General features: G+C 39.3%; 1 protein-coding gene across 1 annotated transcript; it reads left to right on the top strand.

Annotated features, from left to right (window-relative positions):
- Positions 1-26890: 26890 nt before the first annotated feature.
- RND3 (Rho family GTPase 3) lies at positions 26891-46819 on the top strand. Its single transcript, XM_046658481.1, has 5 exons — positions 26891-27292; positions 27790-27877; positions 39874-39983; positions 42671-42805; positions 44798-46819. Exons 1-5 carry the CDS (start codon positions 27143-27145, stop codon positions 45047-45049), a joined length of 735 nt encoding a protein of 244 aa, XP_046514437.1. The 5' UTR covers positions 26891-27142; the 3' UTR covers positions 45050-46819.
- The last annotated feature ends 25270 nt before the right edge of the window (positions 46820-72089 follow it).

The following is a 72089-nucleotide window of genomic DNA, read 5'->3' as shown; positions in this document are numbered from 1 at the left end:
AGGGAGTCTTCTTTGTTTCTATTAGAGTTTCTATGTAATTGTTTTGTCCACCCACAAACAGTTGGAGTCTTGCCCAGTATCTCAGACTTGGGAAGGGGGTGGGAAAGTGAATAGAACCAGAGGGGGAGAAAGGAGGTGGCTTGCAAGGAAAGCATAAAATGTGAAGGATGGTGGAGGAGAGCAGAAGAGAGGGTGAGTGAGAGAGAGAGAGTGCAGAAAATGAAGCTAAGCCGTGGGTTATCAAGGCCATTTTAGTTAAGGAGATGGAAAATACGAAGAAAACTGTGCTGAGGACTAATTGGCTAGATATGTAATTTTCTCTAATTATATCGTATGAGAAAATTATGCATATTTGTATATGCCAGAGACTGTATATCCCATAAAACATGCAAACACACGTATACTCATCTTATTATACATGTATGGGATATTTGGGTAGGTAATTTTCTAATTTGATAATTATTTAATGAAGCTCTTCTTTCAAGGTACCTTGCTTTGAACGTCTTTGTGTTCCTATATGTTCAGCAGAAAGTGAGAGGATGCATACTTCCAAAAATGGAAATGCATCAAGGTAGGCAATGAAAACTCGATGAAGCTGTCACCCTTTAGATCTTTAAGGAATTTCTTGTGAAGGGTGAATAATACTCAATATAATTACTTGCTGAAGGATTAGGATATATTTTTTAATTATAAGTTTATACAGGTAAATGTTTATGGGCTTGCTCTGGCAAGCCTCAAGAGAGGTGAAGTTTTAAGTCTTGCGGGAGGAGAAACAAGTCCACAAAAGGAAGCAATATCGTTATCCCACGTCACTTAATGTGAAATCAGCTTTGGAATCTATGTTCGTGCCTTTTATGGTTAAAAAAATGGAGACAATTTGCATTCGTAATATGTGCTCAGGTTCATATCCAGTTAAATCCAACTAAGCTCGCACACCCATGTCATTCTGACAAGACTGAGGAGCAGATGAAACTCAGGATTCTCTATGCCATTCAGACCAACATTACATCTACGCCTACACGATCTAGTGGAAGGGCAGAGATTTTCACCACGTGAAATTCAAGAAAGAAAATGCCTCAATTTTCCACTTTTCTGATGTGTTTTAAACATAAATTGTCCATGCCATGTTCACCACCTTCGTAAAACAGAATTCAGCCCAATCTAAGTTTCAAGAGGGAAACTATTTAATTACACGAGGGTGCTAATATGGCATGGAGAAAAAGAATTCTTTGTCATAAATCAAGGATGCATCATTGAAACCACATGCTTAAAAAAGAATAGCTTCCATCTTCATAAGAAAAAAAATTACAGTACTTGAATGTTGCAAGCTATTGTGCCCAACTCCCTCCATTTTTCCCACTTAGAGGGGGAGAGCCCACCTGTCATCAGGGCATTTCTCTCCACAAATCTCTATCCGTTTTTTAAAAGGCGCTGCCAGAAGCCAAGCTCATTCCTAAAAGCACAGGGGCTCCAGCTTTGGGAGGCTGATTCTGCCCTGCAAGCTTACACATACCCAGGGATGAAATTTCTTTGCATGAGCTGTGCCTTACTGTTTAGGTTTCTAAATATGCTTTTGTTTCTTTGTTGGCTGGTTGTCACGAGTTCACCACTATTCTGTATAGAACACATGTGAAAGAATCCCGTAGTGTCATTACTAAATTCAGATTCTAAGTGAGTATTTAGGCATAACAGAAGTGCAAAATGTGAGACAAGTCTGCTTTGTCCAGGCTCAATAAATCTACTCTGTTGTTTCCTTTCAAACACTCCTAAAGAATTTTTTTGCAATTAAGACCTTTTGTTCACAACAATTCCTCCAACATGTTTTATTTTACGAAGGAGCAAGGGTTAAAAGAGGTAAGCAAATGCCACAATTTGGTTTTCTGCTGTGTTTTCTTTTTTGTTGGTTCAAGAATTGGGGCTTGTTTTGTTGCTGTTTTCTTTTTTCAAAATCCAGTTAACACAAACCCTTTTCTAATTGAAGAATTTGGCTTTGATGTCATGTAATGAGCCATTCCTAAGGAAGCACAAGTAGAAATAAAATGAAGTTATGCTGCAATTATTAAATCATCTTTCCATTATGATAAAACCCAAAATATGGTGAAATGAAAGTCATCTGTTCTCTATTCAGTCAGAGAAATTAATATATTAAAAAAACCCATATGCAAAATTGTGATATTTGTGGCTTTAAATAAGTGATCACTCATTTCTCAAAAGAAATATTTTGATGAAAAAACAATTTTCCAGATAGAAATACATAGATAAGAAAAGATTTCTTTTCTAGAAAATTTCGTGTTTAAACATATAACAACAATAATTATGAGCTTTCTTTTAATTAGACATATATTTGCCCCTTCCTGAGGAAAAACAAACTGTATGGACAGTTGGTTTTCACAGTATTCCTCCTTAATTGGAATAGAAGCTAAACAGACAAAGATAAAAGCCATATTTGAACTGAAGTAGTGGATCCTTTCCTAAGACCTGGGTCACTATGGCTACCACAAAAACAAAGTCAGAAGATCATGAATCATACACGAATGAATGCCAAATGTTTTTTCCCCACCTGAGTAGATATTTGAAAAGGCAATATTAGCTTGTAAAATATGCCATATGCCATGTGTAATCCTAGCAATGTGTTGAAATATTTAATAGTGAAAAAAAAATCACCAAAAGATAAAAAAGATCCTGTTTCTTCCATACCAAAAATTAAAGGAAAAGACAAGAAAAGAATTTGGTGAAAGAAAAACAGGCATCTCATTTGCTCTAAATAAATGGTCTGAACTGATAAACATGGAAGAATTTCAATTTCTGCAAACTGCAAGGAGGATTGCAATGTTACTAAGAAAGAATTGTTGGCATGCAAAACATAAGCGGGCCTGTTTGCACCATCTTGAAGAATTGTGCATCACCATTCAAGAGCTATTCAGAATTGTTCTAACTTCACTAAAAATCCAAGAGGGGTTCAGAGTGATCTATAGAGTAGGAACCCATTCAACCAAAACTTATTGAAATCCAATTTTTATGATGCTGCTGGAACTTGAAGGTTTTTATTCAGGCAGCCATGGCAAAATATACTCTAGAGAGATTATCCTGCCATATTAGCCCCCATTAATAATAACAACCCTTTAGTCAGCTGATCTGGTGATCCTTAACATGTTCTCTCTAATATAACCTTTTAAATGGACAACTCCAAATATTGATACAACCATTAATAATAATGCTTATTGGGTAAAAGAAAACCCTTACAACACTGAATTCAGATAATCTGGGTTATTTTTCAAGTTTCCTCACTTCTCTGTATCTTTTACGTACATGATGCCTAAAAACATCCTTCTTAAATTCCATGTCAGTCTTTAAAGTCAGTGCATCAAATTGCGCCAACTCACACAGCCACTTTATGGTCAATAACAACCTCTAGAAACCTATTTCTTCATCTGTAAAATTAGAAGACTGAATTGATTGATCTCAAAAACCCTTTCCAGATTTACAGTTCTTGTTCTAACAGCAGAAGAAATAGAGAAAAGCTTCAGACAAAGTTGGACGGGAAGCTAATATTTGTAATGTCACAAGGAGCGATTAGCTCAGCAATTTCCATTAATAGGAGTCATATGGTGAAATCCCCAGAGCTATTTAGAAACAAATTTCTGATTGCTTAGAACTACAGGTAAAGCCAATTTACTTCAACTTTTTTTTTGTTTTTAGAAAATTCAAGGTATTTGGAGGTTAAGCCCTGTCTTTCCTTGGGATGGAAGAATAGAGAGAAATTTGGAGAAGAAAGCTGTGTTTTTCAGATGAATATTGAAAAAGAACTGAACTGAGCAGGGGATGGGTGGAGAACAGGGCTGTGGATCAGCATGTGACAAGTATTTCAAGACCTCATTGATTTTTATTGATGGTAGGCTAGCCTTCCAACTGTGTTTAACATCCTAAATGGTGAAAGAAGTATTGAGATATTATTAGCAGTTGTATTCATCATTTTATTTTGAGTTCATCATGGGATAGCTGATGTAAGACGCGACAAATGCCAAAATCAAGGAGAGGGGACACTAATCAAAGGAAGTTGTCAAAGATTTAAAAGGAGCATTCCAACATGTTCTCCTCCATTAAAAGTGGGTATGTTTGGATGGAGAGGCTGTGTAGGGTGTTGCGAAGAAGTGTTGTTTTTTATAATAACACGCATTTATAAATTGTTCCTAGAAAATATTGCTAGATGGTTCATATTTCTGTAAATATGAAGAGTTTCAAATTACTAAGAATAGGAATTGAAACAGAATGAATGCTTTCAAAAAAAGGAAAGAGCTTTTGTATTTCACATTCATATGACTCACTCTTGAATTGTTCTTTAAAAATACTTACATGATATCATAGGAATAAGATAGATAAAGTTTGAAGAATTTATTAAAATTTTTGAGAATAAAAAATTTTTAAAGTAAAGTCTACTGAGGAGTTACAAATTACATTTGATTCATACAATATTAGTATATAATAAGAATTCAACAGTCAAGGCAAACGAATGTGTTTAAAAGTTAAGAATTAATAGAAATAACAAAGTAACTCTTCCCCCTCCATGAAATCTTCTCTGATAATCCATAGGTAGTTTTAGATATTCTTTCTCCCCTGTCACTAATGTATATTATGGTATAAACTTATTGTAGTGGAAATGTTTATTTACAGGTCCATCTGCTCCTTGTACTAGATGATCTTTATAATCAAGGATTGTCTTTACCTTAGCATCTTCGTGATTACTGGACACAGAGGAATTCACTAAGAATTTGATCAATGGTTTGGTATTGCTTTGATTTATTTTTAATGCAAAGAGAAAGGTCAAACAAATAAATGATCTTACTCAAGTCTTTAAAGCTCTGGATGGTAATATTGGGATACTTATAAATTAAAAAGCTAAAAGACAAATGACAGCCTGAGAGAAAATATTTGCATTAAATAGTAAAGGGAATATCCCTAAGAGACAAAGAACTACAAGATAACAAGAAAAATACAAACAGCCAGATACAAATTAAGCATAATTGAAGGATATGAATTAAAAATACAAATGGCTAATAAACATATGAAAAGAAGATAAACTCCACTAATTTTCAGAGAAAGTCAAACTAAAACAATAGCAAGCTATCATGTTTGTCTGTTTTATGGAACAAAATTTTAAAAAGTTAATAATATCAATGTTTGGTAAAAATGTGGGAAAACGACTACTCATACATTTTTAGTGGGAGTGTAAAATAGTACAGCCCATTTTGAGGCAAGGGGTTTTCAATTTCTAATCTATTGAAATTTAAAACACATGTGTCCTTTGAACCAGCAATGTCACATCTTGGAATTTATCTTAGAAAAATACTTGCACAAAGAAGCATGTGTCTGAATGTTCCTGGCAGCATTTGTTACATTAGTGAAAAATTGGAGGCAATCTAAATATCTATTAATAAGGTGCAGTTAAATAAATTGTGGTCTGTCCATCTATAGAAATCTGTACAGTCATAAAAAAGAAGTGTAATATGTGTCCATTGACAAGGAAGTATATCTGTGACATAGTGTTCTGTGAAAAAGAAAATTGTGAAAGAGTATATATAGTATGGGTTTTTTGGTAACATATATAACCACAATAAAAATAATGCATACTAGAGTTTGAGAAGATGCATAACGTTAATGATTATCGACGTCTGGACACGTAGGAGGCGGCCAGAGACTTTCATTTCACTTTTACATAGTTTTACATTGACTAGTGTTGCCACTCGACAATTTTTAAAAACCCCATGTTTTAAAAATATGAAATGAAGAGGGAAGACTTTGTGTGCTTGGAGTTAAATATGTTGTTTTTTTATCTTAAGTATTTCTAATGAACACAATACATGTGTACACTTTAAAAAATCAAATAATACAGGAGGGTTTTATGAATTAGTTTGGATACTTTGGATTGCAAGCAACAAAAGGCTTGAAGCAACTGACTGAAAAAATAAGCAATAATTATCTGACATTACGGTATGTCAAAGGGAGGGCAGGCTTCGAGGCTGGTTGATTCAGCAGCTCAAAGTTGTCGTGAAGAACTCACATTCTTTCCAATTCTCTGCTATTCTTAGTGTGACTCTCACCCTCAGATGGCTTCAGTGGCCCTAAGTGTCCCATCCAGATAAGGCAACATCAACAGGAAGAGGATACAGTACATGTCCTCATAGTTCTCTCTAAGGAGTGTGGGGCACTTCTCCCAAAAACACTCCTTCCTCCACCCCAGGAGCCTTCTTTCCCATTCCACTGGCCAGAATACAAAGGAAACGTGATTACCCTGGGAGTTTTAGGTAGGAGTGAATACAAACAAAATCAGGACTGTCTTAGGAAGGAAGAAAGGGTGAATGGTTGTGGGATAGTCAACTAACAATGTCAATTACAGTATGTTAGGAAAAAGAATAAGCCTTCCTTGCTCCATCACTCTTCCTTCTCTAGTCCCTCTCATAGGAACAACTTTTAACAATTCCTTGGATAGTTACCCCTGTATCTCTAGACAATATACTTGTAATGCTATACCTTGATTTATGAATTTTAGGTTTATCTATAGAAGTTAATAACAATTTATTTACATTCTCCACCACTAATACCACTCTTCTTCCAAACATCCTGTCATTATTCTTGCTTCCCCTAAACATTACCTTGTAAATCTAAGAAAAAACATATTTACATTTTTTATTTCCTGTTCAATCAACCAAAGGCAATATCTTATGACTCCACACTTTCTCAGCTGAAGTATATACCCACTCCCACCATTTCCCACAGCTTTTTCCCCCAATTACAAACATTCCAGTTTCTATCATCTATACTTTTATTTTCACACTGACAAGTGCATAATATTCTATAAGCAGAGGTAAGTTTTCTGTGCTTTGGCTAAAGATTACTTCTAAAAGTTGAAAATCAATAATAGTGTTTATATTAGCATGATTATATAAATATTGTTCACTGGAGTTTCCTTTGTGTAAGCTTTTTTTTTTTTTGACACTTTTGCTTTATTTGTTCTTGAATCATTCGCCTTTATTATATTCTTAATTTTTGTCAGATTCATCCCTTATCATTTATTCTCTGTAGTTTTGTGGCTGCCCCTCAGAGTGATCCCTCCATGAGCTTTTTCCTCCTTCCATCTGCCCCGGTTGCCTCTGTGGGCCTACTGGGCAGCTGCCCTTCTGGAACATCCTTCAATTGTTCTCCTATGTGGAGGCACTATTTACTTGAGTTCATGCCTTTTATTTTGCTGCAGAATATCCTCAAAAACTGCTGAGAAAGTTGGCTTGGGAGGTTGAATCTCTGAAAAGAGTTTTATTCTGACTCCATGCTTGTCTGATAGTTGGGCTGGTTTGTATATCACATTCTCAGCTTTGAAGGCTGAGTTTTGTTGTTGTGTAGCATCCAGAGTGGCTGTTGAAAAGATGGATGTGACTCGTATTCTGCTAATTTTGAATATGAAATATATATATGCATACACATGTATTGTCTCTGGAAGTTTTAGAGACTTCTCTTTGTCTTCAATGTTCTGAAATTTCACACTGATGTTCCTAATTGTGGATTTTTCATTCATTTTCTGTAGATGTTGTTGACATCTTTCAATCTGAATGTCCACGTCCTGCTACAAGAACTTTTCTTCTATTACTTTTTTGATAATATGTCTTCTCACCTGATTTTACTTTCTTTATTTGAAACTCGTTATTTGGACAATACACTTGCTGGATTGATTATCTTGTTTCTTTTAAAATCTTTTCACATATTTTCTTTCTTGCAGTCTTTTGACCATTTTCTGAAAGATTTTATTATTTACTTTCTTTTACAAACACTGTATTGTTTTTTCTAATTTCAGCAATAATTCTTAAATTCCAGGAGGTCTTTTCCTTTGTCCATTTTTCATATCATTCTACTTTTTCATGGATATAATATCCTCTTGGATATCCATCTAAGGATGCATTTAGAGGTTTCTTCGTTCTCTTCTGCTTTCTGAATTCTTATTTTCTTGGAGGTTAATTTTTCTCTTTACTTCTTTCTCTTTCATGCTGCAGGGTTTCTACAAATGCTTTTGTTTCTTAGCTGCCTTATTATGTTAATGAATAAGGCAACATAAAACTTCACTATGAGCTCTAGTATAGAGACAGGGATTCTCAACCAGCAATGTTCCCCCTAGGGAGAACCAGCAGGGAATGGGTTCTCATGCTTTGGTGCCCCTAAATGGTAGAATACGGAGGGTTTTGATGTGGATCGTCAACTCCCATTCCATCTGCCCTAATTTCTTCCAAATACTTACTTCAGTTTCCTTAGAGAACAGCCCTTTCCTTTCTGTGGTTGTGATGGCAGGGCTAGTGTTGATGGACGACACCTTGATGCCAGGCATTTTGATCCTGGAGTTCAACTGGGTTGTGCTCAGAATTTAATTTCTCTGTTGTTAGTCCCACAAATTTTCTTTACCTTCAATAATACCTGCCATTTCTAATCCCAATCCTCTTCAGGGTTCTTTAGGGAAGATAGTCTCCAGTCAGAGCCATAAGTCTCTCCACATAAACTCATGGCTATGCTGTCCACTGGCCAGCTTCATCATCAACCAGTCCTTCATCCCATGTTTGTCTCCCAGAAATCTGTTAAAATATGTTGTCTGTTGATGTCCCCATCACCACAACTTTCTTATTTTGTAGGATTTTATCTTCTTTATTCTCTACTACTATTTTAGTGGGATTCCACAGTGGGTGGTCGGGTAGAGATAAACACATGTACTCAATCCAACATCTGAAACCAAAAGTCACAGATAAGCTTCTGGAGACAAATTTTCACCTCCATTTTAACATTATATTTACAGAAAGCACCTTCTAATGCAATATTTATTAAATCTTCACCACAATTTCATGAGATACACAAAATCATCTCTAATTCACAATTTACAAAGATCAGATGCAGTAAGATTGACTTCTTCAAGGTTAAAATACTAGTTAAGTACCATAATTCTACCACCAACAACAAAACTACCCTGAGAGATTACAGCTTTAGAGATGTGATTTCAGTCACTGACATATTTTAGGATGTACATGGGTATCACGTAAAGAGCCCTTGGCAGGAAGAGTCAAGAGGCCTAAAATCTAGTCTAATTTCTCCTGACTAATCAACCACATCTCCATGGACTTTTATTTCCTCATCTGTAAAGTGATAGGATTGGACATGATGACATTCCCACTGTCCTTTCTAACTTTAATGGTTGATGTTTCTATAAACCTAGAGAATATGTCTCCACTGATACTGTTTTGGACTTAATAAACGTTACTATAGAAGCGTTTTATGAGTATGTGGCTGTGGATTCAAGCATACAATGCCCTGCCCTTAGTGGGATGGCTTCATCAAGAATTTTCTCAGGGCAGCAAATTAGGTCTAATAACATTTAATAGTGAGGACTCTCGCCTAATTGGGATAGTCATGCTCACTTAATTGAGATGCCTCTAGGTGATTGTGCATTATATCTACAGAACTTGAGGTGACCAGAGACTGGTGATGCTTTGGGCTTCTTCAAATAATTCTGTTAGTGCCAAGTCAGCAGAGCAGCACAGAGAGAGCAAACTCTTCTCCAGAAAAATCATCTCTCCTAGGTGAGAAACATCAATTCTCCCAGGAAGACGATTACTCTTCAGTTCTCTAGGAAAGATCGATTAGTAAATGGCACTCACTGGCACAGAGAAGGCTTCCCAATGAGAGGCTGGTCTAGCATGCTGAGTGCTCCACATAGGTGTGTACCACAGCAGACACAGTTGCATGGTGTCTGCCAGAGAGAATCTTATTATCTACGTTACAAGACAAACCCATATAGAGAAAAGAGGCAAGAGCTGAATCTTAGGCTTAAGTAAAGGGAAGACTTCAAACATATACATACACATACTCATGCTTATTAGCCAAATTTGAAAGAAAAGAACAAGGTCATAGATTCTTCTTTACAACCTCTATAGCTTCAAAAGAAGGTGCTGAATTTAACATCTGGCTGTTTTTAGACATCAGTCTTCTCTCCCTTTAGATTGAATGAGTTCTCTGTTTCTTTGGTTTCTTAACCTGTTGCTATATTGAGGTTTGTTCCCATTGTTATGAAAATCTTGACTTTTTTCAATATGGTTCATTCTATCTCCTCCACACAGCCTATATGATAATATTTTTCTTATAAGTAGCATTTAGGTAAATTTTGTAACAGAGAAATTTATTTTAAGATATAAAAGAAAGCACACAAATTTTTCTCATTTTTTTTTGGACACATTGACCCATGACTTGTGAATTGATTCCCTTCTGGTGGTGTTTTGGCTTCATATGTGATATATGTTTACATCTTATAATAATTAACATATCCTATAATAATCATAATATTTCCTGAGTGGTTGAACACTCCACACATACAATTTGTTCTTAATCCAAATAATCCCAAACCACATGTCCCATATAATAACTGTAGTTGCCGACAGCAGACTCCTACGGCTTAATTTACTTTTTTCAGAGGGGTGGAGCTTTTAGATAATTCATTTAACAAAGTTAAAAGTGTAAGCTTAATTTTTGCTTTTCAGCAGTTTACAGCACAGTTGGGCTTACAACACCATTGAAATTCCTTCCACCCCAAACAGGAATGCTCCATGCCCTTGATTTAACACCCTCTGCACCAGGAGCGCACCTTCACTATCATTAGCAAAAGTATTTTACAGCTCACGCTGATGCGAGACTGACTTCTCTCTACTTATCTCACCCAGGCAGTCACGCTGGGGCAGGTGACAAGTGGAAGTTAAGCGAACTAATATGCTGAAGTCAGGTGGATTTCAACACCTGGGAAAGACCTGAGTGACTCGTTAGCAAGAACAAGCATTTATTTAGGACTCTTCTTCCTTTCCCTTCAGTACCTCCTTGCCTCCATGTCTGACTTGTGCTGAGTAGTGAATTGATAGTTTCGCTAGAATGGAACTCAATAATTTTGGATACAATGAAACATTCATTAACATCAAAAAAATCTATGATTTCGATTTTAAAATTTTAATTATTTGGTCCTTGCTTATAAAATCCTCAGTTTATTGAGACAGGGAATGTTTGTTTCATATTAGTTTAAAATACTTTTAGTGACATTGGAGGATTGTGTCAATTTGGAAAGCGGAGCAATTATGCCATTTTCCAATTCAATACTGGGTTCCCAGTAGGTATTCAATAAATGACGATTGTTGTCGATTAGACAGCTGCTGCAAATGTATTTTCTAAAATAACCCATATCATACCTTATCAGTATTCTGGTCCATCTGCTGATTGTTAAGTATGCCAACAACTTCACGTATTAAATAAACTGCCTCAGTCCAGAGTTGATGTCTTTCTCTTCATGGCTGTATATTTTACATTTATTTATTCTTCTAAATAAGGTCATCTTATGACCTATTGAATTCCTAAGAATCTCTACTTACTTTGAAATTCAGATTTATTGGATCAATTTATAAGGTCAAAGTTGTGCCACCACTGCACAGGAAGAAGAATTTCCTCAGCTAGAGGCTCGGGTTGCACCTTGTATGCATTCCACAGAAGAGTTTTAAATTTAATTCTGGACTTTAAAAGAAGCTGGACAGGAGCAAAAGGATTGTGGATGGAATAATAAGGAAAGCAAAGTTCAGGGAGAGCAGGCTGGTCCAGTATGCAGAAGTGCCACCGTTACTAATGCCTCTGCGATTTTCCTTAGACCTCAGTTTCATGATCTTTACAGCAGAGGCACTGAACTCAGTCTCTCCGGCTTTATCATATGATGTGAACGTTTTTGGCTCCTCACGTAGTTCTTCTAAAGACATCTTATAAAGCTATGGTGAGCTTCTGAACCCAACAGCTGGTGATGTAACAAAGGTCGTTTGCAGACTTACGAAATACCTAAATGTATTTTATAAATATGAAAGTCTAGAAAAGTTGAGCAAAGATACAAAAGCATTTTATCATTATAAAATCTAGCAAAGATATAAAAATCAAATCACATTTAATTATATGTTTAAATAATTGTCTTTTTCAGAAATATGCTTTAAGAAATTGAGACAATGTCAGTAAATCTCGATATTTATTATCTGCAATGGACTAAATTGTGTCCCCAAAATTCATATGCTGAAGCCCTAACTCCCAATGTGACTACATTTGGAGATAGGGTCTCTAGGGAGTAAAGTTAAATGAGGGTATAAGCGTGGGGCCCCAATCCAAAAGGCCTGATGGCCTAATAAGGAGAGGAAGTGATCTCTTTCTCTTTCTCTGCATACACTCAGAGGAAAGGCCATGTGAGGACACAACAAGAAGATGGCCATTTACAAGCTAGGAAGAGAGGCCTCACCAGAAACAGAACCCAGTCAGAACCTGATCTTGGACTTTCCAGCCTCCGAAATTGTGAGAAAACAAGTTTTTGTTAAGTCATGCAGTCTGTGGTATTTTTGTGATGGCAGCCCAAGCTGACCAAGACATTCTGCATATTTATTAAAAGTACAAAAAAATGGATAAAATATTATGCTGTGAAGGTCCATGGGAGTCCTCAGAATAACTATCTATCTACAATGTTTGGCTGCCTGGAAATCACAGCATCTAACTAAAAAAAATCACTCTCTTGGTTTGCAGGAGGGAAAGTCCGACTCTGGTAGGGCTCTAATTACCATAAGACTTTGTGGAATTAATATTCAGGTAATGTATGCCACATGTATAATTTTAAACTAAACAACGGCAGAGTCTATCTATTTACAAACACTAAAGATAATCTCCTAAGATTCATTTTGTCCAAGATAGAGAGGGGTACAGGGGTTCCCTCCATGGTGGAGAACACAGTGGGGTATCCAATAGGGCTGAAATGTCATCACTACCAGCTTTCACGGATTTGCAGAGGATGTTCTGCCTTCTCTCAGAGCAAGTGAGCACAGGGACAAACAAAATACATTGCAGAAGTTAGAGATGAATGTCACCTTCCTAGTTATGAGAATCAAAAGAATGAAATTGAGGCATCGTCCACAAGCACAGAGAAGCTAAAGGTTAAGTGACCTGCCCACAGTGCTCAATGACAGGAAGTAAACGGAGTCAAAATTTGAAACCAAGTTTCTCAAATTCTATCGTTTAAGCTCTTATCCAGTCTACTACACATAACTCCTCTCTCTATGTGGAGAATACGACTGGATCTATAAAATGTATGCCACAGATTCCACGGCATAGCACAATATTTTATAATATCCAATAATGGGTACATAGTGCTCGATGGACAACAAACTGAAATATGAGATTTTTAAAATTCTAAAGCCATTTCAAACAATTGCATGTTAGAGAGTAACCGGTTTCCTTCCTTTATAAATTAGCTGGTGTGTAGACGAGTCAAATGGTCCCCACATATGTTCTAGACAAGTAAACAAACTTATTTACTTTCCTTGGTTAGTTCTCATTTTGTTATCTCTTATAGAGGTGCATTCTTGAAAGAAAAATAATCATTTGGCTGTGTGACCCTTGTCAAAATCATTTGTAAACACTCTTCCATAATGGAAAAGAATCAACCTTGAAGTAAACTAAAACACAGTTATTTTTCTTGACTGAAGGTGCCTGCCTAAAAAAGAATCTCAATTCCCTTTCAACTATCAAAGACGTTATATTTTATTTGTAGCACACAATCATTTGGGGAGAAGTAACAACAAAAAGCAATCTCTGAATTTCTAAGAAGATCACGAAGGTTATATTGAGTTTATATGTCTGAAATTATGTAATACAGATTTTAACGTTACTTGAACTTGCTCTCCATTTAGAAACCCTTTGTCTTATGAGCAAAATCCACCAGGGTTAATCATTCTTAATTGTAGTGTTTCACGTAGTTTGTAGTGTTGAGGCTATTTCCCCAATAAACGGGAATAAATTATTATTTTGAACAATTCACAACTTGAGAATTTAAAACTTTGCCATAGTATTTTTCCAGAATTCCATTTGCCTCTGACAAGTTGCATCATACTCTCCAATAGATCTTATGAGTACATTTTGCTCAGCCAAAGGAGTGCTTAGGTAAACTGTTCCACCGAGCCCCACAACCCTGGAGTTTTAGAGTAAGAGTTGAAAGCAGCAATCCTGCACTACAGGCTCAGCACCGAGTCCACTTACTCTGGGAATGGTGCTGGATGGTACCAAGAACAAGAATATTTAATTGGCTTCAGGTTTTGTTTCTTTTTCTTGGAGTGAAATCTTGCAAGAAAATAATAAACAGGCAAAAGTTGAGGGCAAATAAAAATATCTAGTGTGGAATTTTAAAGATCTTGAACAAATACTTTTTTTACTCCTCCCAACTGTAGAGATTACCATTTTAGATAGGTGAAACTAGATCCTAATTAAAAAAATAAATCAGACTTCTGGGGAACAGATATTAAAACTTACCATACTAAGAAGTGATGATTCTTGCTATATGAAATAGTTTCTTCATGTGTTTCCTAAATTCCTCCTGTTGCACTTTATTGTGCATTTCCTCTCATTGAGTTCTCAGTAGAAATGAAGTCCCTTGTTAGAGAATATGAGAGGATCTAGTAACCATTTTTTAAACAAGAAATTTTCGAAGAATGGATGATAGCTATTGTTTCTAAACATTGTCTTCTCTATAATGAATAATCTCACTTCCCTGAATTTTTCCTCATCTTTCATTTTAAGATCCCTGGTTACTTCACTCTGAGAACTGGAAGGAGTGAGAAACAATGCTCTAGAGACAATTCTGCCACAAATTAACTGCATGCCTTTGGATGAAATACTTCAACTTTCCTGAGTTTCATCAACAATAAAATGTGGTGTGGGAACAGAATTATCTCTAACTATTGTCTATCTCTAAAACCAAAGCTCTGATGCTTCCCTGAAATCTATCTAGTTGTCCCACATTATTTAGGGAATCTAAAACTGGACATCACATGCTAGTGCTAAGTATAGACGTTAGGTCACCACTGTGATATGTTTTATTACTATTTCTGAATCCCAGTCTCAATAATATTTTTAAACAATTGGACTTCAGTGGTAATAGAATCATTTTCATATCCGTGTTACCTCAAGACTTTTTTCCTGCTAATCTTGCTCATCCTTATCAGCTTAGAATTTTTCAAACTTTGTTTTTAAGTGTCTCAGGTGAAGATATACCTAATTAACATTCATTTTGCTTGCTACTGATTATTCCTCCAACATATTATTTTATTATTATAATCTGGACAACCATGGACTGGACAACCTTTCCACCTGGCAACACATCATTTACTCCCTTAATTACTATTCTCACAAATCACCAAGGGAAATATTTAGCAGTATCAGGGCTGGTCCTGGCCCCAGAGGAGTGCCACCGGTGTTGACACTGATCCTCTGATAAGTCCTCTCTGCAAAATGACCACAAGTTGCGTGATCCACCCTTGAACCTATTTCCCAATGGACTTATTTTTCATATTTTTGTTACTTGATTATATTTACTGCATATGTGTTTTGTTGATCTACTTTCAGAGATAAGAAAGTAGACCAAGCTGAGAGGATAACAAAAAAAGGGTAAACAAAAAAGCTGACAGGGTGACACCTAGGAACTTATTTAGATAATACATGACAAAAGGAAACTTAGTATGGAAGGAAAAGGAAGAAAAGCAGTAAAAAAAATCAGAGCCAATTGAACTATATCAATTACCATATTAAATGTAAAGAGATTAAAATCTCTAATTAAAAACAGAGATCATCAGAACAGATAATAACACAAGATCCAACCATATGCTGCTAACATGAAAGACATGTTAAATATAGAGTCACAAAAAGTTTAAAAGTAAAAAGATACAAAAAATATACACCAACCAAACACTAATCATAAGAAAACTAGAGTTGTATTTTTTCAGGCAAAGTAGGCCTCAAACAAGAAGCATTATCCAAGATGAAGAGAGATAATTTTATAATGATAAAAAGATTGAATTTATCAAAAAAATGACAATTCTGAATGTAATACACCCAATAACACAGCCTCAAAGTAAATGAAACGAAAATTGACAGAACTAGGGGCCGGCCCGGTGGTTTAGTGGTCAAATTCATGCACTCCACTTTGGTGGCCCAGGGTTTGCAGGTTCAGATGCTGGGCATAGACCTATGCACCACTTATCATGCCATGCTGTGGCAGGCATCCCACATACAAAATAGAGGAAGATGGGCACAGATGTTAGCTCAGGGCCAATCTTCCTCAGCAAAAAGAGGAGGATCAGCAGTGGTTGTTAGCTCAGGGCTAATCTTCCTCACAAAAAAAACTGACAAAACTAAATGTGGAAATAGATAAATTCACAATCATCACTGGAGACTTTAAAAGCAACCTCTCAGCAATTGATAGAACATGTAGCTTAAAAAAAATCTATAGCAATATACAAGATTTGAACAGCACTGTCTAAATGACCTAATAGACTTTTATAGAACACTACATCTGACAGATGCAGGACACACATTCTCTTCAAGTAAACATGAAGCATTAAAAAAAGGACAACATGCTAGTCAATTAAAAACTCTAAATAAATTTTAAAGGATTGAAGTCACAGAATATTTTATCTGACCTCAACAGAATTACATTAGAAATCAATAACAAAAAGATACCAATAAATTCCTCCAAATATTTGGATGCTAAGCAACATACTTCTAAATGACCCATTGGTCAAAGAACAAATCACAAGAAAAGTTAGAAAATATTTTGAATGGAAAAATATAAAATGTAGCATATTGACATTTGTAAGATGCAGCTAACAGAGTTTTTAAGAGGAAATTCATAGCTTCAAATGCTTATATCAGAAAAACAAGAAACGTCTAAAATTAATTATCTACTCTTTCACCTTAAAATTCTAGGAAAAGAAAAGCAAATTAAGACCCAAGTAAGTGGAAGAAAGAAAATAATGAAGGTAAGAGCAGAAATCAACAAAATAAATATTTTTTTTTTTAAAGATTGGCATCTGAGCTAACAAATGTTGCCAGTCTTTTTTCCTTTTTCAGCTTTATCTCCCCAAATCCCCCTGGTACATACATAGTTGTATATCCTAGTTGCAGATCCTTCTAGGTGGCGTCCCACATACAGAATAGAGGAAGACTGGCACCGATGTTAATTCAGTGACAATCTTTCTCAAGCAAAAAGAGAAAGATTGGCAACAGATGATAGCTCAGGGCCAATCCTCCTCACACACACACAAAAAAACCCAAAAATATCAAACTCCTATGACTCAATAATAAAAAGATAAATACCCAATAAAAATGGGCAAAAGTTTTGGACAGACACTTCATAAAAGAGGTTATACAAATTGTCAATAGACATATGAAAATATGGGAAATACATAAGGGAAATGCAAATTAAAACCACACAGAGATATTATTATACATCCATTTGAATGACTAAAAGTAAAAATACCAAATGTCAGAAAAAACATAGGGCAATGGAATCACTCACACATTGCTGATGAGATATCGAAACAGTAAAACTGCACTGGAAAGCTATTTGGCATTTTCTCATTAAGTTAAATATACACATAACCTTTGACCCAGTAATCCCCTCCTGGGTATTTACACCCCTGCCCCACCCCCACCAATGAAAACATAAGTCCACAAAAAGCCCTGTACAGGAATAGTCATTGTAACTTTGTTTCATTATAAAATTGGAATTGACCCAAATGTCTATTAACAGAAGCATAGATAGATCATGGTATATTCTCACAATGAAATATTACTCAATAACAAAAAGGAACAAACTACAAATATATACAATCACATAGATGAACCTAAACAACATTATATTGAGCAATACACAAAATTCAGGAATAAGCAAAACTAATTATAGGGACAAAATTAGAATAATAGTTGTTCCTCTCAGAAGAGAAATTGATGGGGAAAAGATATAAGGAAGCTAAGACAGTGTTTTATATCTTGATTGGGATATTGCTAAAATGAGCATATACATTTGTCAAGATTCACTCATTCACTCATACATGTCATATCATGAGCATGTGTATGACATAATCTACATAGATATATTTGTATGTGTGCATGTAAAGAAACCAGTTCATTTGACCATGTGGCAATCTGCTCTTCTGAACTGGATTTGAATGGATTTTCTCAATACCTTATAAATGATGCTATTTAGACAAGACAGAAATTAACTGCCTTATTGGCCAATGACTTCAACATATCGTATAGTTGGATTCATGAGCCAAAATATAGAAGTGCCTGTGGGGGATCCAAGTCCTAGAAAAGTGGGATAAGTGCTCAGCATCCTACACTTGGGAGCCTGGGTGCTGTAGGCTGATGGGAGGCAGGCAGTGGAGGATGCAGTTTTTCCCGTTGATCTAAAAAACAATCTGAGTCATAGGCCCCGGCATATTAGAGCAGTACAAGAGCTCAGAGGTCATCCAGGTCAGCCCTCTAATTTTACAGGTAGATAACTTGACACCCAGAGAGGTTAAATATTTGCCCATGATCACACAGCTAGTTAGTGGTAATAAAATATCCATATTCCTAATACCACGTGAAGTCATTATATCTGGATGCCTCTCACATCTAAAATTATCCACCATTTTGAAAGTAAAAGTGAGTGGACCATCAGGGCAAACAGACTCTTCGGTCTAAACGTTGCCTTTTGACTCTCCCTCAATGCTTTTACGGCTTCCTTTGATATATATTTGAGTCAGATTTAGACCAGAGAAGAGTGAGTGAGTAACTCTGCTTGCCTGATCCCATAAGCCTCTAGGACGGGCTCACCACTGAGAAATAGTTTCATTGCAAGGTAATTGTGTTTCAGTTTCTTACAGCAACTTCTCCATAGAGATTTTAAGATCAGAGAGGGGAATGAAATGCATCATTGAATTAAACCTGCTTCTGTTCCATAAGGTGAACGCAACCATTTATTTGCATTTAGTTTAAACATGGTAATTTTATTGGGCTTTTTAAAAGAAAAATGTAAAGGTCATTTAGATTTACAAGATGTAAGCAAAATTTTGCTCTGCAAACTATAACCTTATTGTTTTTACTCTCGTCGATTTTTAGAAAACCTAGAGATCTGGCTTGTATCCTAGATTTTCTTTGGAGACTGACTTTGCAGTCTAATGCTCTGGTTATGTTTTAATGCAAACCAATGTTCCTCATTGTAGGGAACGCCCCGGCGGGCTTGTGTGTGTGGAAACAGTGGCTATCAGAGGCCTGGAATTACCCAAATAATTTGCCCTCTGAAGGACTTCCCTTGTTATCCTTGCACCAGACATTTTGGACTATTACAGAAAGAGATTCTCGTGGTTAGAACTGCCATTCGCGGAATCTCTCTATTCCTTCACCTGAGCGTGTTTAAGAGCCCTGTGATAAATTCTGTCAGCATCAGTCAGTTTGGGAGGCCTCAAGAAGCCTTGCAGTCTAGACTGTCTCAGTAGGTGAGTCGCAGAGGACTGCAGAGAGCTCCAGTGCCTGGAAAGTCTTGTGAATCTCTTTTCTCCAACTCTTTTGCCCTGACTTTCCAGGCCCTCTGACTGAGAAGTGTAGGCCAGGTAGCACTCAACAAGACTGTTGAAAATACAAACTGAGAACTCTGGGAGGAAATAAAACTATAAATTCATATATATGGAAAGCATCATTTCTGGAAAGTTTCCAAGATGTATTAATTGGGCAACAGCTAGTCAGCTTTTTTGGGAAATGAATCAAAGTTGAATGCCTTCCACTGTACATTATAATAAATAAGCCTCTCTTTAGGGTGCTAACACTAGCCTTTCTTTGTAATTCATGTTTTTTAATAAAAATAAATACATGAATATTTTCTCTATTTTTTTCTTTTCTCCCCATGCCAAGATTTCTGATGTACTACAAAATTTGGTTTCAAATGTTTGTTTTAATTGTATATGAACCTTCATAAGTGCCGTGGTGTCAATGTGTTAAGAGCCTTTAACGACCTCGTCTAACATTAACCTTGACTTCTGTATGCGGGACTTGACGACATGGGGGACTCCTGAGAGCAGTCATTTGACTGGTTCCATAGCATTGCTGTGACAGTGTGGAAGCACCGTGGGGCATTTCCAGAGGCAGCATGGAGAGTATAAACCAGAACATAGTGTACTGGCATAAATCCTCAGTAAATATTTATTAAGATCAATGGCTACATACAATGTGCTGATGGTGGCTTTTGCTCTGAGTTAAAATTAAGATGAATTATATTATTGATGCTTTAGGACCTTCTTTTTGCTTTTAAAGCACAGGATAAGGTTTTGGGTTTTTTTTCCCACATATCTTGCTAGTTACCAGACATTGCATCATAATGCTTACACATTCATTTAACCTATGGCCAATGTGTGGGGGTTTGGTGACAATGATGTGACCTACAGAAAAGTCTTGGACAAGGGCCAGGATCGGTTTGTGGTGAGTCATTTGACCTCTACTTACGTGGCCGGTTTTAAGGCGCTAACAGTCAGTTCGTAATCACATTCAACAGCATTCGATGAGTAATAGCCAGCGTTGTCAAAAGCAGTGCCTTTCACAGAAGGTTCCTTGGAGGCTGGAGGGGAAAAGGAGGGCACAGAAGACCCTCAAGACTAGAAGATGTTTATAGAAGGCAAGATTCTTGTTGGCTAGGGATAAAAGAGTAATTTTCTTCTCCCTCATACATGTTTTCAAAAACTAGTGGTTGCAGGACCTTATCTGGGCCCGCATTATCTTAAATAATCTTGAGGACTATTTTGAACACTTGGGGTATATTTTCTGCGATACCCTCTTCTTCCAAAACCTGTCTTTCAAAGAAAAGAATAAGATTTAGAGTTTTAATTTATAGTCCGGATACAAAGAAAATTTAACTGGAAGGATCTTTTAGGATAAGAACATGAAAAATTTTGAATAATTAAATGAAAGAAAATGAAGTAATTTTGTCTGCATTTCTGCAACAAAAATGAAGGAAGATTCATATTGCCATATTTTCTACAGTTTTTGACACTTGGGTAAGTACTATCTCTCCAGCTGAGAATCTGATCTGAAGTACCGAACCCGCTCTGCTGAAGTCAAATCAGTTGTGTCAAAAGGAAACATTTTTTTCCCCTAAAAACGCGTCTGGAGAAGTGAGTCTCAAATTCTGAGTCGGGAATCACTAGCGATCCATTATAACCCTTGTTCATGGATCATGCACGACTCAAATTCTAATTAACCCCATCTAAGGCACTCAACTTTTACACAAGTGTTGTACACAGAGTAGCAGACCTAGACATCTCTTTATAGGTTTGTCATCAAAATTATTGAAACTTGACCTCTAATTCTGGGTGCAGTCTCCCAGGGGTCACCTGTGGACTGTTTTCTTTGTGGTTGGTTGGTTGGTTTTATTTACCAAAGTAGTAGCTTTCTGCCCAAACATAAGTGGAGAGCTACTCGCCTAAGGAGCAATATCTGTAAATTGAGGTCAAATGCTTTAAAATCTACTATCTGTCTTTGTCTTTGCCTAGCATAATGACTCCTTTCAAATTATCCTAGCTGATTATTTTCTGTTTCCTCATTTTGAGTTCAGGAATAGTAAAATAGTGATTACTGGGTGTTTTTTGTTCATAAATTTGATCCAATAATCACTGCCTTTTTGTTAAACAAACACTAATCTCAAGTAAATTTTCACATTTTCTTTCTTTGAGCATCTAAACGTGACACAAAAATTTCCACAAAGGAGTTTTCCAGAAACTTGATAAGACATCTCTGACTGTACCTTTTAAGTCTTAGATTAAAATACTGAACGCCACTTGACCATGCACAGAGCCATAAGTAATTCAGCTCTGTACATCTCATTAGATTGACAACGAAGATCTGGTAGTCTCTAAAAGATGGTCTAATCAGTAATAACTTTTGTTTTTCTTTGACTACACCAAAACACTGAAAAACTAAAACACTGAAAAAGGTGTATCTTTTCAATATACTACATGCTTTTCAAAAAGAACAATTTATAAGAAACCCATTCTTTAAAATGTTTTCTTAGGGAAGTTCCTTAAATATTTATTATATTGCACTGACAAGTCGATATAAAGTCTATTTGGATGTTTAAGAGATTAAGTAATCAATGAGTCTTATAATCCTGTATGAATCCTTTGTGTTAATCTTTCGTGTTTTTTTCTCGGGGAAAGAATGTATAAAGAAATGGCATCAGGAATCAAAGATATTGAAGTTTGGAAGTGGCAGTTGGAAAGGGTTATGCGTGCCCTAAGATATACAGAACGAAAATTATGTGGCCTGGGGTTCTAAAGAATGCAACACATTCTTTGTCAAATTTTCTGTAAACAGAGAAAAGGATGATCAATTGGGCAATGACTTATTATTCAACACGCACACAGCTGTGTCATTTCCTGTTGGCTAAAGAGTGAGGGCGAAATCTACACAGCAGCAGTAAACCATATTAGCAGTCAGCTTTAATAAGGAAAACAAAAGCAAATTCTCAACCCAGACTGGAGTACCGTTATCAAACAGCCTATACAGCTTAGTTCAGCGCCCTTGACAGGGCAAACAGCCATAATTTTAAGAGAAAATAAAGGAAAAGGTTCCCTTCCAAGAGAAGAAATTCTTGCCAAATAACAAGTTTAACCCATTGAATTTTTTGAACTCAATTCCTCTTTCTCTAAAAACATTGCCTCCTAATTTTTGTTGATGTTACATAAGGCCAGTTGAGTGACCAGCCCAAAGAAGAGACAACTGTGAAAGAGGCACCCGTCAGTACAGAGCAGGATACAAGTATATACCCTGTCCTTATTTTTATCTTGAACTTCATGTATTTGAGGCTATTTCATATCCACTATCCTATGAAATTCTCAAAGAGCACCCCTATGACTCATACCATTTTTTCTGACATGATGTCTATGAGGGCATCCTGCACATTTTCTTATTTTTATGTCATCTCTCTGCTCCATTGGTGATGCCTGTAAGAGACCTGTGCTTTCCTCTCACGGTGCACTTGCTCCTTCAAACACTTCTGGTGGCGTCTGAAGAGAGGCAGGCAACCGTGAACAAACAATTAGGATTATGCCTTACAGTATTCCTCTGTGAGCCAAGATCCCCATAAATACACTGAACCTGAAAAGGGCGGTGTCCGTAGTGCATGTCTAAAGAAAAATATTTGAAAGGATAGGGCACATGATTTTCTAAACAGCCTTACTGTGCCACATAAAGGGGACATATTATCACCCTCTTCTAAGGAAGAAACTGAGGAAAAGAATTCAGTCAGTGTTTGCCCAAGGTTAGACAGTGTGTTAGTTTAGCCTAGATTAAAACCCAAGTTTCCTCACTTGTAGTCCAGTGCTCCTGGGAAGAACACAGAGCCATTGTTGTTTATCAGTCCCATGCCATCCCTAGATGGCGATTATCCTCAATTCACCTTCTCTCCAAAACTGGCATCAACCCTTTTTTGTCAGATGCCATGCAGTTCATGGGAGAGACGGCTCCCCCTGCTAAGTGAAGAGTCAACCACAAAGGAAAGAACTTTTAAACTCAAACCTCTTAGGGCACCTGAATGCTGAATACACATGGTTTATTAACCAATCCATATTGAAATGTTTGCTCTTTTTTCTCATCTCCTGAACTTAGGGGTTACTTAGAGAAAGGAGAGAGTAATAGGAAGAATAAGAAAAGGAAGGACATTAAGAAATATATGATACCCTGGGGGGGGTTTCACATCTTTCAAATGAATGTATTTCTTGAGAGAAAACCTCCCATTGCAGTCTAAAATTTTAGTCTTTTCTAGGACTTTAGGTACCACTTAGATCTGAAAATCTCATTGTGGATGATCAGTTTCATCAAGATTTCACAGTTAGTGGAGCGAGAGGAGCAGACCTAGGACTGGAGCCATTCATTCATTCATTCACTCATTCATGTAATCATGTTGCTACCTGACTTCAAGCCCTCCTATATCTGACTACCTGTTGCCCTTAGAACGAAATCCAAATTCTATGACCATATCTCCAAGGCTCAGTTATTTAGTCCCCGGCTGCTTCCTTCTGCTCTCTTACCTATTTTCTCCCTCCTTCAGTGGCCCCAGTCAATCTGGCCTTCCTTCTCTTCCTCAAATCTGCCAAATTCTTTCCGTCCACATCACCTTTTCACTACCTCTTCCCTCACCTTCCACTGGACTGTCTCATGGCTGATTTATTCTCATCATTGAAGCCTCAAGCTCCTTAGAGAGGCATTGCCAGGCCACTGGGTCTAACCTCCACCCTGCTATGCTATATTCTGCCATCCTGTTTTTGCTTCACAGAGCTTAGCACATTCATTCTTATGTGGATACTTGCTTCCTTATTTATTGTCCATCTCTTCTCTGGAATGTGTGTTCTGAGAGAGCAGCAAACAGGTCTGGCTTGTTCACTGTTATATCTACAGCTCCTAGAACAGTGGCTGGCATATAGCAGGTGCTTAATAAATATTTGTTGAACTAAACGCTGAATGATTTTTTTAAAAAAAATATTGCATACCCACTACACACTGAGCACTAGAATGCAAAGAAGACAAGGAAAGAATTCTTACCCTAAAGAGACTCATAGCCTGGTGACTTGAGGCAGTTGGTTTTCTACTCTATTACACATCCACTACATTTCACTTAGCAACTGGCAGATTCCTGGAGATTCAGGTCACCTGGTTTCCAAAAATAGCCATCCACTATGATTCCAGACTATTCGCTGGTAAAGTGATTATGCCTCTCATTTTGCCTGGGCCTGACTCTGTTTACAAATGTTGTCTGACATAATCATTGGTAGTGCCCCATTTGCTCTCAAAAGTATCCTAGCTATAAGATCAACTACATGGTTATCCTATTCATTGTCCGCCATATATTAATAATTCATAATTATTGCCAGTTACAGTGCTTTAACCGCAAAGACTACATCAATTCAGGAATGTGAAAAGGCAGATCATATCTCCAGAAAGGGGTAACTGCCCAAGTTAAAAATCTAAGGGAAAAAAAAGGATGGATCTAGTCTCTCAGTTCCAATTAGTGAGTCCACTAACAAGGCCAGAATTTCCCAATGCATGTTCACTAGTTCTGAAAAGTGTAAATAAGAGTTCCAGGTGAAATATAAGACAGGTCGAGGATTCTTTATGGTGCCAGAAACTATTCTGCAACCTTTATTTTCATTTCCTCACAATTACTATTATGACTCCTATTTTACAGATGATGAAATTGAAGCTTAGAGAGGTTAAATTACTCATCCAAGGTCACGCAGCTAGAAAATATGAAGTTTAGGAGCCAGATACACCTCTTTGTGATCTCCTGCCTGCAAACACTATGCCTACTGCTCCTCAAACAAACGAGTAAATAACGTAAATATTTGATAAAGGGTTCCTGTGCTCAGGTTGATTTGGGGAATGCTAGGTTAAACTCCTTAAGTAGGCTACTTTTCTATAGGACATTTTCCTGTCTGTAACATGTCAAGTACTTGCCACATCTTCAAGGGGTGACTGGAGACAGTGTCTCCATCACTAATTGGGCCATGGCACCCTTTCTGTGAGGAGGACTAAAGTTCTGCAGAGCAAACCTTGGTCAATGCTGCTTTAGGAACCTGAGCAGGGCTGGCTCTCCCTTTCTCCATAGGTCGGCCCTCCATGTGTGTAAGCACAGACCCACAAACTGGGTCCAAGTTGGGGTCCTTCTTTTGGGGGCTCCAGTTTTCTCAGCTCTGAAAAGAAGAGGAGATCGCCGTTGGATCCCTGAGACCATGGGTGTAGCTGTCCGCTACTTATATCTGTTCTTTTAATCACCTTTTATTGTGCCTCTTCACTCCTCATACTGAACTTTCTGATTTTTCCCTCATCCTCGTTTCATTTACAAGCCTAGAAGTCTCCATAGGGGAACCTATTAGTTGATTTTGGCCAATATCCTTACTAATTCAATGGTTGAAACCTCCTGACCATTTGGAGCAGAGGAGATGAAGATGAGATAAGAAGGACTTGTCACAGGGAAAAAGAGAACAAACACATGGCGAGTTTTAGTCCTCTCCAAGACTTCTGAGGTGGGTGGGTAGGGGGATGGGTGGGGAGGAAGGGTGGAGAGGGAGCGGAGGGCTGTCCCTGCATTTTTCACCTAAGCATCTTTGTGTTCTCTGGGTCCAGCCTAGGGAGCTTTGATTCCAGGGAGGGGAGGCTACACATAAAGGAATGCAAGGGCAGGATCTGAATTACTCGTACCCAGTAAGAGGACAAAGAGGTTATTTAAAAATGCACAACACCTTAGTCCTCACTGCAACGGGGGCAATGGGCTGAACCTGTGTATGTGGGTCCTAGTGCAGCAGGGCTGAGTTTCCAATGACTTTGTCATGCAGTTGTGAGCATCTTCCACTTTTCTCTCTTTCCACTCCCGTCTCCCCTACCTACTCCTCAAAACCTTTCTGCCTCCTGGTGATTGGCTGAAACTGACAGATTTCAGAAGCTAGTCTATTGCTGTGACCCAGACAAGCGAGTTCCCGCACCTGAAACAACCTGGCTGAGCTATTGTTCCATGGCCTATATACCTGATGCAAACCATTTCCCTGAAAAATACAACCACTTAACCCTTCCCCACCTACGATTTGCTTCCTATGTTTTATAACTATGTTTTAACTTGGACTTTCACAAATGTTCATGAGGCTTCTGTAGATCAGCCCCTATTAAAACGTTTTTAGAGGAATTCTAGTGAAAATCAATATGCACAGACATTCAGTTCCCACCTCCTCCTGGACTTACACAGTCCTATCCATCAGCAAAGCGTCGTTGAGGTCTCCAAGTTGTCGCAGGGCCTTGATCTGGAAGTAGATCCCGCACGGTCACCCTAGAGGGCGCACTGTTTACATATACCGCAAACAACGAGACAGCGCTCGCTCCCAGGCTCCATAAAAGGGGAGGAGGCGGATCAGTTTCCTTCTCTCATTGAGAAAGAAGAGGATTGGAAGGCCGGGCGTATAAAGCCGCGCAGAGAGCGTGAAACAAAGCAGTCGGATCGGAATTGGACTTGGGAAGCGCGGTGTGGAGTCAGGCATAAAACTTGTTGGAGGAGAGTAACGAGCCTGCTCCTGTAGCTCTCGATTGCGCTGCGCTTCAGGGGTTCCCACCAGCCTTGCGATTTATTTTTATATCTGCTTTTTATAGAGAGAGAAATATATATATTTTTTCCTCTTAAGAGAAAATTCCTATTTCAAGAGAAAATAAGGCAACATCAATGAAGGAGAGAAGAGCCAGCCAGAAATTATCCAGTAAATCTATCATGGATCCTAATCAGAACGTGAAATGCAAGATAGTGGTGGTGGGAGACAGTCAATGTGGGAAAACTGCGCTGCTGCACGTCTTCGCCAAAGACTGCTTCCCCGAGGTAAGTGTGGCCGGCCGGGGCTTCAGGGAGGGGGGCGGCCTGCGGGATTCCCCCGTCTCTAGGTGGGTTTCCTCCTGCTTTGCCCTCTTCACCCGTTTTTCTTTTTTAAGTCGTCTTTCTCAGCCCTTGCTACTTTCTCCCTGATTAGACTGTCGGAAAGGGAAAGTGGGCTGGAAGCGTCTAGGGTTTGGGACGCGCCTGCACATTCTGCTGTTAGCTTCTGAAACTTGTTCGGTCATGTGTGCAGAACCTGGGGTTGGGAGATTTGGATTCTCGTGTCTTGGAGAGCCGGGTGGGGCGAGTGGGGAGTCTGGGGTTTCGGAAAGGGTCCGCGTGTTTAGTGTGGGATCTGGTGTGTGCGGATTTGGGGGGTTTTGTTGGTTTTTTTTCCATTGGGGAGTGGGGAGACGATTTTCAAGAGGGTGTTCTGCTTGTGTCGTGCATTTAAGATAACCTCTTTGCCCTCTTTCCTTCCTCTGTCCATTTCATTTGTCCAGAATTACGTCCCTACAGTGTTTGAGAATTACACGGCCAGTTTTGAAATCGACACACAAAGAATAGAGTTGAGCCTGTGGGACACTTCGGGTAAGAGAGTCACCGGACCGCGTGGCGCTTAGGGCGGGTTTCCAGCCGCTCGGGGGTGCGCGGCGAGTCTCCAGTCCCCGCGCCTGGCAGGCTCCCCGCACCGTCCAGCGTGCCACCCGCGCTCTGCGCCCCTCCCTTAACTTTGCCTCTTCCGAGGGATTCCCGCGGTCCCTTCTGGGTGGGGGTGGGGGACAACACTGAGTCGGGGGGATGGCAGCTGTGTGCCCGTAGGGTGACCCCGCGGTGTGAAACGCTTGTAGCCGGGTGGCGTAGGAGCGGCTTGCTCGCAAGGCTGTGCCCGAGTCGTCTCGGGGCGGCGAAGGTGGCCCCTTGTTGGGGGCGTTGCGTGCGCCGCCTCGGAACCATCTGGCTCGCGGCGGGCTTCCCTCCAGGATCTAACCTGCTGATTGTCTGGGAGGCGGAAAGCGCGGCGGTGGTGGGAGGTGGGAGAAAATCCCCGAAGCGACGCAATTACGTGCGGATTCCGCGCTTGGGGGGAGAGTAACGTGAGCACAGGCGGCCGCGGCGCGCGTGACGCCTGCAGCCAGGAATGCGCAGGCGGCGCGGGCTGCGCGGGGCTGGGCGGTCGCCAGGCCTCCTGTCCATGCAGCCGGCCCTCCGCTGCCCCTCAGTGCCGACGTGCAGGTCGGAGACCCCCACCCCCACCCCCGCCCGCCCAGTGATCACGCCGTCACCCCCCCGCTCCACACCCTAGTCCATGCCATTCCCTCCTGACCCCTATTGCATCACCCTCCGCCAGCCTACAAGGTCGAGGGCTGCACTGTTCGCCTTTGACCTTCCCGTCCAGTTGAATTATTGGCGCCGTTGTGAATTATTTTCAAGGGTCCGGGGTTCAAGGCCGGGTTATCGCCTTCCCACGCGCCCACCCACCTACCAGGCACACGGTGCTAGGGTGGGCCGGGTGGCCCGCGAGGGGGAAGGCTTCCAGTGCGCGGCTATTAGGGGTTCGGGCAGGGTCAAGCGCGGGGGCGGGGGGGCTGGGACCCAGGAGTCCGCCGCCCCTGCCTGCGGTGCCCTGCGGCACAGGAGAGCCGTGTCCAAGATGGATGCCGCCCCAGAAGGAGGAGGAGCCACCGGGAAGGCCGGGTGAAGGCTCCTGCGCTTACGTCTGGGAGTTTAGCAGGCAGCTGGGCTGCTGCGGGTGAGCAGAGCAAACCCTGGGTGAAACTAGCGAGGGGGAGCGCGCAAGTGCCAACACGCAGGTTTTGCTGTCAGGCCGGGAGGCCCCGAGGTGGAGCTGCGCTCAGGTTGGGGTGACCTCGTGGAGGTGCTTCGGGGCTTTGCGAGCTTCCCACAACCCTAGTTTTTAACCTCTGGAGCCCCTGGGGGACGCCGAGGATTAGAGAGCTCGAGCAAGGGAGCAAACTGACAGGGTCGCCAGAGGCGGTCTCCGCACAAAGGCAAGCGAGAAGTCTCGCACGAGCGCCTCTCATGGTCGGTGCCAGATGCTCCGAGTGCTGCAGTGAAAAGCACCGATTTGTTTCCCCCTGGAGAGTCAGGCTCTTCCTCCAGCCTCGCCAAGGGCAGCAGAACCAGGACCTCACGGTGTTTTGTTTTGGAGATTGCACACGGTCTCGCAGCTAGAGGGAACGTGTTGATAGACGGAATTCTAGTGTTTTCTTATTTCAGTAGCTCCTATCATCAGAATTGTTACACAGCCTAATACTTAATGGGCTTTAATTCCCAGGCATAGCATGGTATTTGTTATGCCTAGTGGGCAGGACAGCTGGTATGGTACCAATAATTAGCACCGGTACTTGCCCCCTCCTCCGCCAGCCCTGTGTTTGGACCTAATGCGGGATAGGAATTATTTAGCTCTGGGGTCTGTGAGTCGGATCCAGGCGTTGATACAAAGCTGTGTTTAGATCTTAGCTACTGGTTACCACGGATTTCTGTGTGTAAATCCCCTACCTCCCTGAGGCTCATTTCATCGTCTGAAAAAAGAAAGTATAAAGCTAGATAATGTGCAGGATCTCTCCCAGCTGTGCACTTCTTGGCTTTAGTAACCAGACGGGCAAGTCTTTTTTGTTTCCCATGTTGGTTGGTTTCAGGTCTTAGTCCCAGTGCATCTGGCATCCCTCGGTGGAGATTTCACCACCTACAAAGCAAGCCAGGTCTGAACAGAGCCGCTGCTTCCTGGTGGAGTTAGGCAGGAGACTGATTAGGGTCGGGAGGGGGACATGGGTGGGCTTATAGGAACGCTGGCGTTTACATCCCCTTGTCTCAAACTTCAAGAGTCACAGGACCACCGACAGAGATTTTAGATCAGGCACCCAAAGAGCTAAACTGACTTTCTTTAGGAGAGAAAAGGCACATTGTTTTTCAAAGGCTAGAAAATAAAGAAAACGTGGATAGTTTATAGTTGGTGGTTATGCTTCATGTGTGCAGATAAATATCACTTCAGATATTTTCAAGTATTTAATCCAAATTCTAAGGTTTGTAGTCTTTGCACACAGAGCATCCTGCATTGAACACAGTAGTCATCCAATAAAATCTGTTGAATGAACAATTGAATAATCATGCATAGTTTCCGAGGAGATGAGTCCCTATCACTTACTACCTGTGTACAAAGAATGGCAACTTTATAAAACATTGCTCTTCATCAAATTAAGGATAATCACCTGAAATGAAGTCTGTGGTGAAATAATCACTTGTATTTTTATGTAATGAAACAAACCTATGCATGTTTAATGAAAATATAAAGGTTGGAAAAACTGTGGTTAAGAAAATATCACACTGCAAGATTATCCAGTAATGAAATCTTAGTTCGAATTTAGGTTTATACAAATGGAAAAAAGGCATAAGGGAATTATTTAGAATCCCGTTATGTTGTTTGGAAGGTGAAATGTTAGTTAATTAAACACCGTCACCAAACACTGTTTACATTCTAAGAACAGACTGTTTCTACCAAAAATGGTTTGTCCTTATTGGGGAAAATACATCTAATCATTTCAAGTACCTTCAACATTTTTCCATTTCCTCTCAAGCTTTTTGTGGCAAATTTCTGAATAGGATTATTTCTTGACAAATGTTTGACATTTTCTTTGCCCACTAAGACATTTGTTTAGTTCAGGTTGTGAAAATAATTGCATATGCCTGATGTCTCTGGATATATTTATTTTTTCCAATTGCTATCAGTTTAACTCTGCAGGGCAGATCCAAGCCAAGTCTGTAAAGTCCTAAATGTCAGATTTTTTTTTTTTCCCTTCTAGAACTTTGTGAAAGTTAGAGACTGATACAGGAAAAATTAGTCGTGCCTAACTTTTCTTACATAGGGAGAGAGATGGCATGAACTTTGTCCTTTGAATGGCATTCACGGCCTGTTAGCCTCTTAGCAGAGGGGCACACATTTGGGAGACAGAAGCGGTTGTTCTGTTGTCTGGCTTCTGTACTTGGATGGCTTCTCATAAGGGGTCTCCTTTTTCCCCCAGCAGTCATTCAATTATGCATAGGCAAAACTCTGCCAATTTGGCGATAAGAAAGAATATTTATTTGACGTTGAATATGTGGGGCCTCTTTGCACGAAGAGAAAAGAAGATAATTCATTCCCCCCCCTTTTTTTTTTTTGAGGGGGAGGATTCACCCTTCATTAACATCTGTTGCCAGTCTTCCTCCTTTTTTCTTCCCCCTGAAGCCCCAGTACATAGTTGTGTATGAATGTGAGTCCTTCTGGTTCTTCTATATGAGCCGCTGCCACAGCGTGGCTACTGACAGATGAGTGTTGCGGTTCCACACCCAGGAAGGGGACTCAAGCCACTGAAGCAGAACATGCCAAACTTTAACCTTAACCGCTAGGCAATCAGGGCTGGCTCTCTTTCCCCCAATTTTGAAGCACGATAACTTTGTAGTTCCTTCCTTTTTCTCTCTCTCTCTTCATCCCTTCTTTCTTTCTGCACCTCCTATTTGCAGACCCTCTGTTAGGCTTCCGATGCAGGGTTAATTAAAGTATGATGAGAAGCTCTCCCCACTTAGCATAGCTCACATTCAACCTCTGATGAGCCAATTTTTTCAGGTTCTTGAACCCAAGTGCCCTGATCCACCTGGTTGCAATGTATTTTCCTTGTCAGGCATCCCTCGGGCTGACAGATCCTCCAGATCCTCCTCACGTAGGAAACGGGTCCTCTGTCCCACCCCCAGGGCACACACTGATTAAAGCAACCACAAACAGCGCTTTGCCAGTTGATTTCTTATGGCTGCCGAAGGTTATTCCAGCCCCCTAAAAGTAAACACACCCTGCTTTTAGATAACACCACCCTGAATCCTCTCAGGGGAGGGATGTTTAAAGGTAGTTCTTGGATACAGATCCATAATTTCTTGATTTTAATGAGAAATATCCCCTTTTCATTGGTAAGATGAGCGTTTTTATTCATAGTTGCAGAAATGCTCCTAATAATTTTCAAATTCACACAGTGAGTTTCCGCAAAACAAAAGGTAATGGTTTCAACATTTTGAAGTGATAAGTGAGAACAGAGTAGTTCTAATATCTTGTGCTTCAGAATCTGCCACGTTTGCCAAGCGTAGAGCAATTTGTAGCGTGAAGCCAAATGCGTGCTAATAATAGAAACGTAGTCTTTTAAGGCTCACCGTATCTTTCCTGAGTGATTTGATTGCGGTGTAATTTCAGCACGTGATTTCGGGACTCAGAATCATTCATGACAGCCTTTAACCAAAGCAAGTTAATACACATGCTATTTAAGGTACATTATTAATTTTAAAGTACTCAATTCAGCTGCTAAAAGTCCCCCACAATAACTGTGCTCTTGCCTCCTGAACATTTTTTTGAATCTTGTCATGATACAAGCTTCTTTTAGGCTATGAGTGCTCAAGTTAGCACTTCCTGTATTAGTTTTTAGCATTATTAACAGAGAATGTAGTATTATTTAAATTTTATACTTAAAGGAAAAGGAAGGAAAGGAAAAATCTTAATTCCTCACGGCCTGGCTTTGAGGACAAACTCCTCTACCAACGTAATCTGTCTGTATTGTTATATTTGTAGCTTATACATCAAGTTTGAAGAATGGGCTCCATGACAGACACTCTATTGAAATATTTCTTGCCAAGGATGGAAATGTTTCAGCAGTGTTGGAGATTAGTATATAATTAATCCAGAAAAGCAGCTTCAAAAGAGATCACTGGTCCTTTTTTGTGGTGTAACATGTAAATTAACATATCAAGGCGAGACGCATAGAAATGGTTATAAAACCAGCAAACGTTGTTTTAGGGCATTTTGTGTGCAGGAACGCTGCTAGATGCTGTGGGGCAGGGAGGGAATGGTACAAAGGGGACAGAGCAGCTCCCGCCTTCCGGGTACTCACAACCTGGTCTTCGGTACCAGTTCTTGTTTATAGGAGAGTAAGCCTGGAGTTCTAACGCTGGATTCACCTAGCAGCCAGAGAATCCAAAGAATTGTTGAAGGCCACAGGGCCAGCCCAAATCCGCTGACTTGTGACTCATTGCTCACCAAAGGCTGCCACAATTCCTTCCTTATCTCTAGAAGTTGACTCAGTTCTTAAGGAGTCTTTCACATCCCTCCCACTTGGAAACAGGCTTACATGTAATGGCTATCAGGGAAAACAAGATTCTGAAAGTTGAAGAATTCTAGTTTAAATTAACCTTCTTAGAGAAAGGAAGAGGGCAGGAACTTACGCAGAAGCCAGAGAATCACGGGTGCTTGTGATGTGAGTATCAAGGGCAAAATTGTAAAAAACTGGTTAGATCATAAGGTGAGTAATGATCCTAGGCACTTAGAGCTTCAAAACCAGGTTCGACTCTTGAATTTTCACCCTGAACTCTGTAAGATATGTGAATTAAGGCAAAACAGATGACTCTGGTGATTTCCAATAATGGTAAAACTACATTTGGAGATTTGTCCACTATGTAACAATTTCCATTTAAACTATGGATCAAAAAACAAAGGTATTGGGCTGGCCCTGTGGCCGAGTGGTTAAGTTCGCGTGCTCCTCTTCGGGGGCCCTGTGTTTCTCTAGTTCGGATCCAGGGTGCAGACATGCCACCACTCATCAAGACATGTTGAGGTGGCGTCCCACATGCCACTAGAAGGACCCACAAGTAAAAATACACAACTATGTACCGGGGGTTTTGGGAGAAAAAGGAAAAATAAAATCTTTAAAAAAACAAACGTATAAATTCCTTTTCTAACTCTATATCTGTCTCCTTTTTCTTTTCTTTTTTTTAAATTTAAATCCTATTCAGTGGTGAGCTTTTTCCAATCCGGTTTCTTGCTAAGTTGCACATTTCACTCAGGCGTCCAGATTGGTCATTCTGATGCCACCTGAAACAACCAGATGTTTCCTCATTCACCTAGTTCTTTTGCATGTAGATATGACACCAAGGACCAGTAGTTTTTCCAGTTAGCTCATGGTGCCTGGTAGGCTGTGCCAAATGAATTAGTTGTGCCTCAGCCATTGTCTGATGCCCTTTAAATGTCTTCTCAGTCACTATATATTGTCAACTTTACTCAGAGACTCCCTGGACAAAACAGAAGTTTCATTGACATGGAATGTAAGCTGCCTCAGAAGTTTAACCAGGGGTTGTGCTCATTGGTTTTGGAAAATGAGCCTGGTGACATAGTATGTGGCAAGGTGAATTCACTCATGGGACCCTAGTTCAAGGAATATGACTCTTAAGTGTTACGTAAAACACAAAATCTTCAACCTAGTACTGAATGATAATATCATTTAAAAAAAATTATATGCATCTACTCATATCCTTAAAGCTCTGTGGCTTACCATGGTTCTTCTTTGAAATATTTTCTTATATTTTTAAAATATCTCCATAAGATTAGGAGTTTAAGCCTACAGCTTTATTTAAAGCTCAAAAATAGCAGTCTTGGGGGTTGGCTTAGTGGTGTAGTGGCTGGGTTCCTGTGCTCCACTTTGGTGGCCCAGGTGTTCACAGGTTCGGATCCCAGGCACAGACCTACGCACTACTCACTGAGCCATGCTGTGGTGGGATCCCACATACAAAATAGAGGAAGATTGGCATGGATGTTAGTGCAGCCACAATCTTCCTTAAGCAAAAAGAGGAAGATTGGCAACAGATGTATCTTATTTCTACTTCCTTGACTTTCTGTCCAGCTTTGTATCTGCATTGCCCCCAGAAATTGAAAATATTGATTCCATTTTTATAGCAACACAGAAATGCCCCCAAGTTTTCATAAAATCCTCATAATGCCCATTAATCTGAACCCAAGGGAGAAACACAATATCCTTCCTGGAAAGGTTTGTGGCATATTGGCGGGCATTGTGTGTGTAGTGTAGGCCGCTGGGAAAAGGAGTTCAGTAGAGCCTTATACTGAGCCAAACACGAGAGTTCTGCCAGGACTTGATTCACATTCTTGAGATTACTGCTAATTCAAAGCTTTCACTCTGAGTAGAGATGGCAAGAGGAAATGGAATCTCGTAATAATTGGACAGATCATACAGTATCACATGTTAGCTACTATTTGGTACAGATGTTCTCTTGATCACTAAAAATACCAAAAGTTAATACGTTTTCTCTGTTAAAAATATGCAGTATTCCTAATTTTATTGTTTTTGATAGGAATTTCTTATGGGGGAAAGGAAAGTTTTTCATTTTAAGGTTCAAATCAAAGAAGTTATATTTCTGAAGTATTCAACTGGAAGAGTTTTCAGTTCTCAAGCTCCTATAAAGCCTCACAGTGTTTGAACTGGTTTGCGGAAGGTTCCATAAAGTTTCCTTTTGGGCATGAATCTTACATATACATTTAATTATGTACATATATGGTGTGTTCTATCTTTGCGAAAGGATGACTTAAGCAGGCAGGTATGTGTCTGCAGAATTAGTTTCTGGGTGAGGCGCTTTGTGACTATTCTTGGGCTGGAAATATTGCTCTCACCCAGAATTAATGATCTTGAAGACAAAGATGGGTAGAACAGAAGTTTCAAAAGCCTCTTAGAACTCTGCTGACGTTTGCCAAACATGAGGAACTCAGAACCCCAAATGTGCACTTTTTGCAGTCTACACAGAGCAAAGCTCTTTAAGTGTATTTTTATTTCTCTTGGCACACATTTTGCATATGTGATGTAGTTGTTTCTTTACAACATGGAGTTTGCTGAAGTTTTCCCTTTGATGCTCTGATAGGTTAATTAAAAAGGACTTTGGAATAAGGCTGTGTAAAGTTTCATATACTAGTGGAAGGGGAATGCTGCCTCTGAGAATTTCCATCTGCATGAAGCCTGTTCCACATGCTGAGAACGTTTTATTTGACAAGCAAAGCTGAGTGCCTAGACTAACTGAATTTAACTCCAGGACATTCCTGGGTGCTAGACCACATACTATATGTACGTCAGTATCTACTATGTACTGCAGTTCAAGTTCAATACTCTCCTAAATAATAAAAAGTATTCTGCCCTCTGTATTGTATTTACTTCTACAGTTACCGTCAAAGCTTTTCTTTTTTCATGTGCATCTTTTAAAATATCTATAAAAGTTAATTTTTTGGTTTTGACTTAACAGAATGTTTTCAGACTTTTCTGGAGGGATGTGGGCGTCAGTGGCGGGTGTTGTCCCTGCGTCCTCAGCTTACTTTCGGCTCCTTGCTTTGATGTCACTTCTGCCTCCCCGTGTTGCTTCTTCCTTCACAGGGCCATTCCTGGAATTCCTCTGCACTTTTTGGCTGGTGGCTTGTCCCACTCATGCCTGCAATTACCCCGTGCACTCCGCAGCTTGGCCTGCCTCACTTCCTTCATGCAAGAGCTTGGGCTTCACAGGGAAGAATTCAAAGTGCTTAAATGCAGAGTAAACACTGTCAAACTACCCAGGACTTTCCCTCCCTGAAGATCCTGCTTAGCTATAAATTGTTAGATTTCTCCTAGTAGGACAGTACTTTCATAATTTCACATCAGTTTTGTTTGCATGAAAACATAGAGACAATAGATTTTCCTATCAAAAGAAATTTTAACCTTTCCATATCAAAAATTATAATGAATAAATCGTCTTATTTTTTATGACAAATTACTCTTGTTAGTGGTTAGAAAAGTTATGCTTATAACTAATAAATGTGGAGATCGGTTTTATTACTACCTTTGGACAGTCTTGTGGATCTCAAAGCGCTATTCATTAACAAAAGTTATAGGACAGGATCAAAGTGTCTGTCCTAATTAGATCTTGTTAAAGCTCTTAAAAATTACCTCTCTACGTCAACAGCGAGGTGGTATATTTCTCATGAACCTTTACATACATATGTATTTTCATTCCAAATATTAAACCAAATGAAAACAAAAGCAGAAACAACCTTCCATAGGAATTTGGCTTAAGTTGCAAACTTTGTTTCATTTTAAAGTCAGGCCGGTGTCTAGATTCCATAGGTGTCTGGGTACATGCCCTAGGCACAGGAGGCAGCTCACTTGACTCTAGGAAGCAGGAGTCTCCAGCCAGGACAGAGGGCTGAAGGCAAAGCCAGATCCCCTTTGTGGCCATAAATTGCATGGAGGAAGGAGAGCCAGTCTTCAAAGAGAGGGAGGGGCATTCTCTGCAGCTACCTGGCAACCTAAATGTTGAAAGCATTCCTGTGGATTTTCCCGGTAGTCTCAGTTTTAATTACTCTGTTTTGGCACCTTTGTAATTCTCCAACTGTGTTTCCTAAATTTTGTAATTTGGAAAAGATGGGCTCCATTGTTACATAATAGTCTTAGATCTGAGATTAGCAGTGAGTACTCATCTTTCTAGTCAAAGGTCATGGCCTGAAGGAATAAGGCACCTGGAGATGCCAGTCCTCAGATGTGCAGGTCTCATCGAAACCAGAAAGTATCCACACCAAGTTGTGTTTCCTATTGTGAGTGGTTTCCAAGAAAGGGGATCTCTTGAAGCCAGATAGGTTTCTGAGAATTACATTTTTATGAATTTGGGGTCAGGCCAACTCTGCTAACTTGGAAGAGCAGAGGAACCCCTTGTGTATGTGTCTGCTATTTGGTTTCCACCCTATGATCTGGAATTTTCTGACTCCATGTTTGGAAAGATTTCCCAATGTTTACAGCAGGAACTGTGTCAAAGTTAGACTTTGGACACGGAAATGAGAGGTTGCAACTGAGAAAGTCTGAACTTCACAGAACAAATACGGAAATACCGGTATATCCACAAATAGTGATAAGCCATCTCATTTCTGATACCTCTCAAAAATGTTTAAATTAGTGAACTATTTGTGAATTATTCTCTTAACTTCAGATTTCTTTGAGTGGCTGGAAAGGCAACAGCTGTAGCTTGTCGTTTTCAGAGACAGCCGTGTTCCAATATGCTTTAATATTTAAAACGACTTGATTTTTTTAAACTCTAAATCCTTTAAGCTTTTGGAAAATATCTTTCAGTTGTCAATCCCTGCTACATCAGAATCCTGATTCCAGATGTGGGTAAGGCAGCTGCCACAGTTCGTGAAAATTCTGGCTTAGATTGTCTCTACTTATTCACACTTTTCTTCCTGATTCTAGAACTTTCCCTTCTTCCTTGCTTGGTAAACACACCTGGCTTGAAGATGTCAGTCTGCATCCCTAAAGCAGCTAGCGGAAAGGCCACAATGTTCCTGGGGTTCTATAGTGAATGCCAGGGTCCCAGAACATACTGTGAATAGAGGAAGGTGCACCCTAACTGCAGAAACTTCTAGATCTCCAGAGCAGCCTCCTGAAAAAATTTTGTTTTGATAGAAATGTAAAAGATTATTTTAAAAGCTTCTTTAGTCTTTCTCTCCTCTTGACTTTGACTCTTGAGGTTTTGATTTATCAGGGGAAAACATGTCATGTTCTTCTGCTAGAAATGGAAGGTGATGTCAAAATGAAATTGAGTTTCAAAGAGACTTTGGTGGTTTAGATTTTCTTTCTCCACTCTGGCATCACATATATATTTCCCATGTTATGCTTGTGAAATGTCAATATGCTGAAAATGATTTAAAAAAATAGCATTGGCAAGCTGTATTTAATTTTATAGTCACACCGTTTTATAATAATTGGCCTCATGTAATCGCCCATCCTTTGGGATTCTTAAAGGAATAGACAAAATTTCTGAAACGACTAGAGGGTTCCATGGTTAAATTAATTGACCGGTAACTTGAACCTTTAGGGTACCCTGGATTCAACTCAGGCTAAGATGCTTGGATCATGCCTTCGTGTCACTCTCCGAGATGGAACTGTGTAAAAAAGTGACGTGATCCAATATGGCATTTATTACATTCCTTGTTTGTAACAGGAAGAGAGTCCATGTAGGGTTTGGGGATAAGTTTAAGTAAGCAAGCTCAAAGGTCAGTGGCTTATCTAAACTTGTAATTTTGAGATAGGGCGGCGCTGATGTGCTTTACTCGGGTTCTCTTTGCAGACCTGAACCTACCCTTTTCCCCCTCCTCCACTCACCCCCTTCTCCTCCCAGATAGATCTTGATTTTGGTCTCTTTCTCAAGAAGTAGCTCCATTTATGGTGCTTGCTACCACTAAGCTTTTAATAGCAACAACACAACCATAACTGTAGTTAATACTTGTTGATCCCTTACTAAATGCCAGACCCTGTCCGGGTTTATTTATTCCCAGGTAGGTCCGTTAATCTTCATTTAATGAGCGAAGAATCAGAGGGGCAGCGTCCAGAAGCGACCCTGTCTCCTCTTTCAGTGGTAGAGGTGGGTTTGCACTCCAGGCCGTCTGGCTCCAGATGACTTCATGCTTGAGCTAGGTGACTTGGGGCTCTACTCTTAACTGTGCAGATGTCAACTCAAGATCCCGGCTCCTCCCCGTTGAATTTAAGTCAGATACAAGTGAGGCTTCATTTGTCTTCTGGTAGAAAGGAATATAATGCTACTTGGCTTTTGTTTGTTTGCATTCTTTTCCAAGAATTAGAGGAGGGGGGAGTGGGGCCTCGATATGACATTCAAGGGATTTAACTCAAAAGGGCAGAGTTAATGCATGACAGACAAAGGGGATTTTCATCTGAAAACTGTGCTTCTTTGTTTGCTCTCAGGTTCTCCTTACTATGACAACGTCCGACCTCTCTCTTACCCAGATTCAGACGCCGTGCTGATTTGCTTTGACATCAGTCGACCAGAGACTCTGGACAGCGTCCTAAAAAAGGCAAGTGCTGGGGAGCAATGACACAGTTCAGGACTGGCCCGTGTGTAAAATAGAAACCTGTGGTTGGCTGGGGAGCCTGAACACTCTAGTTAATACCCTGCTGTATATTTTGTAATTAAAACACTGAAAAGGGTACTGTCACACCAGAGCAGAGTTTCCACACACATGCATCACACGTTTTGTTGATCAGCTTGCATAAAATTTTATTTCTTTTTAAGAAACAAAATACCCTTTAAGAGCCTCTGTGTTTACCCTTTGGGTGGAAATGGTGCAGCTAAAAATAATTATCTTTGGTTACTGTCTAGCATGTCTTCCCTTTCCCTTCCTTCCTTCCTTCATTGACCCTATAGGTCACACCTTAGTTTACCAGTTTACATTTGACCTCAATTCAGATATTGAAATGATTGCAACAATGGCTGTCTTAATAAAGAAGCTGTGTTTCATTGATGATGTTATTTATTAGAAACAGAACTAGAACTGAGAGAGGAGAAATAGGAGTGAATTGTGATCAGGTAACTGTCAGGTACTAATGAAAACAGTAGTTGTAAACATGTTATAGGTGTAACACATACATGATTTCTGGAAGCAAAGGTAAGTGTGGTTCTCTAGGTAGAGAAGGGAGCTGAGGAAGTGGATGGAGCCAAGGGAAGGTGAGGAAGGAGCGAACCTGTGGCAGAGTGGGTCACAGGTCCCGGGGAGCCCAGTGGGAGGGAGAGGCATTCCTTGGCCTCCACCCACCTAGGACTTGACCTCTGAGAAATGGCGGTTCATGGATCAGCATGTATTAGCGACTAGCTATTTTCTCAGTCCTGGTATATGCGGTTTCAGAATCAGACACTTCTCTAGACTACGCCCCTCTTCTCTGTGCGCTAAGGCTTAGACAGAGCATGTGGTGAGAGCAAGGCACCTTTGTGTTTTGTCTTTGTGTTTTGTGAGTGTTTATTAGTTATATTTCCCTCTGTATTTTACTGCTTGTCTTACGTGTCATTATGAAATTAGAATTTGAAGATGAATCATCTTCTGTCTCTTTATTAAACATGACAAACACAGTTCAAAGAAATAGGAATTTCTTAAAAGATCAAAGACTCTTTCACTTTTTAACTCCTTGCAATTTTGAGTAATGTGTATCTAACACAAGTAATGCTACTATTTGTCAGATTCAGGCAGAATACACCTTTCCTCTCTTCAACACTTGTAAACAATTGCTAGACTGCAGAGGGAGGCCAAAGGCATTACACAGCTGAAGAACAACTTGACAACATGTCTAGTGCTTGTCTGTAGATGAAAGAGATTGCTTATTTACTGGAGTTTTTACTTGATGTAGTATCAAGTTACGCATAATTTATGATGAAAACCTTGCTTCTGTTTTATTTTGCTTTTATCTTCTAAGACCAAATAAATAATGACTTTGGCCTTAGAGATATTAATGAGTGTGTTTTACATTCATGTGAGGTTTAAGGCTCATACTAACCCGTGCTATGATTTGTCTTGATTAATTGAATCCTTTAAGTCCTTGAATATCAGAGAGGTTAGAGTGACTTAAAGCAGGATAGATCTTATTCTTTTTTTCAATTCACCTGTCAGTTCTTACTCCAGTGCCATCTAGCACATGGTGGATGCCTCTAAATGATTCTGGAAGGGAGGCGGAGAGGGCGGAAGGAAGGAAGGAAAGAAGGAAGGAGTTGGTGGATAGATTAACCTCTTAGGGAAAGTGTGTTACTCCCTTCAATCCACTCGTATGCTTTGAACTAGAGTTTTCATTGCCGACAGTCTATACCTCTAGATCTGGAGGTGTCTCCCCTGGTGGTCTTTTAAATTACTCCTGCAGGATGTCCTTCTTATGTAGTATTATATACAGGACTTCATCACCCCCAATCTTCTGTGAATTGCTTTCTGGAAGGCACAGCTCTGTCTTAATCATCTTTGTAACCACCACAATACTTAGTAGAGCACTTAATATATACTTGAGCAGGCGGGGAGAATCAGGCACTGATTCCTGATCACTGACCTCAGCCCTCTAGCCCCACCTCCCCAGGAGCTAGAGCTCTCCTGTGAACACTCGGAACTCCCGACTCCCATCCTGCTGGTGGTGATCTCAAGCTTGAGGAAATGAAACCACAAAAAGTCGTCCGTTTGCTCTTTAAGAGGACAGTTGGTATTCTCTGCCAGACATTTCTGGAGGTTCTGATAATTCTTGTTCCATCATGAACCGACTAGCCAAGTGGGACTAAACTGAAATATTTAACAAATTATGTAACTTAAAACTAACTCAAGGGCATATGAGCCAAAGTGCCAGCTCAGCATACCGAGGAGGCCGTCACTTATTAGGATATGTAATTATTCTGGAGGCACTTTTACCTTTCAGAGATACCTCAATAATTAAGAAATTGTTGAAGCCACCTTCTGACAACACCCAACAAGTCTTTTGCAGTAGAGACAGATAATGAGTCATAGAGAGGGAAAATAGATAATAATATACATAAGGGTTCCCTAATGGATCCTCTTTAAAAAGTAGTAAAGCAATATCTACTTAGAAGATAAGTGCAAGTTACTTCTTCATCTGAAGTGACACTTCTTTTAAATGTCCTTTTTGGGTCCCATTTCCCATGTCTGCCAGTGGAGGAATTGTCTTCTATTATATGGATGCCAGTGCTTTGTTAATTTCTCATCTTTTTTTCTCCCCATAGTGGAAAGGTGAGATCCAGGAGTTTTGTCCCAACACTAAAATGCTCTTGGTTGGCTGCAAATCTGACCTTCGAACAGATGTCAGTACATTAGTAGAGCTCTCAAATCACAGGCAGACACCAGTATCATATGACCAGGTATGTATGCTGTCAGTGTGCAAATATGGATTTTAAAAAGAGTAACAGAAATGGAACATCACTCATAATAAATAAAATAAAAAGAAGCCACTTTCCTAGACTCAATCAATGGTCACCTCCAAGTACAAGACCTTTTACTAAGATGCAGAATGAGTCCCATGTGTCCAAATTGTGACCATCTGTAAACACAGATAGCAGGGCTTGGCATTTTGGGGCCTTTGCCTTCACAGCGAGCATCTAAGCCCCTTCCTGGCAGCCCATGGCTTGGGTTAATGTTAATAAGACTGCAGATTGAGCGCCAGAATGATCCAGGGAAGGTTTGGCTGAAATTATGATGATGTTTTGATGCTAGACCCTCTCAAAAAGCTTTCCAATCTTTGTTTAATGGTTTACTGTATAAGGATTCACATATGTGTGTGCATAAATAAGGTAAGTTTGAAAAAATCTTTTAAAGAGTGAGATGCTCTGTCATTCCCTAGGGAAGTCTCGTGGTATTTGATCACTGAGTACATAAACATGCTCCTCTTGGATATCTCTGGAACTCCCCCTGGGTTAAAGTTAAATAGATTTAAGAAAGAATGTGGTCAAAATCAGTAATACTCTTTAAGAAAGTTAATCTTATTTTACACTCAGCAGCACAATAAAATACTGAAAAAGGCCATTGCCAGTGCAATGGAGCACTCCATAAAGCCGTCTTTCAGAGATTCATCATTTCTGCAGGCATTTCCCCCCAGGTATTTAGAAAGGAGGAGAATCGGTTTCAGAAGTTCTTTCTCTTAAAACTTGGAACCAGATTCTAAAGAGAGTTCATGTTGAAATAGCTAGAATTGTATTTAGTATTCATCATTTTAAATACTGCAATCTTCTTTGTCTTGCATTTCTAGTTAACAAAAATATAGTTATTTAAATAAGTCATTTTGATGCACACATTCTTATTGTGTATACTGGTTTTCTGGTGTGCCTTTAGAAATAATATATTTTATTGGGGCCAGTTCAGTGGTGCAGCGGTTAAGTCCACAGGTTCCACTTCTCGGCAGCCCAGGGTTCACTAGTTCAGATCTCAGGTGCGGACATGCACCGCTTGGCAAAAGCCATGCTGTGGTAGGCATCCCACGTATAAAGTAGAGGAAGATGGGCACAGATGTTAGCTCAGGGCCAGTCTTCCTCAGCAAAAGATGAGGAGGATTGGCAGTAGTTAGCTCAGGGCTAATCTTCCTCAAAAAAAAAAAAAAAGAAATAATATATTTTGTGTATTCTAAAGTTAGATTTCATAAGAGTATTATTCCTTTCCTCCGTTTATTTTGGCTCTAAGACATTCTCACATACATTTCAAAATTGATTCTAAATTCTATTTCTTACCCCTATTTTTTGTACAGCCTATTGACTAGTCTTGAGTGCTGTTTACACTCAAGAAAAGAGAAAGTGAGTGCCTGATGGGGTGCTGGAACAGGCTCTAGGGACCAAATCACCCCTCTCAGAGCCGTGTGGGAAATGCAGCATTTGCATGCATGACCTTCAGCTGACTTTTCCAGTAGCGAGATTCTCTGGGGAATTCTCTGATTTGCTGTGACCTGAAGACCTAAGTGTCTGGTTACTCTTGGGCACAGTTGGTAGTGAGGATGAATCACCTCCTTAGCTCCTCTCCTGCTTCTTTGAATCACCTCTTACTAACTGTTCGATGGTCAGGATCCTCGTTTATTGATGACCCAGTGACACTAAACCAGCCTTTAGCACTTCCTGGAAGTCAAGCAGTATCTATTGAGTGATGATAATTGAACATCTTAGGACTGGGTCTTGACCAGAAATATTTATGAAATAATAAATAGGGCAGTTCAAATTTAAAAATGGGGTTTTTTGCAGCACTACCTGGAAAATTCAGTTAACATATTAGAAACGTTTTGTGATGCATTATTATTTTGTGGTATTAAAAGATACTTTATAACTTTCCCCAAAGACTTATTGCTGATTATAATCCCTCCTTTTGCTTCTCAGGGGGCAAATATGGCCAAACAGATCGGAGCAGCCACTTATATTGAATGCTCAGCTTTACAGTCAGAAAATAGCGTCAGAGACATTTTTCACGTTGCCACCTTGGCATGTGTAAACAAGACAAATAAAAACGTTAAGCGGAACAAATCACAGAGGGCCACAAAGCGGATTTCACACATGCCCAGCAGACCAGAACTCTCGGCAGTTGCTACAGACTTACGAAAGGACAAAGCGAAGAGTTGCACTGTGATGTGAATCTCCCGTTATCTTTAATGAGGACAAGGAAATCTAATGTAAAAAAAACAGCAACAACAAAACAAAAAGGTGAAGTCTGAACAAAGTGCACAGCTGAAGTCAAGTTTGCTGGAGGCTTAGGAGGCATTTGAAAGGATGCTCATCTTTTTGGAATCCTGTCCTTAGGTTCGGCATGTGGAAGAAGTGGTGAGAAGTGAATACATTGAAGAGTTCTGAAGTATGACTTGAAAAATATGCCAAAAAAGAGAGATTCACATGGGCTAGAAGTAGATGAGGAGGAATGCGAGTACCTCCAAGAAGAAAAATCACGCTCTGAATGGTGCTTGCTTTTTTGTTTTCTTCGTTACAATCTATTCATGGATCTCTACTTTGATTTAATTTTTAAATGTTTTAATCTCCTTTACAAAAAGTATATATTAATGTACCGTCCTCGTTGGGGAACTGGCACTGTGACCTTAGCATTTAGTTTTCTAGAGGATGTGATCTAATTTCCTCCTAGCTCATCATTAAAATGGAAATTGTATCAGGACCCATGGGAAATCCAGAGGAAAAGTTTGTGAGGCTTTGAAATCTTGAGCCTTCCTGAAGATAGCTGAGTGAGATGGTTCTAAAGAAAGGCTTTTACAGTCTTGCAAGATATGCAGACCGCACTACAAAGATCGAATAGATCAAGTAGGAAAAAAGTGTCAATTTTTATTCAGTCTGATGGTTCTGTTCATCATTGTGATTAAAAGTGGTAAATTGCTCAATGTAATATTTTTGTGCGCTGTTTAGAAAAGAGGGTGTGTGATTTTTTTTGCCATCGTTGATAAAAATGCAAAGTCAAATAAAAGGTGTCTTGGTTTGATGTCATAGAATGATCCAAGGGGGGAAAAATGTAGGTACTATTTTCACCTGAAAAGATAATGAATGAAGGAATAGTAGCAGAAAGCACAGTTTGTGAGTAAAGCTGTCTGGAATTAGGTTACCAAAAGTACAAAGCAGAAGGCCTATTATTTTGGGATGAAGCTCTGAAGTTGGCAGCATCTGATGATCTGTTGGTTTATTTCACTTTCTTTAAATGAGCATCGATAAGAGAAGGACCCTATTACCCAAGCTGTAGAGAATCTTTAGAGGAAAATTATGTCATGTCAGTCCTGACACTATCCTAGGGCATTTCTAGAGAGTGATTGCTAAACCTCACTAAACCAGATTCAGCCAAGGCCCGTGGTCAATACTTGATTATTGTTGTTACAGAAAATAATAAGCATTTAAAATAGTTTACAGATATTTTTTGATCAGTTCCTTTTAGAGCTTCTTTCAGAGAAGAAACCAGATCTGACCTGTTTATTGCTGGCGCTTGTTGAAAACGAGCTTTCTTTCCAATGATAAAGCTTCATTTTTGAAGTGTTGAAGCTGTGCTCCCATTAAATTGTGGCAGGAGAGGAGATTAAGGTAATTACAACACTCGGTTCTATGTCTTACAAGCACTTTGTTTTGTCTCTGCAAGAAAATACCATTCCAGTCATTTCCCACGAAATACAGACCTTTTACCAACATCATATGCTTTGATTGATGCAGCATTATGCTTTGGGCAGTATTACAAAATAGCTGGCAAGTGCTTTCTGTATTTAAATATTGTAAAAAGAAAATAAGTTATAACTGTTATAAAGCAGAACTTTCGTTGCATTTTTTTAAATGTTGAAGTCACTTTGTACGTTTGTTTGGTCAATGTTTCCGCAGTATTTATTAAAACATACTTTTTTTTCTTCAAATAAAAAAGTAACCATGTCTTTGTCTAAATGATCTCTCTTTTATTATCTACGTCTTGATTTAGCTGTTTAGTTTTGTTCTTTGATAGAGATCATTACGGAATCAGGCCTTCCATTTCCTGAGCTAGTTGGCTGTGGAATTTTTTGATTCTTGCCAATAGTGGAAGTTTCTTGGGGAAAGATAAATCTGAGTTTATAAAAAGTTTTCATGATGGTTTCAAATCGTAAGAAGAAAATGGAGCATAATTAGTCTAAGTGATTTGATTATAGACAAAAAAAGCCATGATACTGCCTAAGATTAACTTGTAGAAAATATGGAAATTCTTTGAACTCCTTAGTAGTGAAACAGTGTGATGCAATCTCAGGTCACAGGTTTAGTTCTGATGTGAGCCTAATTTGCTTCCCTGCCCTCTGGGGCCCTGAGTCTCAGTTCCTAACCCCCCCCATCCACCTTGCAATGCGTGTTCTTGTTCACAGAAGCCAATTGTGTAGATGACCCAGGACCCAGCTATTGCAACAATTAGGGGAAAGGGAAAAAAAGCCAAACAAAAATGGCCTTGTTTATGGCACAACATCTCTAAATAACACAGGACAACACGATATAGGCTTCCCCAGTGACCTGAAAGATGTAAGCATGGAATAGCTTAGAACCAAGAGGGCTGAGTCCCCATAAAGCCAGTTGGTTCTGTCTTTAACTAAAACTCTGACACATAAGCTTTACGCAAATATCCAAAGATACTCCATGTGGGACTTTAAAACTCAGCTATTCTTTCTACACGGCTAAGTCACTTCATATAAAAACTACATTCTTGTGGCTTTTTTTATAAGGGCTTTAGAAATCTTTGAGGTATAGTTACTGGGTTGGAAATAATTCTCATAAGCACAAACCAAAGGGAAAACCCAAAGATCTAGCATGAGTGAACGAATTAAGGAGCATTGACATGAGATAGCCTTGTAAAAACATTTTAAAAGCACAGAGAATTACCAAAAATGTTTGTAACTCATTCTTGTCGGCCAAGTAGTAAAGGAAATAAAAGTACTTTCCTAATCCTTGGTGTTGTGTAACTTCTAGGCACAATATCTAAATCAGACTTGCAAGAAACTTGTTTCTCAACAATGACTGGCACTGAAAAAAATAATAGCTGAGGTTCTGCTGACCTTGGCAGTATTTTATAGGTTGTACAGTAATGTTTCCCACTGGTGAATTGTTCTTTTCCAGCAGCTTTAATTTGTTAAACCAAAAAGAAAAAAAGTTTTCTTCAGCCCTGGGTATGTATGCCTGCCTTTTCTCCTCTGACTTTTTGCTTCGGTAAACATTTATTCTAAGCATTCTGTGAACATTCCTTTCTATTGATTAATGATCATGATTAATGCCTCTTTAAATACTAAAAGGTGATTTTCAAACTCTGAGTAAGACTTTGTGTCTCTCTCACTTCTATTAATCTTTTCCAGGAATAGTTGCTTACAAGATTCTAGTCTTACAGGGAATGTGCCTTAAGTGCAAATTTAGAAATAACTCAAGGAGTTATTTTTTATTAGAAGGAATAAAAAAAATCACCTCATCCCCTAAGACTCCTGAAATTCTTAAAACTGCATATCCTCTTTTTGATGGATTTTTTTGACATCAGCATTCTGTTCTAAGTCTCCCAGTTTTAATTTTTATCATTCTTCCATTGACTACATATTTATTGAGTGCCTACTATGTGCCTGGCACTTTTCCAGGGGTGGTACATAGTCATGACTAAGACAAAATCTGTCCCAGGGAGTTTGTAATCTAGTAGAGGGGGACAGTCACAAACCATGATGCGCCATGTCCACGTGCGACCTCCATGGACACTAACTGAGTCAGAGATACTGGATTGGTGGTAAACATTCCAATATGTAGCCAAGTATGCCAATTAATAGCCACATATGCTATACCACATTTATGATGCTATAAAACAACGCTGCAAAAAGAAATTTTCAAGTGCACCCTAATGGCTGTAGTCCATTTATGGTGATCGTGGAAGAGCAATTTGAATGACAATTGCCAGTTATCCTTGTAGCATCAGTCATCATTGTAATATTTGTATAATGACCTTAGACTTTTGTGGCTGGTTAGAAGTCCTGTAGGGGAAAATATTCCTTCACATCCAAACATGAATATCCCCAATCTGTTTATTATAAAGCATGCTGGCATTGCTATAGATTTGTACTTTCTCTTGTGAAATCTTCAGTTGTTGAATATATTGGAAAAGTGAAAATGAAATAAAGTGTGAAATAAATAAAATAAAAATTATAAAATGAATTCAACCTTCAGGAGATTACAAAAACTGGATGTGTTAATAACATCACTGTGGGTGAAGATGGAGAACCCATTATTTACCTAATGTTGAAAATACGTATCTTCTGGGAGTCTAAAAGATCTGTTACAAAGTATTCACTAACTGAATTCTGAAGCCTTCAGTCTCTACACCCCTCGGGAACACAGGGAACAAATTCTACCCAACCCTAAAACAAAAATTTGCAGGCCTGGCAAAGCCAATTCACTCCTTGTAATTTTTTTCAGATTTTATTTCTTGTGAAGGGAGGCATTAGTGCCTTTCTCCCATGAACACTGAGGTACTGACAGTAAACCTCTATTTTCAAACAAACTTTGAAAAGGCATTTCACAATGAGAAATGAAAACTGGGTCAGTACATAGTCAACTCCTTTGTCAAAGTAACAGTTAACACTGAAATTGCACAAATTATGTGTCAGGCGCCGTTCTAAATGGCTTATATAACAACTCATTCCCCAACACAGTGATTTAAGTACCATCAAGTTCCCTGTCTTATAACTGAGGAGCCAGGTATTTTCTTCAAGGTCACGTGCAAGAGCCAAGATTAGGACTCAGGGAGGGCAGTCTGGCTGTGCAACACCATGCTCTTCACCAAGACACCATCTTGCCATAGACAAATACTTCATGTGTAGGCTATGGTGCCCCAAGCGTATGAAAGCTGAACATTGTGGCCATACATCTGCTTTCCGAGCGGAAGTGTGGCTACATCCGCCTTGATCTCCCCAAGTCGGCCTCACTACTGGTCCTTCCCATGATTCCAACTCCTTCCTGACTCTCCTCACACTCCTGTCCCCTTTCCCCTCTGCCTTCACTTCTATGTTTGCCCTGCTTCTTGGGTGGTGAGAGCCTTCTAAGGGGACAATCAAAGCCTTAGTCTGCTCAGGCTGTTATGACAAAATACTGCAGACTGGGTGGCTTAAACAACAGACATTTACTTCTCACAGTTCTGCAGGCTGGAAGTCCAAGACCCAGGTGCCAGTCCGTTAGGCTCCTGGTGAGAGCCCTCTTCCTGGATTGTAAATTGTAAATGGCCGCCTTCTCGCTGTGTGCTCACATGGCCTTTCCTCAGTGTGTGTGTAGAGAGAGAGAGAGATCTCTTCCTCTTCTTATAAGGCCATCAATTCTGTTGGATTAGGACCCCACACTTACGACCTCATTTAACCTAAATTGCTCCCTAAAAGCTCTATCTCCAAATTTAGTCACATTTGGGGTTAGGGCTTTAACATATGAAATTTGGGGGACACAATTTGATCCTTAGCAGGACCCATGGATGATTGACAAACAAGGCCTTCCACAATCCAAGGATCCTTGAACTATGCTAGAACAAGAGGTTTCACAGTCATAGTTCTAGAATCCTTCAACCTAAAATGAACACTGTAGATGCCAGCATTAAAATTAATAAACTGTAGAATAGAAAATATTTGACACTTTGACTGCTGGGCAGCTACTCAGTGTGTCTAATGCTTTTCTAGGCAAGACAGATATAAATGATCATGAAAGGCAATCAGCTACATTAGCCACATTCTCAGGTTCCTTATTTTGAGGAGTCCAGTTAGAAGGGGAAGTTTTATTTACTCCTAGTTTCCCAAAGGATGCACCCTCAGTAAATTGCTGTTTCAAGGTGTTGGAGATAGCTAAGAGTTACTTTCCTTCACAGGAGGCTGACACAGTCCCAGGGAACAGGGACAGACAGAGACAACTTGTCTCGATTCAAACAATGCGGTTATTTTTATTTGACTGACCGTCAGCAGGGCAATTTAACTAATCATAACAGAGCTGAGAGAAGTGCCACATGCACTTGTCATCAGGATTTGTGTGGTAAGGGTTTTCTCTTCTTTAAGTGCTGTTGTACACTTCTGGAAAAGAAACTGGTTCCACTTTTCTTGCTTATCCAGTTCCCAACCAGCTCAGGCCCTGCCGTTCATCCACTTATTGTCCAACTGGGCCAAGAGGTCATTTCTAATCATTTATTCATCTTTTTTCAAACATATTCTACAGAAAGAAGGCCAAAAGCAGTCAGCCAATATGACTTTTATGGTATTTTTAACATCATCAAAAAGCTTCAAATATCTAGACTTTCTTGGTCGCTTTGTGCACAGCTTTTCCCCAGTTTGTGACTGTGGACCTCTCAGTCCTCTCCTTCCTAGATAGCAGAATCTCCAGGCTATCTTGAAATGCCCTTGACTCTCAGCTGCACAAGGACGGGACTATGTTTCATTCACCAATGTATACCCATAACTTGCTACGGTAGGTAGAAGGCTAATACATCAATTCATGATTTAATTAATCAATTAATAAACAACTTGAACTACCAAAACAAAAGGGGCTCTTTGGGTGGGTAAGGCCTGACTTGAACCATCTCTAAAGCTCTGGATTAAGAAGAGTTCTTAGGATCGCCTCAACCCCCCAAAAGCTTATTAGGCCTGGAATTACCCTAAGACTACACAGGAAAAATTTGTGTACATGTGGCCATTTGGAATGTACCAGCCCCACCTCTACCCCCACGCTATAATTTTCCCCTTTCCCAACTGCACACATCTCTACCCCCAGGAAAATATCAGCATACGAAAATGTTATAGAAGATGTTCATTTCATTTAGTTATAATGCACAGCTAATGTATTATTATAATATAATTAAAATAGATAATACGTTATTAGTATCATCATTATTTGATAATCCTCCAAATTTTCCAGTCTTCTGCTTAACTAGAGTAAAAGAGGGAGATGTGACAAATTGTTGGTGAGACCAGACTCCTTCACTCTTTATGTTCCCCAGAGGCAATTGGAGACTTGTTAAAAACTTTGGGCTCCCCTCAGCCCCAGGCACATAGTTCTTCCCTCTTTTCTTACCACTTGTTCACATACTTAGCTATGTAAATTCCTTTTCTGCTTTTTTCTTCTCTGCACATAATATCCCTGAACACAACTCTTCCGACAAAACTGAGGCATAATAAATAAATAGATGCAAGCACATATAAAGTGTTGTGGTAGGCTGAATAATGGCTCCCCAAGCATGTCTACCTCCTAATCCTTACTAACTGTGAATGCCACCTCATATGACAAAGGGACTTTGCATTTGTGATCAAGTCAAAGATCTTGAGATGGGGAGATTATTTTGGCTTATCTAGGTGGGCCCCGTGTAATCACAAATCCTTATAAGAGAAACACAGGAGGACTCAGAGTCAGAAAGTGTCAATGTGATGACAGAGGCTCAGCAGAGAGAAAGAGATTTGAAGATGCTTTGCTGCTAGCTTTAAAGACAGGAGAGGTGTCATTAGCCAAAGGAGGTAGTTGGCCTCTGAAAACTGGAAAGGTCAAGAAAAGGAATTCTCCCCTGGATCCTCCAGAAGAAATGCAGCCCTGAAGACCTATTTTAGACTTCTGACCTCGAGAACTGTGAGTTAATAAATTTGTGTTATTTTAAGCCACTAAACCTGCAACAGTTTGTTACAGGAGCAGTGGGAAACTAATACAGGTATGCTAAACGAAACTCTCCTCTTCTTTCACCCTTTCCATTTGGCTCCTCTAGGTTGTGAGGTGGTAGTCTTTGCTCATGGAGTTTCTACCACAGACCCAAGCCACTCCTTTTAAGAAAGGCTTATCTGTCACCCCTAGTGAGTGTCAGGAATCTTCAGTGTGTCTTCACTTAGTGTCCCCCAACGTTCCTGGACTATCATCTCACCCCGTTGGCCTCCTATGTGGTGGACAGTCTTAGCAAACAGTCCCTCTACTGTCTCCTGAGCTCCTTTTGAACAGATGATATTTATAGCTCTGATCCTGGAAGACATGGTGTACTCTGAGGGAAGATAGTCAGTGTTCTGGGATAAAATAGATCTACAAAAATTTTCATTCAATATTTACTGTGAATGTTTGGAGAAGTAAAAGACATAGCTCCAGATTCAAATAACGTAGATGAAGTTTAACCTGGACTTGCACAGATGTTTAAAGTGTCATGAGGCAGTGGATGATCAGGGGCAAAACAGACAATTGGAGGAAAAAAACACTGTGGCTGAAGCAGTTTTAGAAGTTTTCTTAGTAGTGGAGAAATTTTATAGGGGAAAGGAATGCCAAAAGTTAGCTATTCAGGAATTTCTTAAGCTTTTCTTAAAAGTTTTTTTAAAAAAAACTTGATGAAAGCTGTAAACTCTTCTTCTCAAAAAACTCCGTAAGTGCATATACCCATATAGCCATAACACGTTATGCACAATCTCAGGAAATTCACAGGCTTGACTTGATATTCATCCATGAAGCTGTGTCTCCAGATTAGAAATTCCTGTGTCCAACTCCTCTATTACAGAAACAAGAGAATGGAAACCCCGGGGCCGGCCTGGTGGCACAGCAGTTAAGTTTGCATGTTCTGCTTCTCAGTGTCTGGGGGTTCGCTGGTTCGGATCCCAGGTGTGGACATGGCACCGCTTGGCAAGCCATGCTGTGGCAGGTGTCCCATGTATAAAGTTGAGGAAGATGGGCATGGATGTTAGCTCAGGGCCAGTCTTCCTCAGCAAAAAGAGGAGGATTGGCAGTAGTTATCTCAGGGCTAATATTCCTCAAAAAAGAAGAAAAGAGAATGTAAGTCCAGTTACGTTCAGGGACTTGTCTAAGGTTGCTAGAAGTAGGCTCATGGCAGAGACTTGAACTATGGCTTCGGATTCCTGAATCTCTGTTCACCTAGGCCCTGACCAGTGAGCAGGCTATTGCAATGAGGAGGCCCAGTCACTGTGTGTTTGCCATTTGATGGGACTAAAATACATGATTTCTTCCAAATCCAGATGTGGCACTCCTGGCCAATGCAACAGAACTTTCCTGAAAATGAAAAATAATACAATGGAAATTGTTGTTTGGGTGATGCCTTTTGCTTTTGCAGACCTGGTCATTTATGTAGTCAACAAATAGTTTTTGAGAACTTTCCATGTGTCCAACACTGTGTTCTATGTTGGGCACAGAGAGGATGAATTAGACCCTGTCCTTGTCCTTTGGATGCCAGTCTAATATGTGAGAGAGACAGATACAAATAAAATCACAATTCAGAGCGATACGTCATATCGGAGGAGTATAAACAGACAGTCCTCTCCTCCCTCTGTTATTGTTATTATTGTTGATGTACTCTGCTCGTGTCCTAAATCTCAAAGACAGATTCTTAGAAGGATTAAAGGACAAAAAAAGATGAGATCAGATTGCAAATGGTTGATATTTTTTCTGTCTGTAACTCCATGGAGAACAACGATTAGTCCCATTCTGTCGATGAAAGCAATGTATTCCTTTGCCTTCCAAATGCAAACTCATACTTTCCTGGGATTAAAAGGGAGAAGGCTCAGGTGTTCTCCTGATCTCATGTACAGAAGCTGGAGGGTATTACTTTTCATAATCAATAATAAAAGGAGTGACATGTTTTCTTGATAAGGACATAAGTACTGTAGCGTGAGAGTGTGTTGGTAGAGAAAGGAGGATACTGATATATATAGTAGGACCAATTAACTTCAAGAGCAAAATAGCAGTCACAGCTGAGCTGTCCTACAGCACAGAACTCAGCAATTCAAATCCAAATCTTTAATTCCATAATGAGGGACAATGTGAGTGGTGTCTTTCCTTTTAAACCAAGCCGTTTTTCTGTGTGAGACTTTCGTAACGCTCACCCCAGGATCTGTTAAACCCACCTTAGGCAGGAGTTACTCATCCTCTCTACAGCTTTAGATGAAACATGGTGAGAAACCCCTTTGATGTTGACTTAATTATAAGGAAATAGATGTCTAGAGAAAAAGCAATAGATTGCCTCTATCCTTAAAGAATCCTCTAGAGTTATTGAAGTAAATATTCCAGCGGCGTAAGTCTGGATGTAGTTGGCAAAGCAAAGTCCTGAAATGAAGCTGTCAACTGGGAGAAACCAAAATTTGTCAGCTGGCCCTTTCATACGTGGCTGCTTTTGTCACTCTCTGATGTCATGCTGAGGTGAGAAGAAAATAGCTTTCTGGATAGAAGGTTGCCAATTTCCTTGGCATCTCTTGACATCACACAAGAGAAAAATTGGGTTGGATTTTCAGTTCCCTAGTGACACAGAACAGGTGGAGGAAAGGTGGAGGAATGCTGGCAGTTCATGAGAGACCACAGGGAGAATAATAAATGCTAAGCTTTAAGACAGCAGATCCCAGATCTCCGCATTTTTGAACGTATTTCGCCCCAAAGTGCTAACCACAATTAGACAGTGTGAAAATCTTTTCGATGATAGTTTAAATATGGGTTTGTTCTAATCAAACCACCCTAGAATTATCAACAGGATTGTTTCTCATAAAACCAGGATAGGAGAAAGCATCATTTCAATTCATTTTCATTGCTCTCATTTCTAGTTTAATACAGAGCAAATGAAGTGATAGGAGAAGAAGGGATAGATAGAATACAATGCCTGCTCCCCTCCCTGGTGGAACAACAGAAATTGGCTTAACACTGTGGCTTCCCATTACTTTCACCATTGTGTTCTGTCATCTTTACATGGTTCACAAGGCCCAACCCCCTCTGCTTCTTGTTCACAGATCCAAGCTCATCTCTTGGCGCATTCTCCCTCTTCCCAGTCACTGGTTCCCTCTCCTCCTGTGATCTGCTCCAGCCTTAAGGAACTTCTTTAAATTCTACACCTCCAGCCTCACAGTCCATGGACCACTAGTCCCTCCAAATGGAACCTCCAAAAGGGTCATCATTTGATCCCAAAGCATATAGACAATTATTCTATAAGAAAATTATTTATATAATACTATGCATATAAGATACAAGGTTTTTTCCCTCCCAAATAGAGTATTAATGTATGTTCTTCTGCATCCCTTAGTTTGTATGATAACTAGGAAAGCAGAGGCAAAGCTGGCCCTGTCACTATGTTCTCTAAATTTCACATATGCTGTTCCTTCTGCCAGGAGTACCCTTGCCTCTCCCCATGATTGGCCATGGTTATCTGGCAAACTTGTTCTGATCCTTAAAGTCTCAACTCAGATATCACTAATTCAGATAGGTTTCCACTGACCTTGCAAGTTGCATGAGATGTTCCTGTTACCTAGCTCTACAGGACTTTCCATGTCACAGGATGTATCACAGTATAAGGGGGGTGTATCTGCCTTATTCACCATTGTAACCAAACATCTAGCCTGGTTTCTGGCACACACTAGGCTTTCAATGTGTGTATTTATTGAATGAACAGCAAAGTTAATATTCCTCTTTCATTTTCCCTGCCAATACTAGCTCACTCCAGCAGAAAGGAAGAGAGTAAACCAAGGCTGTGCTCATCTGAAGCCAAGAGATTGAACGCAGTAAGAACATGTGCCGAGTTAAACATAGAGTTGGGGAGGGGGGGGATGGAAAACCATAAAAATAGAATATGGATCATAATTAACTATATTGGAGAAAATAAGAAAAGAATCTAGGACATTTTTAATATGACCTCAAGTGAATACATGAAAAAAATGAGGAATTATGTTTAAGAAAGTATATCTAGGGTCCGGCCCTGTGGCTGCGTGGTTAAGTTTGCGTGATCCGCTTTGGCAGCCCAGGGTTTTGCCAGTTCAGATCCTGGGAGCAGACATGGCACCATTCAACAGGCCGTGCTGAAGCGGTGTCCCACATGCCACAACTAGAAGTATCCACAACTAAAAATACACAACTGTGTACTGGGGGGCTTTGGGGAGAAAAAGGAAAAATAAAATCTTAAAAAAAAAAGAAAGTATATCTAGTCTTGGTGGAGGGGGTAACAACAAGGAAGAAAGTCTTAAGGAAGCCTGGACTTCACCTTCCACTAAGTTGTTTTTTTTTCTTTTTCCTTTTTCTCCCCAAAGCCCCCGGTACATAGTTGCATATTCTTCGTTGTGGGTCCTTCTAGTTTTGGCATGTGGGACACCACCTCAGCATGGCTTGATGAGCAGTGCTATGTCCGTGCCCAGGATTTGAACCAACGAAACACTGGGCTGCCTGCAGCAGGGCTCACGAACTTAACCACTCGGCCACCGGGCCAGCCCCTCCACTAAGTTTTCAGAGGGACTTAATCAGTGCAAAGTGTGACACTGGAGTCAGCCTCCAAAACAAAGGAGGGATGGGAATGGTCCAGAGTAGACCTCATTATAAAACAAACTAAGAATAATGAGAATATTCTAAATATGAAGAGTAACCTCATTGCTGCTTTCAAGTAATCCGTGTCATTTCAGGATAAGAAAATGAAGTAACATGATTTACTTTTCAAAGGTGGCTCATGGAATTCAGGTTTATAGCTCTGTCGTCATTATTCAACTGTGAGAGTATGGTTGAAATTTTTTATTTTTGCTTGGGAAATAAATAATAGAATTTAACAGAAAATGTAATTAGAATACAATTTACTCTAAAGAAGAACTTACTAGTGGAAAACACTAAGTATCAGAAAGGACACTGAGGGAAGCCTTGGGGTCCTAGAGCTGATTTCCACCTGTCGGGAGGGGAGGTTGATGAAGCCTTCTCAAAGCAAGATGTCGTCTAGCCCTTAGCATCATGAGCTCATCATATGCACCTCAATGTGTTAGATAAGCACAGAACACAGGTTCAATTTCTGGCTCAGCCACTTCTCCACTGCTAGATGTACCTGAGACTCAAGTCTCTCTTCTAAGAGATATAGTAACACCTACAACATCGGTTTGCTATGAACATCTTAATTTTATTTTTTCTTTTTCTTTCTTTCTTTTTCTTTTATTTTATTGTGGAAAGCACACTTAACATGAGATCTACCCTCTTAACAAATTTTTAAGTGTGCTGTATAGTAGTATTGACTATAGGTACAATTTTGTTCAGCAGATCTCGAGAGCTTATCCATCTGCTTCCTTTAGATCTTAGCATAACTAGCACCATCCCAGAAAAGCTCTTCGTAACTCATCCAACAATGTCAGTTTCCTCATCAGACACTCACGTAGTACTGTGTGCCCCTCTTTCTTAGCACTATCACAGCTGTAATCTTATATTTATATCTGTGTCTTTGATTAAGGTGCCTCCCTGGTACCTAGTCCAGCACCTGGAACCTAGTAGATCCTCAGTAAATTTAGGTTGATGAATGAATGCTGAAAGGAATGAATATATGCTTGAATAAAGATTGAGAGACATAAAATGACACATGCTTAGGTCAGTGCCTGGCCTCTTGGGTGATGCCATATCCTTCACTAGTAAAATTCTCCCATTGTTCTCATGGGAAAATATCACCAGGACTCTTTTGGTTTGTTTCTTTGTTTCCTTACTTCTTCAGAAATGCACATAATTTCTAAAGCTGCCAACAAGCTAATCCAGGAGACATTTGGGAACGTTCAGGCGCTGGTAGGCTTCATAGTAGAGTTTATTCTGTTTGTTCCCCCGCAAGATTTATCTTTCTTTGTCCTCCAATCCCCACCTATTACCCCGCCAACCCTGCAGGCAAACACGTCTCAAACAAGTTCATCCGAAACCACAGGGACCACATCCTTAAGGAACAGATAATTACATAGTAGTGACTGTTTTTTTGGCTAGCTTATCTATAATTTTTCATCCGCTCTGCTTTTTTTCTCACTGTCTCATGGTTCCTGTTCTTTTGACGCAGTGTAGCTGCTTGTGTTACTGTGTATCACCTACGATAGTTTTACTTCTCCTGAGAACATTCTTGCAGGAACTCAGTGTGCTGCTGAGGCTGAATACAGATCATGGGTTCCTTTTTACAAAATTAAAGAAATTAAAAATTTTTTTAAAAAGAAGAATGAGTAGATTCTTGAGGATGTTGTTCTCTGAATCTGAATTCGTTTGTGAGGCCTCCCAAAATTCATCACATGTATTGCTGTAGTAAAGACCATTACATTTTAAAAATCCTTGAGCCCAGATGTTATACCTCAGCACCTAACACAATATCTGTCAGGCCTGGTGGTCTACTGGTTAAGGTTCCGCGCTCTCAGCTCATTGCCACGGCCTGGGGTCAGGGAGCCACACCATCCATCTGTCAGTTGTCATACCGTGGCAGCTGTGTGTTGCTGTGATGCTGAAAGCTATGCCACTGGTATTTCAATTACCAGCAGGCTCACCTATGGTGGACGGGTTTCAGTGGAGCTTTCAGACTAAGACAGACTAGAAAGAAGGACCTGGCCAGCCACTTCCAAAAAAAATTAGCCATGAAAACTCTGTGAATAACAGCACAGCATTGTCTGATACAGCACCAGAAGGTGAGAGGATGGCACAAAAAGATCAGGCAGGGTTCTGCTCTGCTGTGTACAGGGCCACTAGGAGTCAGAATCGACTCCAAACACTAGCAACAACACAGTCTCCAGTGTATAGTGATCATCCAATATGTATTTGTTAAATAAACAGTGGAAAAATTATTAGAGGCCTTCTTTATACAAGGTACATTTTAACAATGAAATACACTTGGATAGAATTAAAAATAGACCCACTTATGCTCTATATGAATTGGAATCATCAAATTACATTGTATATATATTGTACAATTTACTATATATTATATATATTATACTGTGTGTATATATATATTGTATTTATATTGTGCATCTAAAATATCATAAAGTACAATGGAAGGGAATTCTGAATCTTCTCATGACGATCAAAGTAAAGAGTAGCACAGAGTGGCAAAAAGTACACTTTTCCCAAAAATATAAGCAATGTATGTAGCAACTTGCAAGAGATTTAAAGTAGTATTAAAATTATTGTAGCTATTGTTAACATTAAAGTCTGAATTGTTGACAGACGTTGCTTGATGAGTGAGGACTGCATCCCATTCTTCTTTGTATCCCTACATGTCCATTAATATTGGTTTAATGGTTGATTGAATTGATAATGTAGAGGAATTTCCCTGTGGCTTTATGCATTGTTTTCTCTCCTACCTCCTTGATCCTTCTGCTTTTACGAACAACATGATTTGGTGGAAATCATTACCTAACATTTCCCCATGAAGGAAATGGTTCCACAAGGGCTTGTTATAGAATCAAGTCAAATCTTCCGCAGTGTTCATGCTGTTTGCTCACATATTAACAGAAAATACCGCTGAAGCAAGTCTTGACTTTTTCTTCTTTTCCGATGTCCAGATCTCTGTATAAAACTAGACAATGAAATTAGCCCAGATATAATATTTACACAAAACTCAAGTTCTCTTCTCTGTGTTAAATTGATAGAACTGCCTCTTATGCTTGGTGATTCTGAGAGAATTTCTTTGTGTAACAACACAGTCTTCTCAAATCTTCTTGTTACAGAAGAGTTTCGCCAAAATCTAGCATCTGCCTTTAAAACTAACCTTCTTAGATCAGGTTTTTCTCTAGGTGTCTTTCAGTTTTAAGAGACCTAGTTATATATCTATACTAACAGACTGTGGGTAAATACAGTTTTGAAACTGATGATAATCAGTTTAAGATTTCAAGCACCTGGAGACTTCAGAGAAAATAAGTTTTGGGCTCTTCCTATGTTGCTACTTATAACTGTGATGTAGGTGAACTTTTAAGATATAGAAATCCGAGCTACAAAGCCTTCTCTGTAGGCATCTGCTCTAGAAATAATTCACTTACATAGGGAATCCATGAATGTCTTCTTATTTTAGGTAAATAAGACATAGAAAACAAAGTCCTCTATAACAGCAACTCCATGAAATGCCAAACCTTTCTTCCCCCCACCCTCACCCAGGATTTCAGCTTTACCTCTTTATCCCATTTTATTTTACTTATTCACCTGTCTTAATACCCCTATCTTTCACTTTTTATTACCTTTACTTACCCATTCAATTTCGGCACTTGGCAGTGAATCAGGAGCTGGATGACAGAACCACTTACTGTCGGTACAAAGGTCCTGTGGAACATATCCACACAATTATCCCCTAAGCCTCCTTCATCGCTATCACCATCACCACCACCACCAGCATCATCGTCAAAATACTATGGCTTAATTGCTTCTGTAGCTCCATCTCCATGCATTCCTTTCAGATTCCTTTCTCTGTTTTCTTTTCCCTTGAAGAGCTCTCCTTAATTTTCCCAGATATAGAGGCTAAAATTACAATAAAAAACAGGAGAATGTTGGAACTAGATTTATGGAAGGTCATTTTCTAAATCTGAATTCCTTTGTGAGATCTTTTCAAATAATATCTGTTTATTCGTTTATATCTTGTCATATTCCAAGAAAGATTAGAGGTGACTTTTGAGACATACACAAAACAAGATAATAAAATAAATACACAAAAAAATGAGGACAGAAAAATAAATTGAATCAAGACCTATATCACACAGATCTGCAATTGTTTCAAATAAACCACACTTTTGGCCTTAATATTTCTAGTAAGTCCAACAAGAGAAAAGCCTTTAAATAGCCAAAGGTCACAAAGCCCATTTAAATAAGATTATACAGCTTTAAATGCAGCCCTAATTACAATAGAATGATTTTTAATTAATACTTCTATAATTAAGAGAAAAGAAAAGAAAGAAACAACAACAATTCAAACTTCCATAGACATTTTGTGGACATTTAGGTACACAAATTCTCCAAAATCTCCTCTCCCCAAAACAGATTTTTTTAAATGAACAAAATTGCACTGAACATATTGATTATTTATCATCTAGTAACCTATAGAGAATGACACATGTATGTGAAACTGTGTATCATACAGGCTACAGTTCTGTCCTCTAGGATATCTCAGTCTAATTGCGAGGACAGATGTGCAAACACAATTCCAGTAGAGCAATAACATCCTAATAGAAGGATGTACAGATTCACTCAATGCGGTGAATACATGTTGGGTTGTAAAAATCACAGAGAAGTGGGTTTAAATTCTGGCTTACCCACTTCTCCATTGCTAGATATATCTGAGACTCAATTCTCTCTCATCTGATACGTGGGTATGATAATACCTATAACATAGGTTTGCTATGAATGTCTGAACTTCTTTTCAACCTTAGCATAATTAACATCATCCCAAGAAAGTTCTTCTTAACCCATCCAACGGTGTCACTTTCGCTTTCCCCACCAGGCACTCTCATAGCACTGTGTGCCCCTCCTCTTTAGCACTTATCACAACCTTACAGTTATATCTGTGATTCTTCGATTAATGTGTGTCCCCAGTACCTAGAATCTGGGAGATGCTCAATAAATTTAGGTTGATGAATGAATATATGCATGAATACAAATTAAGAATACAACATGGAACATTTTCAGCTCAGGTCCTGGCCTCTTGGGTGATGGTATATCCTTGGCTAGGAAAATTCTCTCATTTTTCTCACAGGAAAATATTATTTCTTCAGCTGTGTAACTAGAAATTCCCTAGATAAAAACTTTGGAAAGTGTTTCGGCTATAACCTAGACTCATTTTTATCCCACTTGGTATCTAGTAATGCCAGTATGATTAAGAGATCCATCTTGCTTTCTGCTGATGAGGAAAGGAACTTAAACTCTTGGTATTTGGGTTAGATAATCAAATCAGAAAAGACTTTAAAAAACTGTACCTTGAATCATAGTTAATGTTTAATACTTTCCAAGATTTTTGTTACAGTAGCAAGGTGAGCCTTTTTCTCTTGGATCCTTTAACACAGTAGTGTAGAAACTGATATGTTCATTCCCCATGTGTTAAATAAATGGCACAAAATATGAATACACATCTGATTAGAGTAGTTTTAATTTTATGATGTCAGAGGAAATGTACATGTGTGCAAGGCAAAAATTCTCTTCATTATTTTGCGCTTGTAGATAATTACCTAATTAATGTCTGGCCAAACTTGTAAGGTTGATGAGTGCAGGAATTTGATTTTTATTATTCCTTGATTCTAACACAGTACTCAGTAAATATATGTTTAACGAAATAATGTATGATTGAATGAATGAATGATTGAATAAATGAAAATGGACTCAAGAACTCAAGCAATGCTTTATTACACCTAGGGGAGAAAGCTTGCCTGCCCATTCATGTTTTGGAAATTCTCACCTTCAGTCACTAGTTTGAATTTTGTAAGCTATTAAACTTTGGTTCTTACCTGGTGTCAATGTCCTCCACACAAAAGACACACCTATAGCAAACCAGGTTGGGTTTATTTCCGTTGCAATGAGAAATCCAAAGGGTATCTCAACAAGTGTTAGGAGTGACTTGCAGGAGCTGAGCTTGTATTAGGTAATTTGGGGAAGAACTCAAGGAAGAGGGAGTTCACTCTGAGTTGAGTGCTGTCAGAAAATGAGGTTAATTCTATGGTTGGATATCTTAATAAATCTTAAGTAGAAAATAAAAGGAAGAGAAGAGGGATGCTAAAGCTGTCACTGGTAAATAGTCAACAGGCGTTCACATTATCGGACAAGGGGGGCGTTTGGCGTTTTGTGACACGGACAAGGTTCATGTTTTGTCACTTTCAGAGATCATTACAGAGTACTCTTGTTTTTGCCTTGATCTATCATGATCCCAGAGTGCCCTTGTCTGATGTTGATGTTCTGTGAAATTGTTGATGTTTAACAGGAGAACACCAAGACCTCTCTGTGCGTGCCCACTCAGCCTCGGATGTCAGGGACTGCTTTTCTCTTTCTCACTGGGGAAGTGACATAAAAGACTATCAACATCTACTTGATTCAGGTTGAATTGGTTTCTTGGTTTCCTAGTAGAATGTAAGAATTAAGAAATTAGTCCAAGGTGGGTTGTTTTCAGGGAAGGCAGAGAGAGAAATTTTGGCACAGGAAGAAGGCAGAAAGGAATATCTCCTTAGTGCACATGCCAGGGCTTGGGTGTCTAAAGACAGATGAAACACGAGGAGAAGGAAAAAGATTGTGAACTTTACTTACTTTGTGTTTTAAATTGTTGAGATTGGATTTTAGAAGCAGGATTTTATAAAATATTGACACATAGAAGTTGAAAATTTCTGATTTTTCCTAAATTTACAAAGAAATAGGATTTTGTAAAATTATGACACAGAAAGTTGGAATTTCTGTTTTTACAACAGAAAAGTTTTGCAGCACTATTACTAAAATATATATGAAAGTAGTACAAATGACTACATGAGACTCTATTTTCTATACAAAATGCTCTAGTCAATTCTAGATTCGTACCTAAAATTGGCCATCTTTTATTTTTAAATATCTTTTTAAAGATAATTGCATTTTTGAGTGATTCATATTGCTCTCTGATTAGGTAAATAATGAATATCACTGAAAACAGACCTTTATTCTTAGATCTTAGGACACCCAAGTTTTTATATATTTAAATATAGTTAAAATCTTTCTTTATAAAAGATCAATCAACTAATCCAGAGATTATATCTCTATTTTTTACATATTTCTCTAACATCAGCCATATCCTGTCAGTGCTGTTAGCCATTTTTGGCTGGTTCCCAGGACCTTTTGCAGGCTTTCATCTTCAGAAACTCAATTGCTTCCTGTATGGGGAAACTATGGAACATAAAACCTGCTCTTCCGCTGATTTGGAGGCAAAACTTGGAGCATAGCTTTGCATGCCTTCTTGCTAAAGACATGATGATCTTTGCAGTTTCTCATACATGAAATTCCTGACTCTCCCATCAACCTCATCAAAGCACACATTGCTGGAAAGAGCTGTAAGTGCACAATCAGTTTTATTTTACTCTCTGAAGCTTCTTTCATTCACATGTGTGGTCCTCTGCCTTCCACCATTTTAGTTCAGTATTTATATTTTTCACTTGAGGGAAAACACACACATATACACCCACATTCAGTGTACACGACTGAGATTGATTTTTTGCAGAGACTCAAGAAGTGTACCACTGAAGGGGGCCGGCCTGGTGGTGCAGTGGTTAAGTACCCATCCACTTCGGTGGCCGAGGGTTCGCCGGTTTGGACCCGGGTGCGGACATGGCATTGCTTGTCAAGCCATGCTGTGGTAGGCGTCCCACATATAAAGTAGAGGAAGATGGGCACGGATGTTAGCTCAGGGCCGGCCTTCCTCAGCAAAAAGCGGAGGATTGGCAGCAGATGTTAGTTCAGGGCTAATCTTCCTCAAAAAAAAAGAGAAGAAGTGTACCACTGAAAACAAAGCAGTGCTCAGAGACGTCCCTGAACTTTCATCTACACAGCCACAATCAAGTGGAGACTTCTTACATTTTTGGTTAATTAAAACATTGCTCAGTTTCGCTCTCCATATTAGATTACAATAATTAGACAATAGCCAAATCTTTACTTCACATGTGTTAGGTGGGTCTGCCAGATTTAGCACATACACCCTGTTGCCTCCTAAGTTTCTTCTAGTGCAAATTCGTTATGGTAGAACACTAAGTATGCCCTGTTTAGAGTTGAGATAATTACCACTTAACTTAAATAAAATGCTACTATAGAAAACATTTATTTCCCTGTTATTTTTTGGATCTGCATAATTCATGTTCAATCAATTCTTTGGCTGATTTGGATTGTTGACCCTGTTTAAAATATGATCATACTGGTAGTGCAAGTCATTAGTTTGATGCGGTCAAGATTAATTGAATAGTTCAACAGTTTCCTTGACAGTAATTTTTAAGAATTTCAAATAGTTCAAATCACAATTCACATTGCAAATCTGTAAATGTAGAAAGGACAGGAAATTTAAAAGTCGGATTCAAAGAGTCAAATGCAAACATTGATGTGGATGCCTCGGTGGACAAATTATTATATATTGAGCCACTTCAATTTTATATTTTAATATGGCTCCCAATTGCTTCCCATTTTTTTAGTTATATAATTAATGTTTTATAGTCAGAACTTCCAATCAGCAAAAACAATGTTAGAAACTCCAAAATAAAAACCTGGATTAAAAAAATATGGATGACAGCAATAGTTGTCGTGAGAGGCCATTTTTCATGTTTTCTCTTTGTTTCAATCATTCTGCATAACCTGGTGCAAACTCAAGGGGAAAAAGGGAAAAAGAATTCTTACTTATTCAAATGTTTCCAAAACAACTACAATCTTTGCCCTTATAATTTCCTTAGAAAAGCCTGGGGCTCGTTGGGGCAGTGTTAAACAGAAGGTGGCAGCCAGGTAGGATTTGAAGTTTCGTTCCAGATTGTCTAGAGATGTATTTCACTGAAGCCCATGTTGGGGGCATTCTTTCCTCTAATAACTTCCTACCTGATACTTTTTTTTTTCAGGATAAAACATCACCAAATTTCTAAACTGCAGCATTGACTTCTATAAACTAGACTTTTAAGCTTCAATCTAAAAAGGCTAGCAAATTATTCTGAAACTCATTTTAGTGAAAGCGATTCTGCAGAGCATCTAGAAACTCTGGCTTGGACACAGAGCTCATTGGTGGTCCAGCTTATTCCAAGAAGATCTGAACATCATTCCAAAACTTATCAATACCTTTTTTATAAAGTACCTGGGAAGACAAAGAGGAAATTGAAAACTTATAACATCAAAACCATAATGGACAACTGACTTGCTACTAAGATCTTAGATAATTGACATTAATTATAAAGAAGTCAGGTTGAGCGACAGTGCCTCAGAGTGCACCTCACAGTAATAACGGCAAACAGTTACGTGGTACATACTGTATGCCTGGCACTATTCTAAGACTTTACTTGCTCTAATCATTTAATCTTCACCGCAGGCCTGTGAGTTCAGTTACTATTATTCTTTCTGCTTTTCTGTTGAGGAAAACAGAGACACACTGAAGTTATGTAACTCACATAAAGCTAGTAAACGGTGGTGTTGAGAGTCAAACCTAGCAAACCCACACTCTTACTCATCGTAACATACCACTTCTTGGTATACCACAGTTTTGTTTCATGAAAAAGGGGTCACCTGAAAAAAGTAGGTGAACACTTCACAACTTTCCTAATATGTCTCCATTACTTGAAGACCTAGCATCTGTAACAGGGAAGAACCAGGCAACCATCGCTCCCCATCCCTGGGTGCTTTTCTATGGTGCATCATGCTCCTTGTCAGCATTTTTCTGTCTATAGGCAAAGAACATACAACCAAGGAATAACTGGGAAGAAAGAGGGGAGAGGTCTGCGCTGGGTACAGTGTGACTGCACAGCTCTCACCTCAGTCCAGGAAAAATACAGAGAGAAAAGTGGAGCCTGTGGGGAGGGAGGGAAAACTGCTGAAATAAAGAAGGGAATAGTAACAAGAAGATTCAGAATAAAAAACTTGTCTTTGCAAATGACTATCTGTAGCCTTAAAAGGAAAATTTCAGCAAATAGCTGACAACATAACAAAACAAAAAGACACGTACAAGACAAGAACTGACAATTATTAAAAGAAAACAGGTTGAGATAAAAGAAATCTAAAGTGAAAGAGAAACTGGATGAATAAGCAATGCAAGTATACTAAATATATATATAGTTCATGTATACGGTAGAATTAACACTTCAATTGAAGGCATTGATGAGTCATTATTCACAGACAAAACTGAAACTCTCACAGAATGGAGGACAAAAATATGAGGAATTTTAGAGAAAAATGATGATTATATCAGTAGAGAAGAAAACATTCTTGCAGGAAATAATCAAGTAGAATAATTTAGGGTTAATGAAAGAACCGGGTGCAATGGTATGGGTAGGGTTAAGGGAAACCAACAAAGATTGATGATGCATCTAGAGCTAGCAATAATGTGAATGAGTTACCACTCGCAGATCAGAAGGGGTGAGGAAGCAGCAAGCAATGAAACCTGGAAGGCAGTAGAAGATTGCCTGCAGAAGCTGTGGCTGGAGGTAGAAAAATTCAGGCACTGCCAAGCCTTGTCAACTTTTCCTGCCCTCCAATCTTTTGAAGATGTCTCCCATTGGCCAGAGGCAACTGGAAGGCAGAGGGCCAGGAAAACAAATTATACAATCAGACTCCCAGAGCACAGAACATAGTGAAGAAAGATGGAGAATAGATCTGTGGGACAAATGGAGAATATCCAATCCAATGCATTATGTGGAAGGGGAAAGGCAGAAAACTAGCACGTGCATAATTTTATGTCAAGAGAAAAAGTGAAATAGGAAAAACAACTGAAGTACCACAGAAGAAATTTTTCCTTAGGAAGTTGTACGTTGAATGGGTTCACCACACTCTAGGCAACGTCAAAGAAAAAGATTTACACCTAAATGCATCTTGGCCAAAGTATAAAGTAAAACCATACAGGGCTCAAGGAAGGCAGTTTATTTACAAATGAAACATAACTTCAACTGGTATCACTATGCATAATAAAATTTCAAAGCAGCAACAATGACAGTAATAGAGTTACACCTACAACAACAGTAATAGAGTTACACCTACAAGGTTTTGAAAAGAAACAATTGGAAGTCAAGAATTCCATATTCAGTCAACTTGTCGTTTATGTGTAAAGAAATCAGAAATGCATACTCGGGTATGAGTAGGCCAGAAAATATAACACCTATATATCTTTTTTGAAAAATATATCTTAAATGTATGCTATGAGAGAGAATAAAATAAGCAGCTGGATAGAGAGATCATCTTACAAAATGGTGCTTGCTTGTCAACATTAAAGCGGTTTAAACACACATACACACATAGAGCTGCAAGTTTGGCTGCAAAACAAAATACAAATGTCAAAATATTTTCAAAATATGTGAGGGAATTGTAAAACAAAAATTAATATCATGATAACACTAATATAGATGGCGAATCTAATAACACTGTTATAGATACCAAATCTAAGCTTACATAAACAAAGAGGAAAAGAGGATAGAAACACCGTGTTCAATTTCTTACCTCATATCTAGGAACATAGTTTTCACTCTGACATTAAGTAGTAGTAGCAGTGATAATAACAATAATAGTAATACCACCACTTTTTATTGAGTGCTTACCACATGCCAGGAACCGCTCTGAAGAATTTTCATAAATTAATTCACTTCAAACTTAAAGTAACTCTATCAGATAGGTTCCACTATTGTCCTCATTTTACAGATAAGAGAACTGAAGTTAAATTCCTGCCTCAAAGTAAATTGTCCAGTTTTTGAGTCTTTTTAATCGCTATTTATACTTACTAGATATGTTCAACAATAAGAAGTTGATTAAATAAATTGTGAAATGTCTGTAAAATAGAGTAGCTTCCCTGATAATGTTGTAAAAGCATATGTGTTGATATACAAAGATATTTATCTTCAATCACATGTAAAATATTTACCTTGCATTATTACATAGTGGACTTCTGTGTCTGCTTTCACAGCGTATACATCAGAGAGTTGTCTAAAAGTGTTAAATGATTGCACTGGATTAAGCCATGTCTCAATCTATCAACCTTTCAGTATAAGAGCCAATAAAGGACCCTCTTTTAAGCCATATGGCATTGAGTGTCTTGTCATTTGTGACTTACAGAAGCCTAATGATTTACATTTTTTAAGAAAAATGAAAGTTTCCAAACTATATGATATTATTTAAAGAAGCAATACGTGTACACATATATACATAGTGCCTAAAGTCAATGGCTGCTATTAATCATTTCTAATAGCAGCTGTATTTGGAAAGTAAGATTGAACAACTTTTTAAAATCTGTCTTTCTAATGTTTCCTTCAATGAATATTTTCTTATTGACTAATGAGAGAAAAATAAATACTAATTCTTGTAGATTTTTTCTTAAGATGCAAGTCTTGCTAGTTTTAGCCCATGAATGAAGATTAATTTCTCCAAATTCTATAACACAGGTAGTCACAGGAGTATTTTGTTAGGAAAAATTATTTAAACAAATCATTGCCAGTCAACCACAACTGCCTTAGAAAAAATGTACCGATGTGTCCATTTCATATCTAGATCGCAACATGGTCCTTTGGTCAAATATGTTCACAAGAAAAACAGTGAAGTTTATTATCTTCTTGTTATTAGAAAAGATTTATTGTTTTTATTTTTCATGGCACTCTTTAATATAATAACCAAATATATTAAAAATAACAATCTTTGAACATCTACTATGTGCATGTGCTTCACATACATTATTTCAACCCTTTAAGTTAGGTTTCAGCTGGGGAAACAGGCTCAAAGAAGAGAAATACCTTGTGCAGAGTTCCACAGCTAACATGTTGCAAACTTGGTATTTGAACTCAAATCTGCTTGATTCCCAAGCAGTTTGAGGACTGCACTCTCCTGCCTTCTTCTCAGGCCGTGGGAGCTTATGCTCTGCATTTGAAAAATGCTGATAGGCACACAGTCATGAGAGAATGAGTAATGATTGAAGTCAGTTGAACAATTTTTGCAATTCCTTCCTTTAAATCAGGTAGAGCTCAAATTTCCTTGCCATCAGCAAGAATCACAGGCAGAACTGCAAGTCAAGAATTCTCAACTTCAGAGAGGCAGGTGTCTGTGACTCTGGGACTGGGACCACGTCGATTTCCTCTGAGTTTCACATAGTCCTCGCCAAGTGTCTGCCAAAAATCGGAAGAACCCGATAGATGCTGGCACACACACCTATGCTGAAGTTGCATGGATAGTAACAATTTTTGCTCTACACATAGTAAAATGAGAGAATGCTGATTTATAATTAGGCTTTATATTTTCTCTTACATGCTAGAAAATGAAAAAATAGGGCACTTCCCCTCTCATGTCAGGTTAATTTTATCTCTTCTCCTCCTAAGTTATCTTTTTTTTTTTTAAAGATTTTTTTTTTTTCCTTTTTCTTCCCAAAGCCCCCCGCCATTACATAGTTGTATATTCTTCATTGTGGGTCCACCTAGTTGTGGCATGTGGGACGCTGCCTCAGCGTGGTTTGAGGAGCAGTGCCATGTCCGCGCCCAGGATTCCAACCAACAAAACACTGGGCCGCCTGCAGCGGAGCGCACGAACTTAACCACTCGGCCACGGGGCCAGCCCCCCTAAGTTATCTTTAAATACTTCAAACCTACAGTCAAACTTACTCTAAGTTAATTTTCTTTAATTGTAGATTGCTTCTAGCCTACACTAAATTGATATCAAAATCTCTAAGTGAACCAATAAATGTCATGTCCACTTTACACTCAATATTGGGGCAAAGTAGTTATTACAGAGTGATGAGAGAGCCATAGTCATGCATATTTTTTATTTACAAAAGATAAACTAAGAAGAGATGGGTCAGATCAGCCATTTTCAACTGTGTGATTTTAGAATGATGCCATAATTAAAGCTGGAAAGGAGAACCTGGAATCTAAAGTAATTGCCTATATTTAAAACAAACAAACAAACAAATAAAACCCCCCAAACAGTCAGACTATACCTGAGGCTAAAGGATTAGATGATATCATTGTTTAAAAGAAAAAGGCCTTGCTTTCCTGGTGAAGGGGTAATTTAGTTTGGATGCTGGGCTGAGGGTGTTTCCTTTCTGAGGAGTCAAGTTTCTCTCTCCAGATGGTTTCTCCTCCCTTAACTCTAAAACAAAAAATTGCTTTTATGGCTATTGATTTTGATTAATGGACACTGTCATGGGAAACTGTTTTCTTTTTCTTGGAAAAAAAACAGACCACCGTGATAAGGAAAAGTTTAGATTTAAAACCTTCATCTATCATTAACCAATTGGATTGAGAAAAGACTATGCCTAGGAGTTCTTTTCATAGCTTCAGAGGATCCAGCCTCAAAGGTAGGATCTTAATTTTGAAAAATCTTTTAGTTTATTTTCCATTATATGGCTAGAATACAACAGCTGATGAAGAGAAGGCTGATGACTCGAGGCCTAATTTTTATTCAGGAATATAATTAATGTTCCCAGGGTCAGGCTTTTGCCTGGTGGATGCCCCATGGGCTTCCAATAGCTGAGTGGAGGGGACTAAGAGGGGGAAATCATCTCTGTGAGCCAGCTGGGCTTCCCCGGTAACCCCTTTCTGGCTCAGCTAACCCCACTGCATCCCCAAGCCCTGCTGGTATCTGCTATCAAGCAGAGCCAGAGGAAATGGATGGAGACTGTGCCAATATCAGTGCCCCTAGGGGTTCTCCCCTTTGCCAACATTAGCTATAAAGAAGCTGGTCTCATTCACTGTTAAAGCTATTGATTTTTTCCCTCCCTCAGGCCAGCCCTGCATTATGCTCCTTCCAGGGTCTGAGGGCTGTGTCTTTCACCAAGATGTTTCTTTTAGAACAT

Source organism: Equus quagga, chromosome 4 (genome assembly GCF_021613505.1).
Source record: "Equus quagga isolate Etosha38 chromosome 4, UCLA_HA_Equagga_1.0, whole genome shotgun sequence".
NCBI lineage: Eukaryota > Metazoa > Chordata > Mammalia > Perissodactyla > Equidae > Equus > Equus quagga.
Note: the sequence above shows the minus strand (reverse complement) of the source record. Positions and strands in the feature narration are given on the sequence as shown.

Bases quoted from the DNA above. Each gene is read 5' to 3' on its own strand.
- RND3 (XM_046658481.1), top strand. From the start codon at position 27,143: ATGAAGGAGAGAAGAGCCAGCCAGAAATTATCCAGTAAATCTATCATG. The intron at 39,984-42,670 runs GCAAGTGCTGGG...TTCTCCCCATAG, and splicing joins TGGACAGCGTCCTAAAAAAG to TGGAAAGGTGAGATCCAGGA. The intron at 42,806-44,797 runs GTATGTATGCTG...TTTGCTTCTCAG, and splicing joins CACCAGTATCATATGACCAG to GGGGCAAATATGGCCAAACA.